The 71,272-nt window shown below is 36.0% G+C and overlaps 2 protein-coding genes, 1 long non-coding RNA gene and 1 pseudogene across 8 annotated transcripts; all 4 read left to right on the top strand.

The window, feature by feature from the left end:
• The first annotated feature begins 22,866 nt into the window (after positions 1–22,866).
• Positions 22,867–26,429, top strand: LOC113769869 (pentatricopeptide repeat-containing protein At4g26680, mitochondrial). Its single transcript, XM_027314180.1, has 2 exons — positions 22,867–22,995; positions 23,824–26,429. The coding sequence occupies exon 2, from the start codon at positions 24,388–24,390 to the stop codon at positions 25,948–25,950; it is 1,563 nt and encodes a 520-aa protein (XP_027169981.1). The 5' UTR covers positions 22,867–22,995; positions 23,824–24,387; the 3' UTR covers positions 25,951–26,429.
• A 533-nt stretch (positions 26,430–26,962) lies between these two features.
• On the top strand, positions 26,963–29,531 carry LOC113769870. The gene is made up of 2 exons (XR_003468339.1): positions 26,963–27,019; positions 29,130–29,531. It is a non-coding gene; the product is annotated as an uncharacterized LOC113769870 (long non-coding RNA).
• Positions 29,532–31,507: 1,976 nt separating this feature from the next.
• Positions 31,508–38,361, top strand: LOC113771350 (annotated as a pseudogene).
• Positions 38,362–44,088: 5,727 nt separating this feature from the next.
• Positions 44,089–56,712, top strand: LOC113770623 (adenylosuccinate lyase-like). Of its 6 annotated transcripts, none has more exons than XM_027315140.1 (15): positions 44,089–44,401; positions 45,582–45,646; positions 46,029–46,096; positions 46,366–46,460; positions 47,540–47,598; positions 49,496–49,842; positions 50,064–50,216; positions 51,422–51,637; positions 51,841–52,023; positions 52,250–52,471; positions 52,853–52,969; positions 53,130–53,273; positions 53,539–53,640; positions 54,543–54,611; positions 56,211–56,712. In XM_027315140.1, the coding sequence occupies exons 6-15, from the start codon at positions 49,633–49,635 to the stop codon at positions 56,442–56,444; spliced, it is 1,650 nt and encodes a 549-aa protein (XP_027170941.1). In that variant the 5' UTR covers positions 44,089–44,401; positions 45,582–45,646; positions 46,029–46,096; positions 46,366–46,460; positions 47,540–47,598; positions 49,496–49,632; the 3' UTR covers positions 56,445–56,712. The 6 variants fall into 6 exon arrangements, with proteins under 6 accessions (XP_027170941.1, XP_027170942.1, XP_027170943.1 ...); XM_027315141.1 differs by lacking the exon at positions 47,540–47,598 and adding an exon at positions 47,240–47,295; XM_027315142.1 differs by lacking the exon at positions 47,540–47,598 and having other exon boundaries at positions 45,605–45,646.
• The last annotated feature ends 14,560 nt before the right edge of the window (positions 56,713–71,272 follow it).

Genomic DNA, 71,272 nt, shown 5'->3' with positions numbered 1-71,272 from the left:
TCAAAGTTGGCCGAAATCCAACTTAATTCTGCCTTGTAAACCGAGTCTGTACCTTCAAGCTCATTTTTGAGCACTTTTCACTTCGATTCATGGAAAAGTGTCTTCTAGGAACTTATAGTACTTTCTAAGAGGTTTCCAACGGTATAAAGTTTTCCAATTCTCGACTTGTGCCGAGTGAGTTACGATTTTTCAAAGATTCATAATAAAACTGAAATTTTCCAATTTCAAGGAAATAGAGTTTTTCAAGAACTCTTTATTCTTTTGATATTATCTAAACGTTTTATCCCCGATTTCCTAGATAAAGACTTAAATACTTTTGAACGTTATCAAACCCCACTCGAACCTCGATTTACGAGTAATTGAGATTCATTTTCACGGAATTCCCTCGATTAATGCTAGTGAACGAATTATTCCTCGATATTTGGGATGTGAATGATAAATTCACTATTATTTGCTCAGGCACACACGAGGACCTTCAAGAGGATTCCCCGGTGGACGCTTGAACTTCCCTTGACCTTACTCACACCTAATATTTGGTGAGTGTCAGGTGTATGTAACCTTATTACATGTTTAATTGTTATTAATAATTGGAAATCTTGAAAGTGGAGTCGAGTGTGTACTTTACCACATTCGTTCTCATTAGAAATGAAATTTTAATGACTGAAATGCATTGAATGAATGATTGAAATGCATTGAATGAATGAAATGTATTGGTATGCTAGTTGCATACGTCGTTGGAGTGAATCTCCTCGACACACAAGTGCACATGGGGGACGCCCAAATCTCATTGGCCGACCTTGGACTCGAGCCGGCATGGGTTTGGTCGGGAACCTTGGCGAACCATGAGATATATAAGCTTGACCTAATGAGAGGTCTTGCTTGGCATACTCGAATAGTATCGCCACAAACTAATGACAGGCGGGCCCGATACAGGGGTATGTAAGGTGAAAGGGGACAGGTTAAGTGGAGTTCTACAGACTAAACCTACCCGATTGACGGAGTGTCAATTCGTGGAGGTTATTGCTCGTGCAAGTGGAACTCAGCTCCTGAGAGCTACTATATCCTTGAATTGTTTCTGTTTACTTTTCCCGCTCGAATTGTTAATTATTGCAATATTATTGCTTGACTTGTAAATTGAGATTGTTATTTGAGCAATGTGCTTGCATGTGTGTTCTTGGCCTCACGAGCGTTTTGCTCACCCTATAGATTTGTTTTCCTTAACAGGACTGGATTCGGAGACGTATTGGAGAAACCCTCCTGATGTACTTTTGTTTAGGGTTTCTATCATATTTTGACTATGCCTCTTGGTTTTGGGTTGTACTTTTGTAATTGGAATGTAGTATTTGGGCATAAGGTATTTTGGGTTTAAAGTTGTATTTTGAACACCCGATGTACGGGTTGGATAATGGATGACCATGGTTAAACTTGAACGCTTCCGCATCTTTGTATTTATGTTATTGTACTTGTGACATTAGATTGGTAATAAGTTTGAATGTTTTGCGTGAGTCCTGGCGAGAGTTGGGCAGGCGTCCCGCAGATACCCTTTGGTTCGCCTTAGGGAGAAGTGGGGGCGTCACAGTTGGTATCAGAGCCTAGGCTTTAGATCTCTGTAGTGTATCCTAGGCTTGAAGTTTAGGATGCCGGACTGTGGAACTGGTTGGGAAGTTAAGGTGACCACTTGTGGGGATGAAAATTGGAACCTAGGTTTGAACTAATGGACAGTTGGGAGTCTCGATCTTGTAAGAGATATGTGAGATAGTACGAGATGATCAAATCCAGTTTGTTTAAGATTCTTGGACCCATTTAAGCTTTTAATTTTAATTGTAAGTTATGGAAGGTAACAGTGGTAATGAACCGTCTCAGGGACGCGTTATGGAGGCCATTGTTGAGAAGGGCTTAAGGGAGCTCGTTGGAGATATAACTCATTTCGCCAAACTAGAATTCTATGTGACTACTAGAGGACTTGCTTATACCCAAATAATGTGATATTAGCGATAACCGATAATCGAAGGAGATTATTCAAGGAAACTAGGGTAGTTCAAGAGGATAAACGAGGACCGAGGGCAATTGTCGATGCTCAGACTATTAGAATTTTGAAGTGGAAACTGTGGTACTTGAGGAGCGAGGAAAAGACAAAGACTCCTAGTGAGCAGCTTTAAAAAGCTAAGAACTGACTTGCTAGGGTAGTACACGAAATTAAAGACCGGATGGATAAGTCAATGACTGGGTGTGTTACCTTGGTTGAACAAGTGGAGAATGACAAGATACTTGATAAGGGACATGAGATTAAAACTCCTAGTGCTGGAAATGAAAATGATCCTATGGAGGTAGTGAAGACTTTTGGCTCCGCCAATTACTAAACTAGTGATTTAAATTATTTTAATAGTTTTTGCCAAAGATAGACAGGGTGGCACTCGCTTGAAGGCCATTGCATTTTGTGTTTTGTTTCACTATGTTTCCTACCTTTTGAAGCAATTAAATATTACACATGACATACTTGACTTTACTGCTTTATGATTTCAAACCCATGATTGAGATGTACACATTTGCGATTATTTTGGTGTCCCCCTTCTATTCTTGTATTTGTTCGGCGTGATAAAGGTGTCATTTTTCAAACTCTGGTTATGTGCACTCACTTCATATCATGCCTTTAAACATGTTAAATTTATGAGTGACTAAAGAAGTGAAATGGATCGAGAGCGTGGGGGGGGTTAAGCAACCTCAAACTCAAGGGGATGATTATTGATTGACTGCTGGATTGAACCGAAATCCTAGAAATAAAGGAAACAATCATGTAACTACTGCTATTGACCATACGATTGATGCTCCAGCACGGTTGGTTGAGTATCGAAACTCTAGACCGATAAGCCAACCTAAGGATCAAGAGAGATGTGAAAATAGAATGATTCTTGAAGTTTGCTCCATCTGAATTTCGTGGAGAATCTAATTTTGAAATAGAAGAATTGATTTGAAGGGATGAAATAGGGCACTATTGGAAACTAGAGGTTAGGGTTTCTTCTCGAGCAACTTTATGAGTGAGTATGCAAGAGTAATATGACTAGTTCTATTATGAATGACTACTCATTTTGATCCTTTGATCTGCCTAGCAAGTTAGTATTTGACTAGAGCCAACTGATAAGATGACAACTTTGGAAAAAAAAATGCATAAGAAAATAGATAATTCTCAGGATGAGGTAGAATTTCAAAGGAAATTTCCAAACTGGTCAAGTTGTGATTTCTCATGTAACTTGAGATTACTGTGGTAAGATTAACTACTCTGAGGCCGAGTATTGGAGGAAACAAGGAGAATGTCTGAAGTGCGGTATTACCGAGTATAAGTTTTTGAATTGCCCAAAGTTTCGAAAGAGAAAGTACTTAGCAATCGGCTAGATCCGCTACAAAGCAATCAAGTACCAGATGGGAATGATTAGTACCCATGGCTATGAAGGGATCCTAGTAGTGAAAATTCTACGAGTAAGAATGATTTCGACTCCACCCGAGGGATATAATCTATAGTTTCACTCTAGTCTAGATTAATATCTTTGGAGGTTATGAACTTTAAAAAAAAAAAAGGAAAAGTCTTTTGTTATTTTGTATCTTGGCAACTTGACACATTTTGGTATAATCTTATTGTTTTCTTTTTCCCTTTTTGAAATGATTTGATAAATCTATCCCAACTTGATGCAACTACTACGAATTTCTATGACCTATGGAGAGGTACCTTGATTCTAATTGATTTCATGGCTTATATGTGTAGTTACACTTTGCCCTACACCTTTGGATTAATAATAAGATATGAATGATAGTAGACATGATCAAGATTGTACTTGAGAAGGTAAGCAAACTTGAGATCTTGGAGATGACCAAGGATCGTGACCAAATCGATAACTTGATGTTGAAGTTGGGATCCAATGTTTGATTGTCACTTTGTATATTAAGGTTGTGAGACTTGGGTTAGAGAAAGGAAACGTCTAATAGATTTAGTGAGCCTAATGATTGAGGGATCGAATATCATATTTTAAATGGAAACTTGAGGCTATATATATCGATTATCGAGACTTGAACGATATAACCATTAAGAACAAATACTCCAGTGTTTTACATAGCTTAAGATTTTGGTCGATGGCAAGGAGCCGTGATATTATTCAAGTTGGATTTAAAGTAGAGCTATTACCAATTGGGAATCCTAGGAATTGATGTGACTAGGATCACTTCTAATTCAAGATTTGGACACTTTGAACTTCAATTACGCTAGTTGGATTGACCAATGCACTAGCAGCAATTATGACCTGAATGCATCGGGGTTTTAAATCATAATTGGATTAATCTGTGGTGGCATTTATTGATGATATATCGGTATACTCTAAGGTTTGAAAAATCATGAAAGACACTTGATGATAGTTTTACGAACCTCGAGAAAGCACCGACTTCCATTAAGTTCAATGAATGTGAGTTCGATTGAAAGAAATAGCCTTTCAAGGTCATACGATATCTAAGAAAGGAATTGTTATTGACTCAGCTATAATGGAAGTTGTTTAAGAGGAAACGACTAGAGAATCCTACTTAGAGTTGAAGTTCTTCGAGGTGGTCGAATATTACCTTTGGTTTGATCAAGGACCTTTCTAGACTTGGCAAGTTATCTAGAATTCCAAATATGAAGAAGAATTTTAAAGGTGAGAAATGTTTAACCAATGTACTTGTGTTAGTTTACCAAACGGAGGAGGTGGTGTTGTAATTTATCCAGGTATTCCACAGGATGAGTTAGAATGTATACCAACGATACATGATGAGGTGATTGTGTATATCTCTTGAAAGTTATAACATCACAAGAGAAAGTAACTAACTCATGATTTGGAGTTAGTGGTTATGAATTTGTATTAAGGAGGTGAAGACATTTTCTATATGAGGTAGACATGAAGCCGATTAAGTTGCCATATGACTTGGAAGTTAGAGTGCCTATTAGAAAGAAATCAAGGTTTGATTGCTAGTTGGATGAATCGAGATTGTGAAGAATGGGTTGGAGAATATAAGTTTGTGATTCGTCTGGTAGACTAAACCATTTATTGTCCCAGGTGTGAATTTCGAGGACGAAATTCCTTTTAAGGAGGGGAGTATGTGAGGACTCGAAAATTTTCTTATTTTTATAGAATATTACCGGGTTATTTAAATAATTATTCACTCATTTTCTCCGAATTATTTATTTCGACCATTTTAAATCCATTTAGATGGAACAACGTCTCTTTTATGTTTTTAAAGCGTTTTGTTGGAAAATTTACTTTTCAAAAATTCGTTTAGTTTGGAACAACGAGTGCACGTCTTTCGAGACTATACTTGAATCGGGAGTGTATTAATATTGGAGAATTAAGAATGTTTAATAGTAGATTAAGAAAAGTTAATTGAGAAATTAATACTCGACTCATGTAAGAACTCACAAATTTACCTATTTTAAACTCCAGTTACGAGCTTATTTAATTATTTATTTGGCCAATGGCCCCGAATATTATTTTCTATCCTTATTAGACCTAAATACATGGAATTATAGCTTCATTATATTTTTAAAGTGTCTCGTTTCAAAAATTATTTTCTTGGAAGCTTGTTTAGCGAAAAAATGAAAACGCGTTAGGAAATTTTATCCGATTGAGAGTACAATAGGCTTGGAATATTCAAGACTTGTACAATGGTCCTAAAATAGGTAATTTTATGTTTAAGTACTCAAGTGATAGTTAGTAGTACAATCGTTATAAGAATTTCTCGAAGGTTTCGCGTTATAGCGTTCAAATTGGCGATACGCGTTTTCACACGCGCGATTTTAATTGAGGGACTTTAGACCCTTATTTCGAGACAATTAAGAGTGAATAATATTTATATGAACATAAGTACATTAGAGGTTTAGTGCACTAGTGAACCAAACGCGAGAGAAATCGAGCCCTAAACGCACCAAACGAGCCCTAATGAGGGTTGACTTTGGAGTGAATTTTCACCACTCATTTTAATCTTCTCTTGGAAGCTAACCTTGATCAAATTTCACTCTTTCTTCTCTCACCAACAGCCGGCCAGCCTTCCCTCTCTCTCACTCCCTTGCTTCAAAATTTCTTCATCAAATTAACCACAAAACTTCAATCAATCTTCACCAAACTTGAAGACCATCTAGCAAACTACTTGGAGGTTGGATCTAGCTAACTAAAGGGCTGCATTTCACGGTTTCTTGGAGCCTCTTGAGGACCGAAAATTTCTGATCTAAAGCACTAAGGAGGTATAACATCATCCTACACCTTAAACTTGGATTATGATGGTAGAAATACATCTTTAAGCTATTGCATGTGTATGGATGGCTTGATATTGTTGGAAAATTTGAAAGTGGGCTCTATGAATTCCCACACTTGGGTTGTTGCTGATTAGAGGTTTAATGTTGGATTTAATGGTAGTTTAGTGGTTAAAATGATGGATTTATGGAGTATTATTGTTGGAAACTCAAAGTTGAGGTCATGACAAGAAATTTCCGAAACTGCCCCTGTTTTGTTCGGCCATGATAAGGCCAATTTTTGGTGATTTATTGGCGTAAACCTGATGTTTATATGTTATGTTAGATGTGTAAAAAATTTCATTGGAAAACATTAACGTTTAGATGGGCAAATGAATTTATTCGTGAACTAGGCAAGCTGGAAAACTATTTTCGGATAACCCTGTCCAGCGGTAGCATTTTGACCATAACTTTGTCCTCTGACTTCGAAATTGAGTGCCGTCAGTGGCATTCGAAACTAAACATCCATACCTTTCCAACGGTATAAAATACGTATTCTGATTCCATGTGTAGGAGCCGAACCATTCGTTTTAAGATAGCTGTCCTGTCTCTCGGATCTGCTGGAATGATTTGTCGAGGCAGCAACTTGAGGCTCAATTTCGAGCTGGTTGCTTGCCAAATTTCAGAACGTTTCCTTCTGTGAACTTCTAGCCCTATGAATTTATTTTCTAATGCCATAAACCATGCTCAATTCCGAGTTAGGTCGACTGAGTTGTGATCAAAACAATAACACTGCTCTGTTTTGGAAAAACCTACTTTTGGACAGATTTGGAATAAGACTTGTTGTGGTCTTATTAAATGAAATTCATGGTGTTAAACACCTACCAAATGCACCCTGAACGTTCCTTAGACTTTTCTTTCACATATGAACCATGATTGAAGGATTTTCTTAGCCAAACGATTGGATTTGGAAAGAAAAGGATTAAAGGCAGATTGCCTTAAGAATTTTTCCGAACTTTAGTTGGTTCGTTGACTACCTTCCCGAAGTTATTTTTCTGTGAAACTTGATAGAGAGATACTCTTTATATAAGAGTAAAATACTGCCAATTTTGGTACCAATCCAAGTTCGTTTCGATACCTAATTAAATTTCTAGTGTTGGAGGTTCAAATCTGGAAATTCTTCTCCAGTCTTGAATTTTCCCCAACTTTGAGCTACCGTATCTCGGTACTCGAAACTCCGATTCTTGATCCGCTTGCTTTGGTATAAACCTCACTTGCAACTCTAATTGAGTTACAAATTTCAGAGGCCGGTTCGCAACGTGTGAATCGTACTGAATTTTCAAAGTTGGTCAAATCCAACTTAATTCTGCCTTGTAAACCGAGTCTGTACCTTCAAGCTCATTTTTGAGCACTTTCCACTTCGATTCATGGAAAAGTGTCTTCTAGGAACTTATAGTACTTTCTAAGAGGTTTCCAACGGTATAAAGTTTTCCAATTCTTGACTTGTGCCGAGTGAGTTACGATTTTTCAAAGATTCATAATAAAACTGAAATTTTCCAATTTCAAGGAAATAGAGTTTTTCAAGAACTCTTTATTCTTTTGATATTATCTAAACGTTTTATCCCCGATTTCCTAGATAAAGACTTAAATACTTTTGAACGTTATCAAACCCCACTCGAACCTCGATTTACGAGTAATTGAGGTTCATTTTCACGGAATTCACTCGATTAATGCTAGTGAACGAATTATTCCTCGATATTTGGGATATGAATGATAATTCACTATTATTTGCTCAGGCGCACACGAGGACCTTCAAGAGGATTCCCCGGTGGACGCTTGAACTTCCCTTGACCTTACTCACACCTAATACTTGGTGAGTGTCAGGTGTATGTAAACTTGTTACATGTTTAATTGTTATTAATGATTGGAAATCTTGAAAGTGGAGTCGAGTGTGTACTTTACCACACTCGTTCTCATTAGAAATGAAATTTTAATGATTGAAATGCATTGAATGAATGATTGAAATGCATTGAATGAATGAAATGTATTGGTATGCTAGCTGCATACGTCGTTGGAGTGAATCTCCTCGACACACAAGTGCACATGGGGGACGCCCAAATCTCATTGGCCGACCTTGGACTCGAGCCGGCATGGGCTTGGTCGGGAACCTTGGCGAACCATGAGATATATAAGCTTGACCTAATGAGAGGTCTTGCTTGGCATACTCGAATAGTATCGCCACAAACTAATGACAGGCGGGCCCGATACAGGGGTATGTAAGGTGAAAGGGGACAGGTTAAGTGGAGTTCTACGGACTAAACCTACCCGATTGACGGAGTGTCAATTCGTGGAGGTTATTGCTCGTGCAAGTGGAACTCAGCTCCTGAGAGCTACTATATCCTTGAATTGTTTCTGTTTACTTTTCCGCTCGAATTGTTAATTATTGCAATATTATTGCTTGACTTGTAAATTGAGATTGTTATTTGAGCAATGTGCCTGCATGTGTGTTCTTGGCCTCACGAGCGTTTTGCTCACCCTGTAGATTTGTTTTCCTTATCAGGACTGGACCCGGAGACGAATTGGAGAAACCCTCCTGATGTACTTTTGTTTAGGATTTCTATCATCATTATGTCTACGCCTCTTGGCTTTGGGTTGTCCTTTTGTATTTGGAATGTAGTACTTGGGCATGAGATGAATTTGGGTTTAAAGTTGTATTTTGAACACCCGATGTACGGGTTGGATAATGGATGACCATGTTTACTTGAACGCTTCCGCATCACTGTATTTATGTTTTTGTACTTGTGACTATTAGATTAGTTATAAGCTTGAATGTTTTTGCGTGAGTCCTGGCGAGAGCTGGGCAGGCGTCCCGCAGATACCCTTTGGTTCGTATTAGGGAGAAGTAGGGGCGTCACAAACCCACATCTCCCTGTAGGATTAGGATCGATTGCCTTGGGTAGGCGGATGGTGTGCCCTGCGCCAATAGCGCTACCTAAGGGATCACTCGAGCCACCGATCAAAGGCCCTGGGAGTGATGACCCTTCGCCTTTAGGTCTGAAGGCTTGGGAGTCGAAACCTTATCGAGTCTAGATGCATTAGTGAACCAAATTTCATGCATCCATGTTAGAAGTGCCTAGGATAAGTCGACCTACCCGACTAGGAATACTAGGCACGAGGGGAGGGATCCCACCCCTCTTGCTTTATTTATTTTTTGCTTTTAATTGCCCAACGTGTTATGTGATTATGTGTTGAACTAATGTTTCTTTGTATTCTTGTCTTTTGCATTCACAAACGTTAGGAATAAGAGGTCTGGCATGATCTTCTTTTATGACCTGCCCTTGTAGATAGGCTATTGCACGTTTAGAAATCTTGGTATATTTCATTCAATGGTATATCATTTTAGGCCCACCCTGGCAAATAAAGGGTCCCTTAGGTCATATTTCATTTCAAACTGCATGTTTTATCGCTTAAATAAACTGGCATCATGCATAAACCCTAGAAGGGAATGCCATTTAGGGGATCCCGTGTTAGGAATAAGCCACCTTGTGTCTCGGATACTTAATCCAAGGAGACTTGCACGTTTATATTTTTGTACCATCCAAAGGGGTAGTGCACAAGGTAAGGTAGGGTCCGATCATTTTCATAGAGCGATCTTTGGAATATGAGCGTCTAATAATCACTTTTTGGCCATTTTTAACATAGTTGGTAAAAATCCCCATGCATAAAGGACACTAATTTGAAGAAATTCACAAATAATTCCTCACTATTGAGATGATAAACAAATTGAGGCCAAAATTTGATTTTAGAAGGCTCATAGCCTAATGCATCGTAATTTTTGAAACTACCAATAGATAGATTGATTTTTAAATAAGCTGTCAATTCTATTCAATCCACTGGACTATTTTATTCACCAATTGCATCCAGTCCATTTTATCAATTTGTTCATTTTTAGGGCAATCTAGTCAATTTTGAATAAGATCACCAATTTCATTCAATTCATTTGATTAGTTCTTAGGGCAATCTTATCGATTTTGAATAAATCATCATTTCACTCGATCTGTTTGATCAATTGATTTCATGCAATTCATTTGATTAGTTTAATTCATTTTTTTTAGGGTTATCCATTCAATTTTGAATAAATAATCAAATTTCATGCAATGCATTTGACCCTTTTACCCTTTTTAGGTAATCTAGTTAATTTTGAATAATTTATCAATTTCATCATATCCTCTTGATCCGCTTATTCCTTTTTAGGGTTTAAGTCTAAAATTTACCGAAAAAATTAGTCGAGACATTGCAATCCTTTCAAGAGTAAGCTCTCTTTCACATATCATGTGTTGTCCTCTTTTTTTTTAGGACGAATGTTTCTTCTCACTCTAAATTGGCCAAATTTTTCAAATCATTTTTCACCCAATCAGTTGATCGGATTCATCAGGTATGGTATGGTACCTACCCTAGAGGATTGCATTTTCATGCTAGGCCTACCATTGGCATAAAAGGGTTCCCCCATAGGACATGCATACCGATTTTATGGCCTTGCTTACTAACTCATGATATTTTTTCTTTTATTTTCCCCCTCCCCTGCATTCATAAAAAAATGTTTCAATAAGGCGAAAACATTTTTCTATATCTGATGATAATTTTGATCTAATAAAGTTTGAAAATTACAAGTATTACTTGATTCTTGGGCAGACCTTGCAATGAAAACATGAAAGATCCATCTGAAAGCTCTAGGCTAAAGTCTTATAATGATTTTTCAAAGGAAAATTCTGTTTATTTGATTTGTTAATACATTTTGTTCCAAAAGAAATGGAGCCAAAAAGTGTATATATGTGGAGCTTTTTAGAAGTTTTTCTCTTCTCATTTGTATTATAATTGAACGAGAATTTTTGTTTTAAACTTTTTCAGCAATAAAGCTTTGGACAATTATTGTTTTGTATATATATTCATGTACATTTCATTGTTTATTTTTGCCCATTGAAGATTTCATGATGAATTTTAAGAAATAAGACTAAATTGGGATTTTTTCAACCTCCAGACTGAAAATTCGCAAGCGTATGCTTTCTAAAATCCATGTGTACACTAGATTGGTGATCCGAGCTGCACAATAAGAGTGCTCAAAATTAAAAGAGGTCACTCAGAAGGCCCCATGAGATACCTTTCTCTTTCACTTAACCCCAAAATAAAATCAGTCACATTGATTGATAAATTGCAAATTGGGGCAACTTTTGCTTGAAAATATCCACTGTGTCTAATTATATTCAATTCACATCTAAGTGAAAGAAAAATGTGCATTATTCTTGTTTGTTTTGGAAATTTGGAATGATACTTCGAGCATTCGTTTCTCTACCTATACAGATTTTATCATTTGCTCTCCCATTTGAGCCTTTGAAAGAATAATTTTCGTTTCAAATAAGTGCCTTAATGATCGCTATCCTACATTGAAAAATTTTCGAATATCAAAAGGGAGTGGATTCTCAATGAGCATTTCTTTACTTTGATTGTCATGAGGTATAAGAATGATACTTTGGCCATCGTTTCTACAACCTAAACACTATTTATCCTTTGCATCCTCATTTGAGCTAAAATGGGTGGTTCTTTTCAAAGCACCTATGATCGCACCCCACATTGGGGAAGGAGATTGGAGAGTTTTTCAAAACTGAAGGAAAAACAAAAATGCTAAAACTAAAAAGGGAGAGAACCGCAATTTGGGAAAATTTGATTCTACCTGAGCTTCAATTTTGAGAGGAAGAAAGAAAAAAGGAAAAAGGACGAGTTTTGTCCGACGAATCACTTATGTTTCATAGATATGGATGAACAAGAGTCTTCCTCAATCAATTAATTCAGATACATGCAAGAAATTTCGCATTAATGAAAGTTTCCTTTCAGAGTTATTGTAAGGAACGGAACAAAAGTCAGGCCCTCTTCTTTTCCAATCAAACATTCTATCCCTAGTTATCCCTTTTGAACCTTCAGAATAAAATACTTCATTTGGCAACCCCTGAGAATCGCGAACCCCACACTGGGGCAAGTTTGAGTAGCAAAGGGAAAAGTTTCAAGAAGTGAAAAGTGATAATGCAACAAAATCAAAAGACAAAAGAAGAAAAGAGAGCCTCAGTTCAAAAATAAACTGGGGCAAATTTTGTGAAAAGTTCAAAAGAATGGCAGAAGGCCGAAAAATCAAAAGAAAAAAGAAAATGAAAGAGAAAAAGCCTCAATTGAGCATAAACTGAGGCCAGTTCTGATTTAACCCTAAAATGGGATTGGCGCAACAATGCGATCTCAGATTCTTCAAACCGCTTTTGAAATCCGCTTTCAAACCTTAACTTTTCTAATCACCCTACCTGACCCCATTACAAAAGCCAAAAGTCCTGACTTTTGTTCTTTGCAATATCTCTGTCAAGAAATTTTCTAATTGGCAAGTGATGCTCTTATACTGATGCCAAGAAAATTTTTGGATGTATTTCTGAATTGGTTAGCTATGAAGTTGACAAATCCGCCAGGGCACCTTTGAAAAGAAAAGGAAAAGAAAAATAAATGCAAAGAAAATGAAAAGATTTGATGGTAAAGTCCCTGGTGAATGATGAGAAAAATGCAAACAAAGTCTGAGATCTTCGAGTTCAAAATAGGGGCAAATTTGGAAAAATGCGATCTTCGGTGCAATGTCCTTGAAAGTCTTATTCTTTAACTATCATTTTCAAGCCGCATTACAAGCTCATAAAGTCCATCGTTGACTTATTCCTTCATGACAACCCAAAGTGAGAATTATGCTCATAAGAAATCCATCAATCACTCATGATCATAAGGGAATAACCAGTTTTCACATGTTTAGCTATCGTTTCTACCCATTTGTTGCAAGCTTAAAGCTTATATGTTGACTAAATTTCCTTAAGAAATAGGGGTGATAAACTATTTGCTTTCATTAAAATGTCATATTCAAGGGATTACATACAATTTTGGGCACAAGAATAAGACAAATCCTGACCTCTCATTTTCCTTAGCCACCTCAAAACCGGAAATAATGTCACTTGATTGGTCCTGAAAGATTAACCAACTGGAAATGGTGACCAATTACCCAAAACATCGGTGCTAAAGTGAGGAAAAATCTTTTGTAATTTGGCATTATTTTGAGAAATTCATCATGAAATTTTCTGTATGAGTTTAAGCAAGACATTCAATTTTCTTCACATTATATAGGAAACACAGTTTCTTACTTTGTTCAAATAAATGGAGAGGCATCCAAATCAATTTTTGCAATCAAATGGGCCCACACTGGGGCAAAATTTTTATCTGCAAGATTTCGCAAAATAAGCCCACACTGGGGCAAAATTTTTAATACACCTGGGAATTTCGTCAAAGAGTCAAGCAAGACTTTCAAATCAATCACACTGCTCTTTCCATGAGTAGTAGTTGCAATATTTTAAAATAAAGTGCATGTTGTATTTTGGTAAGCCCCCTGTGCAGGTATTCATAGCTGAAATCGACGAAAGAGCATCTGGTGATGTGGAGGGCCGATGCCGAGGAAGGAGAAGAAAGAAGGGAAAAGGGTCCTACACTGGGGCAAATTATTTTTGAAAAGATTCTCTCGAAAAATCAGAAAAAGTCAAAAATCAACAATCAAGTTCAAATTCTGGTTTCTTGGACGATCAAAATTAATTTCTTGTTTCTTGACAAATCAAATTCATATTCTTTTTGAAAATTTCTCAATGCAGGCTCGGGTGCTATCCCACTGACCGACCAATTGAAGGCAGGCTCGAGTGTTGATCCTACTGACCAAGTGAATGATCAAGTGAATGGCAGGCTCGGGTGCTATCCCACTGACCAAGTGAATGATCAAGTGAGTGCAGGCTCGGGTGCTATCCCACTGACCGACCCGTTATTAAGGCAGGCTCGGGTGTAATCCCACTGACCGATTATCAAAAGCAGGTTCGGGTGTAATCCCACTGACCAATTCATCACACTGGGGCAAATTTTTGGACAATTTTTCGAACAAGTCTTATACAGTCTCTTTATACATACCAGCATTTCTTTTATTCTGCCACTAGCCATTGGGTCAGTCCCACTAGTGAGCACTTCATTTGCATTGCCGCTAAACATGAGTCAGTTCCACTAGCGTGCATTTTATTTTCATCGCCACTGAACATGGGTTAGTCCCACCAGTGTGCATTTTGCTTTCATTGCCGCTAAACATGGGTCAGTCCCACTAGCGTGCATTTCATTTTCTTCGCCACTGAACATGGGTCAGTTCCACCAGTGAGCATTTTATTTTCTTTGCTTTCTTTGCCATTAAACATGGGTCAGTCCCACTAATGTGCATTACATTTTATCGTTAGACATGGGTCAGTCCCACTAACCCTTCATTTCACTTCACTTCATCCTTTTAAATTCTCATTCGGGTCAGTCCCGATTTAAATTCCTGTCGGGGTCAGTGCCCTTTTAAATTTCCTGTTCGGGCTAGTCCCATGATTCAAATTTTGTTCGGGTCAGTCCCATGATTTTACATTTTATTCGGGTCAGTCACATGATTTTAAATCTTATTCGGGTCAGTCCCATGATTTTAAATTTTATTCGGGTCAGTCCCATGATTTTTTAAATTTTATTCGGGTCAGTCCCATGATTTTAAATCTTATTCGGGTCAGTCCCATGATTTTAAATTTTATTCGGGTCAATCCCATGATTTTAAATTTTATTCGGGTCAGTCCCATATTTTAAATTTTGTTCGGGTCAGTCCCATGATTTTAAATTTTATTCGGGTCAGTCCCATGATTCCCATGATTTTAAATTTATTCGGTCAGTCCCATGATTTTAAATTTTATTCGGGTCAGTCTCATGATTTTTTAAATTTTATTCGGGTCAGTCCCATGATTTTAAATCTTATTCGGGTCTGTCCCATGATTTTAAATTTTATTCGGGTCAGTCCTATGATTTTTTAAATTTTATTCGGGTCAATCCCATGATTTTAAATCTTATTCGGGTCAATCCCATGATTTTAAATATTATTCGGGTCAGTCCCATGATTTTAAATTTTATTCGGGTCAGTCCCATGATTTTTAAATTTTGTTCGGGTCAGTCCCATGATTTTAAATTCTCATTCGGGTTAGTCCCATGGTTTAAAATTTTTGTACAGTCTTCATTGCAAAAGCGTCAGTCATTCGAGTCGTTCGCAGCCGAATAACACAGGTAAGTATTTGGTGTCTACTTTTTTGTCTCAAGTTTTTCCAAAACTCAGACAAAGAGGGGCAAACTGTAGACACCAAATTTTTAAGGTATTTTGTTTACTATTATTTTTATTTTTGATTAATTTCATTTACTTTTAGTCTTTTATTTTTAAGTCATTTTTATCATATAATTAAGCTTTAATCATTTAATCATTTAATTTTTTATTTTTGTTTGTTTCGATTCTAGGTTTTCATTTTATTTGATTTTTTGTTTTGATTCGTGTCTCTTGCCTTACTTTAATTGAATTAAGAGTTTTTTGCACTAAATTTTCAAAAAGAAAAAGGAAAAGAAAAAGTCAATCAAAGGGACAAGAACAAGACACCTAAGCCTGTTCTGGAGTTTGAAATCTTGGCCTTTCATCTTAGGTTTAGGTTTCTTTGGGGTGCCTTTAAAATGAAAACAGCCGCAAGAGAGAGCGGAGAGGAGGTTTTCGTCTGGGGGGAGCCAGAAACAAAAAAAAGAAAACAAAAGCAAGAGAGGAGCCGGCTGAAAAAAAGAAAAAGCCGAGAGAGGGCTGAGAGACAGAGGGCAAAGGGAGTAAGAATGGAACTATCAGGCAAGAAAAAGGGGGCTTTCCGACTGAAAAAAAAACAGAGCAAAGGAAAGGAGAAAAACAGAGGGGCGGCGGACAAGGAAGAAACAGGGGGGGCGGATTGAAGAGAGAGCTTAGGAGCAAGAAAATAGAGCAAGCGAAAGGAAAAATCTGGAAAATTAGGAAAGAGCTTCGGGACAAAAACGAAAGAGAGCAAGAGTGATAGAGGGAGAGGATGGAAAAAGCTAGAAAAACAAGAAACCAAACGAAGAAAAAGGACGGAGGGCTCTCGGCTGAAAGGAAAGTCTGTAAATTTGGGGGTTTCGGAGAGAAAAAACAGAGAATGAATTTTGGGTAAAAGATTAATTTGTTACGGCTGCCTTTCTACGCAATTTTTCGTGTGAATGGGATACGGATTATGGTGGAGGTTCTGAATCCCAGAACGTGAGAGATGTTTCGAGGAAAGAGATGGGTTTGGACCGGATGCTGCGACCGCAGGATACCATGGAAAAGGCTCTGGCAAATATTTTGGACAACTTACGAGAGAGGGAAGGATCGGAGGGGAACCAAAAGGGGAGACCGAGAGTTGAAAAATCTGGAGAAAAGGGAGGAAGAGCTTCGGTTGGCGGGAGAAGAGGTAAAGGGAAAGAGGGAGCTTCGTCAGGTGAGCTGGAAAAGAAAGAAAGCGAAGGTGGAAGGTGCAAGCTGAAAGGAAAACGGGAAGCAATTGCCGAACGGAAATCAATAGGAGCTGCCATCGCCGGAATTCGCCACTGCCACCCGTGAATTGCCACCGTGAGAGGCCATTGTAAGGTAACTTCTTCGTTTATATTTCAGTCTTCATTTTTGCATAAGCTCCGGAAGCTTTCGGAGCGTGTCTACCGTGGTTTGCTATGAGCATTTTGTTTCAATTTTATGCTAATTATTCATGTTTCTTTGAATACACATGCTTTGTATATTGATTGGCCTGAAATCTCCTATGTCGCTGACAAATCTTGGGCTGATTATAACACCGATGGAGTAGGAATCGAGGAAATTTTTTTTATGTTCATTTGCTGTTCGATGAAATGCTTGTTTCAAAATTCTAATTGGAAGGTGATTTGGCTGCCTTTGCAAGCGAGGAAAACAAATAGTCGGCAGGTTCCATGCTTATCAAAAGAATTGGTTTTTATGGAAAGAAAAAGGATCTTGACGGGCTTGTTTTGCATCTTTTTCTGTTTTTTTTTTAGTGTTCCTTTTGTATGAATTCCAATCAATGACATGAGATTGTATGAGGGGAGATTCATGTGAGTTTCATGTTTTGGGAGGTCTGAAGATAAGTTTCTTTCTTTCCATTTTGATGTTTTGCTTCTGCGAATAAAAATCAAATAGCAGTCTTTCTTGTTGGGTATGCATGCTTTCGGTGTTTGTTTGGGCTGAATTTCCTTGGATTTCTGATAATTTGGGGTTGATTATGACCCCAATTGAGCCGAGAATCAATGATGTTTTTATGCATTTTTAGTGTTTGATAAAATGTCTGATCTGCTTGGGGAAGACGATTGTTTGCTTAAAGTTTGACATTCCGGTCATTGCATTCCCCTTTTGCTTTGTAATTTAGCCCCAGAGTTCCAGAATTTCGTAATTCGACCCCAAAACATTCATAATTCATGCAGTTAAATCCCTACTTGGTTGCATTTAAACCCCAAGTGTTCCCTTTATTCTTGATTTGACTAAAAGGCTGAAAAGTTGGCCTTACTTCACTTTTTAAGATTTTAATCATTTTTGTTATGTTTTTTTTTTAAGTAGTCTTTTAGTTTGATTATTTCTTGTTTTTAGTTCATAATCGTGGCTTAATATTTTTTGTTGATTTGTTTATGTTGTTGGGTTTAGGATTATGGTTTAGATTGTGGGTAATAACATTTGTTTGGGTTTGTAAAAGTGGGTTTAATTTGGGTTTAGGAAGATAAAGTCCAACACTTTTTGTTGGGTTTTAGGAAGTGGGTCTTGGTTTATTTTTATGGATTTTAGCATGGGCTTGGAAGTGGAAGCCCACTCTTCTTCGTTAGGCTGGTTTGGGTAAAAAAGATAAGCGGGCTTGCTTGTGTTCTTAAGATTTTCGGTTGGGATAAGAAGGTTTTGGCCCAAACAGATAAATAAACTGGCCCAATGGCCTGATCCACTAAGAAACCTTTGCAGATCAGTCCCTATACTTTTATTTAATTTTACTATGGCCCTACAAACTTTTAATGCTTTCAATTGGGTCCCTAATTTAATTGCAAATAGGTCCCTAAACTTTATCTTTCTTTAATTTTGACCCCAAAACTTTGTTAATGTTTGCAATCAAGTCCTTTATTCTTCTGACTTCTTGAATGTGGGTTGTTTATATGATTTAATGGATTCAATTTCACGATTCAATTTCATTATTATTTGGTAATTAAAGCGATGCCTTGACCTTTTCTTTTATTTTGGAGGGTAAATGAGTATTTTCACTTCATTAAGGTATCAACTCAAGGGAGGTACACTCTATCCCTTATTTTTACTTTATTTGACCCTATGTGTACTTATGTGATTTATGTGTTTAATTGCATGCTGTTGAATGTTTTCATTTTATTTATTTATTTATTCGCTTTATTCGTCTTAATTTCGTATATTTATTTTAGTTCATTTTGATTATTGGAAAGGCATTTAAATGCCCAAATTGTAATAGTTAGGTTTATTTTATTTATTTTCATTTTTCCCCCGTTATATTGTAGTAGGCCCCCCTCTCAAATGTAATAGCTAGGGTTTTATTCGCTTTCTTTTTGCTTGTGTGATTTGCATGCTTACGTGCTATGTGTTACCGCTTTCTTAGGTTTTGGTATCTAGATATGCATGCTTATGTGTTATGTGAATTACGTGCTCACATGTCTACTTGCTTTAATTATGCATATTACTTATATATGTGTATGATGGATGCAAATGCACGTAACCGTGGCTAGTCCAATGCTAGTCATGGTTGTCCCCTCGAGCTCTTGCAAGTCCAATGCTTGTGAGAGAGCGTAGATATGGGCTAATCCAACGCTAAACCCTTAGGAGCCCTTCGCACGCTAGATCATGATTGCATGATAAAATCACTTCATCTCATGCATATTTTTCCCTTTCTAGGGTTTTTTATCATTTTGAATGATATTCCTTATATATGTATACCCCTTCTCCCATATTTTCCCTTATATGTATATTACTTGCCCCTTTTGTATGAAACATGACATTAGACTCGCATTTCATATAAGCATTAGAACTAGGTTAGTTCATTTGCTTGATTAGACTAGGGAGTAATCCCTCGAATATGGGATATGGACGAGTTTGGCTTTTCAAACCTTAGCACGCTCGTATTCCCTCTATTAAAGGGAAAATTGAGTCATGAACATTAGTCCCCCGTACCCGACATGATGCATTCCTTAAGACATGTATATTTCTATAATTATTTTATTTCCTCTTCTTAGGGTCTCATATTTTTTGCATTATTCGTGACCTCTCCAAGGAGTCATTATTGGGCATCACAACTAATGTGATTGGTACCATTCGAACTTTGAAGAGAAATTTTGCCCCCGATACCCCCTAGGTCTAGGGTTTGCATTCATATAGTACATCCAAATGTGATAAATTCTTTGGTTAAAACAAGAAAATCTTTGATTAAATCACGCAACTAGCCTTGGCTAGGTCGAAGGGGTGCCTTGGATTTCATCCCCGCCTTCTCCTTCGTCAAATGTGACTCCCAAACCTTTTTCGTTGGTTTACGTAGACTAGGAGTCGTTTAAAAGGGGTTTCTTTCTATCTTTTTCCTTTAAAAAATTCATTTTAGCTGACTTGGTACACCTTAACTCTATACCAAGTGGCAACTCCGATTTTTATTTAAAAACCCTTTTTAAACTATATTTTGGGTCAAATCGTCGCATTTTCAAGTCCCATTTAGACCCACTTTCTTTGTAAATCAAAAATCATAATTTTTCATCAAAAATTCACTTTTTAAACCATTTATTTATTTTATAAAAAATGGGCGCGCGACACTACGGTCATGTTACTTCTTGAGTTGACGGAGAGTCAACCCCAAATGGCATGAATCGGTCGAGACGTGGAAATAGCTCCTAAGAGCTCCTGTATCCTTCCATATGTATTTAATTCCTACTTGTGCACTCAAATAAAATTTCATGTGAACGTTACTTTCAAGTATATTATTTGATTGATTTGTGCTACTTGCTTGCTTGCTTGATTTTCTTGGCCTCACAGAGCGTTAGCTCAATCCTTTAAGTTTTGTTTTCCTTAACAGGACTTGGAGGTGGAAGTTAGTGATTCTAGACTAGCGACTTTTGGTTGAAACTAGTATACTTTTGTATGTTATTGGAGACCATTAAAGTGTAAATTTTGTTATACTTAGATATTTTGGATTGTATTTGTAAATGGTATACTTGGGAGTTTTGGGACTTGTATATTCAAAATATTTTTAAATTAAGTCGATGGTTGACTTGTGGTTCTTTATTAAACTTAAATGAGTGCGTGAGTCCTGACAAGAGTTGGGCAGGCGTCCTGCTGATGCCCTAGGATTCGCCCTAGGGAGAGGTGGGGACATCACATCATCGCTATTACTGTCTCTTTTTTGTTGACAACTTTACTATGTTGTCATTGAAGCTTTGTACCTTCTTTTCACTGCAATGGTGAATAGTCTTATTGATAATTATATGTCAACATTGAAATATCTTAAAAGTTTTACAACTTTGATGATATATTACTATTTATATTGGTTTGTTTCTAATGAAACTATTTGACTATCCTACAATTTTAAGCCTCTTGGTTTTCATGTAAATTTGACAATTCAACTATTTTAGTCAAATTAGTCATATTAATATGCTTGAATTAGAATGATTTATTAAAAAACTAAGAAATATGTAGTTACTTATCAATACCTAGAAATTGTCAGCCTGCAAGACCTTTTAAATTGAACGAGTTATTAAAGTAGATAAGCTCTTAACTCTTTAGTTACATTGCTTTAATTATGCATTTTTTTATTCCAAGGTAATAAATTAAGTGTGAAGTTTTATGTTTGACTAATAGTAAAAACATTATTTTTGGAAAAAAAAATTTCCCATCTAATTGATCTTTTTTCCAAAAAAAAATTTTAACAAAGAAAGGGTGGAATGTAAAAAGCAAGAAAGAAAAAAAAGGAGGATTAGAACTCAAGATGTCTAAATCCTAGTATCTCAACATTGGTCACTAAATTAAGGTTTCCTCGAATCTAGTTGACCCGTGGTTGAAACAATAAAATTATTTGACTGTCAAGTACTTTCTACTACATTACATATTGGATCACTCATTGTGATGAAATTAGTACTAGTCAAGTCATAGTATAAGATAATTAATGATATTAGGACTACTAATTACAATTATTTCTTGCAAAATGAATGTTGATTTGCTAAAAGTCAAAGCTAATACACATTTCTCTAACAAATTAGAACTACTAGTATAACTTCATGCAAATTTAACATATAACATGCATGATTCTTTAGTTTAAAACAGCTAAAACCATACTCTAGGATTAGGTGAAACTAACAAAATTTTCTCCTATCCAAATTAAATGCAATATTCCAGTTTTGCAATCTCAAGATACTGGTAGTAGCATTTGTATGAATGATTAGAAGTTGAATAAAAGTATTTTTTTTTTCACTTGTATGAATTTAAAAAAAATTTGCCAACACATGATTAAGATTTTTCTTTTTTATGTTAAAATTAAGGAATTATAATATATCAGTAAAATCTTGTACTTCAAATAAAACTGAAAAATAGTAAAAGAAATTCACAAAAAATTTTGGCTTAAGGAAGAAAATAGTGAAATCAAAATTTTGTTCAAACCAAAGGCGAAAAAAGTGGCAGATAGAGTGAAAATAATGAATTATAATATATGAGTAAAATTGAAAAAAGTACAAATTTCATAAATATATACTTACAAACAAAATTGAAAAATAGTACAAATTTCATTAAAAAAATATTGGAATTGGTGAAATAAAAAATTTGTTGAAACCCAAGGCCAAAAAAAGTGGCGTGATTAGAGCTGTTAAACGAACCGAGCTGTTCGGTAGCTCGGTTCGTTTCGGCTCGTTCGTGTTCGTGAAAGGCTCGTTCGAAATTTTAAACGAACCGAGTTCGAACGAATTTTTTTGTTCGATTAATAATCGAGCGAACACGAGCATGTTCGCGAGTTTTAACGAACGTTCGCTAACATGCTAAACGAACGTTCGCGAACACGAACATGTTTGCGAGTTTTAACGAACGTTCGCGAACATAGACATAATTATCATTTAACAAATTTTAGGGTTAATTTTATGGCTGGACTTTTATATTTGGAGGGCAAATTTCTTTGTTTTATTTGTTGTTTTTATGTTAATGTTAGTTATATAGTTAATGAATAATAGAATTTAGTCACTTAGTGCTTTAATTATTTTTTAGAATGATTAATAATTTGCATGGCATATTTAAGGTATAAAATAATTTGGATTCGAGCATTTCGAACATGTTCGCGAACGGCTCGTTTATGTTAAACGAGCCGAACTCGAACTCGAACTCGAACACGAATTTTACTTAACGAACCGAACACGAACACAGGTTTGGAGTTCGAAAATTAACGAACGAACACGAACGTTGTTCGAACTGCTTAACGAACAGAACTCAAACATGAGATACTCGGTTCGATTCGGTTCGTTTACAGCTCTAGGCGTGATAGAGTGAAAATATTTTTGGCTGAAAATGCCAAGAAAACACACACACACACACACACAAATGCCCAAGTGCCCGCTTTATCTCTTGCTGCCTTTATCACCTGACGTCTCTCACAAAACCACGCTGGGATTTATTGCCCCGTATTTTCTTCTCCCACTTTCTCATTTCTATCCTTCACTTCTATCTCTCACTCTCTGGCCTCTACGTGAAATCCATGATCTACCATGACTCTCCGGTGCGGGAGGGGAAGTGTTTTTACCAATTCTCCGTAGGACAGGTAGGTTCTTTCTCTCTCTTGTTTCTCCCTAATTTTCTTCCCAAATATTTTTGCCCTAATTTTCTTCCCAAGTATTTTTGCACTTGGGCCATTCTTTTATAGTTGCACTCTCTTTCACTTCTGAAATCAATTTCCATTCTTTGCGAATACCCCAGCCTTTACCCTCCTTTTCTAGTAGGCAAATGACTGTCCACCATGACAAACATTGCTTTTAGAGCTTCTAAAAAGTTCACTCAGAAAAATCCAGGAAGCAAAATCAAAGATACCACATAATCTGTCTTCAATTTAATTTCAGCTATTACTGAAGTTACAAACCAAATACCCCATTTTTAACTTTTCAGCTTTTAGATTAGAATCTCTGCCAGCATACTTGGCCTCACAGCCCTGACTAAAGCTGAAAAATCGAACCTGATGTTTAACATGGAAAATGATGGCACTGCCACTACCTGAGTGATGCTGTTCAATGAAGTAAATGAATTCTTCAGAATAATGAATTAGCCCTGTAATTAAATGAATTCTACCTACCTATTGTGATCTTGTCATATGATCTGAAACATGTAATGACTCTTTGTGCCGAGTCAGCTCTAAAAGCAGGAAAATAAGTGGTAATGGGTTAGAAGAATAAATATGCCCGCCTCGAAAACGGTCAAGGGACCCGGGAAACCTGCACTAGGAAACACGCCCTTCGCCCCCTTTGTTTTGGTCGGAGTACTCGAATGAAGCGAGATTATTATTGTTATTATTATTCTTATTTTTACCTTCCCTTCCCATACCCCTAAAATTTAGTGCTTGGAATTGAAATACATGCATCTTTTGGATAAATTTCAGCAACGGAAGACACGGAAATGGTGAATTTAGTTGAAATAGACCTACAAAACTCAAAGTCTCATGTTATGCCTTTTGTTGCTTCACTACAGCTAAGGTAGAATGAGGTTATTTTGACTGTTGAGGGCCTCCCACTGTTGCGGTATCGAGTGTTCTATGACTCAAATTTTTTGAAGGGTCAGTGGTTGGGTGGGTGAGCATTGGAAATGTGGCTTCGACAGTCAAAAAAGTCTGTGGCACGGTGGTATGCTCTGTATGTCTGTGAGGTGCTTGTCAAAAGTCTCAATGAGTATTTATCTTGTGTCTTGTGATGAAAATTCTGCGCAATTTTCTGGGCTCCTCCAATAATCAAAATATGTGGTGATTGTGAAAAGAGCCATGGCTTGGTGTGTGTTGTGGGCTGCAAAGTGGGACCCTTCTCCATTTGCAAGGCTAGTAACTCCTCTCTCTCGGAACGATTGATAGTGGATTGCTTTGTGACACAGTTTGCATGCTCTGTCAGTTTACTTTCTTTCAATTAGTTTTCATCGGGCTTGTCCGAGAATCATTTGGAAGTGATTTTAGCCAATGATGAAGTCCCCAAAGATCCCATTTCAGAAAATTTCAACCCCAAGAACTTCTATGGAATTAACAAATGTGGCGAAATTGATAGAAAGGAAGTGGAATCCAATTCCTCTGCCACATGGAACCATCCCTGAACCTAAAGGCCAAGACCTTGATTATGTGAACGTTGCTCATAGTCATCTTATACATTTTGATTGGTGTAAGCTTGATAAATTGGCCTCTGGTTTGACCCCATTTCGAGTTAAGCATTTATTGTTGAGAACGCAAAAGGATTACGTTCTTTCACTTGAATTTTTCAAGTGGGTTGAACTCAAGAACTCGAGCTCAATTACCCTTCAAACACATTCCATCATTCTGCATATTCTTACTAAAAATAGGAAATTTAAGTCGGCTGAGACAATCCTTAGGAGAGTCATTCAATTGAGTTTGGGTTCATTGGATCTTCCTTCTAAATTGTTTGAGGCCTTAGTGTATTCCTATCGAATTTGTGATTCTTCACCCCGTGTTTTTGATGCATTGTTCAAGACTTATGCACATCTGAAGAAGTTTAGGAATGCCACAGACACATTTAGTCTTATGAAGGAATACGGGTTCTTGCCTACAATTGAGTCTTGCAATGCATACTTGAGCTCGTTGATTAGTTTGAATAGGTCTGATATTGCATTATCATTTTACAAAGAAATGCAAAGGTCCCATATTTCCCCAAATGTTTATACTCTTAACATGGTGATTGGTGCTTTCACCAAATTGGGGAATACAGAAAAGGCAGTTAAGGTGTTTAAGGAGATGGAGAAGATGAATATTAGTCCAACTGTCGCATCGTATAATACATTGATTGCAGGATACTGTAGTCAGGGTCTTCTGAGCACTAGTCTGAAGCTCAAGAAGCTCATGGAGAAGAATGGGCTCTGTCCAAATGAGGTTACGTACAACACCCTCATGAATGCTTTTTGCAAGGCAGGGAAGTTGCACGAAGCTGGTAAGCTTTTCAAGGAAATGAAAACCATGGATGTTGCTCCTAATACTATATCCTACAATATATTGATTGACGGTTACAGCCAAGCGGAGAACAGTGAGATGGCTGGTCGTCTTTTTGAGGAGATGTCAGTAAATGGTATTAAGGCAGATATAATCACTTACAATGCATTGATTTTGGGACTATGTAAAGAGGGAAAGACAAGGAAAGCTGCATATCTGGTGAAAGAGCTGGATAGAGAAAAATTTGTTCCAAACTCTTCTACCTTCTCTGCTATTATAACTGGGCAATGTGTTAGAAAGAACTCTGAGCGTGCTCTTCAACTCTACAGAAGCATGATAAGGACTGGTTGTCATCCAAACAAAGTGACACTGGGGATGCTGATATCCACTTTCATTGAGAATGAGGATTATGATGGAGCTGCTATGGTTTTGAGGGAGATGCTTGAGAGATCCATTTCCCCTGATACAGGTACTTTATCAGAGCTTTGCAATGGACTTTGTAAAGATGGCAAAGAAGAAGTGGCAACCAGTTTGTGTAAAGGGTTAGAAGCTAGGCATCTCATGCCAGAAAGTTTTCAAAAGACTTGAATCTTTAGCTCTAGACCAAAATCTTTGGACGACAAACGTGAAGATGACAATTCAACCTCAAAAAATTGAAGCATAAGATGAATTGTGTTGTACTGTTTCTTGCTGAAAGAGCAAATGTCCTATCTGGCAGATATCCTGCTCTATTAGTTTGTCGACAAGGTCACGTGGTAGAGTGGTATACTTTGTGGGTCTCACCCTAAAGTGTTTCAAATTCATCATGCCGTTTGTAAGAGGAATTTTATCTATTTATCATCAGGACACGAGCGGATTCAGGTTTTGAGAGCTTTGAAGCAGTAGTGCAAGTGCTACAAGTCTGCTTTGGTTACTTGCAATATATGTTTTGAGCCCCTCTAACCGAATCGCTTTGTACAATTCTCATAACATCTTTTCATTCCTAACACCTGTAATTTACTTATTTGTTTTGTTAGCAAGTTAATTCTGCGTTCTTATCATGTTAATTGGATATTCATATTTCTCTCTTTTTAGAGAGTGATGGTTTTTTGAGTTGGTGAAGTATTGGTGGTGTAATTATTGGTAACTTTGGGATGGTGTATATGCGATTTACATTGACAAACAAATTATTCCAAATTTTCTGAGTTTTTGCTTTGTTATTTGTACATATTTGCACTTTTTTGAATTAAAGATATTACACCGATGCTCCATGTACACTAATTTTTTTGGTGTGTTATGAGAGGGTATTGCGTGTTCCATTTGCAACACGTAATCCACTAATAGCAGTCCTTAATTACCAAGTAATAATAGTGGCTCTTGCTTATGGATAGCACTTAGTGGTCTTTAGATTGATTTACTCCAAGAAATTTAGGATTTGAATGACATGGAAAATTTAGTTTAATAGTAAACAAAGCGGTGCAATCTTGAGGCTGAAAAGTCAACGGCAGCTTCCAAGTAGATGGGCCAATATACTACAACAAAACCTAAATTCTGTAGATGGGCTGGGCCAAGCAGCCTACTAGCATTTTCGGGAGTGGTGTCTGGTTGCCCAGCATCTCCAACAAGGGCGAAGTTGGAGATATAATGGTTTCTCCAACAACAGCATCTCCGTTCAGAGGTATAATGGTTTCTTATTAGTTTTTTTTCCCCTCCCTTTTCCTTTGAAAAATTGTCTAGAATTACTGGTGTAGATTCTTGAAGTTGGATTGGAATGAATTTTTGTGGGTTGCTTTTGTTTTAGTTATTTCTTACCTGAGCTGCTGAGTTTTGGGGGTTTTATGATTCTTGGAATCTGATTATTAATTTCACTGGCTTTTATCTATTGGGAACTTGAACTTGCAATTCTGACTATCTTTAAAGATTTTGGGTGGAGAGTTGCTTGACTTAGGCATTCAGTTTGTTCATTTGGAGCAGAGTTTGTTCTTTAGGATATGGACTATTGAGGAAGTTGTAATTGAATGTGTTTGTTACTGTTGTTGATGGATTATCATTTTGTCCTCCTAAGCTTCTTGTGGATTTCAATTGTTGGCATTTGCTGGTGTTCTAGTGTTGTATACTAGTTTGTTTAGAGCAATGTCCTTTAATGATTTTTACGAAGCTGCACAATGGACATGGGAGCTTGGACTGTTTCATTAAGCTTACATTCTTGTTTTTGTTGTAATCAGTGGTTATTGCTTGTAGTATGATCAGATGAACAAGATGTTGATTGTGACTATTTAAAGACACTAAGCAATTTTCTCTTGGTGGAAACTGACCCTTGGAGAGTGCTCTGTTTTTTTTGTCTGGAACCATAGTTGTCAAAAGAAGACATAGTTGTTAGAATCAATGTTGCAGACCTAACTGCGTAATGTTGGCAATAGCGGTGTTGGTGTTGCTGCAAGTTGTGTATTGATGTAAATTCCTAGGATAAAGGTTTCAGTTATGATTATTTTCTGATTCAAAAGTTGTGGGTATTGAGGTATTCTCCTTGGCTTGTTACTTAAGTTGATCATCTGCTTACATCAAAGACGAATTATTCGTTCTTCAATTTTGTGTCTTAAATGACTGCATGTTTTGTGGTATTCTGCTTGGCTTGTTACTTAAGTTGGTCCTTAAAGAAGATGATAATTAGTTTTCGTTACCTGATACCAAATATCAAGTTGTTTGATGACCTGGCTGCACATTTTGTGGCAAAACTTATTTTTGGATTCTAGTTTATACAGCATAAATAAAGGTTGATTTGGAGAGAAAATTGCACAGCTTCCTAAGTTTTGGGTTTTGGAGAGGATGGTGCAGCACTTGAAGAACTCAAGTTTTGTATACTTGGACCATGAAAGTCGCCTTCTAAATTTCTTGGATTAGTCTTTACATATCCAGAAATAAAGCTTTTTACAGTTGCATCTTTTTGGTGTCTAGTTAACAAAATTACTTTCCGAGAATATAGCAACTGGCAAAAGCAAAAGCTTGACGGGCTAAATTGCTTGTTATGTTATTTTGCATTTGGGAACTGACCTTTTTGTTTGATATGCTACTTGCTATTAAGTAATATAGAGTCCTCCTTATGCTTTTGACTTCTACAAGTTGGTTATAGATGTGTGCATCATTTAACATTTGACTGACTGAGTGGTCTAAGCTTTGGATTTGTGGACATTCTTTCTTGGGTCATGATTGTCAGTCAACTCTTCAGTATTCAGCTTTTGGTAGTTCAGGAATCATGCTTAACGCCCCTCTTAAGTGCCATTTCAATATAGTGGAAAATTATCTACTACATATGTATTATAGACTTTATGGTAAGACTTTGGAAATATCTTATCATGATTTGCAGATTGAAGATGGTTGTTGGCATGGTATTCTAATCCCTTGTACCTTGGAATAGTGCATCTTTTAGACAGTTGAATTGGCAGATGAATTTGGTTGAGATTCTTCTGCGTTATGTAACCATGCAACCATTTTATTTGTCAATTTAGTTAATATTTGCTAACATGTGCTGGCCGTAAATTGATAACTTAGCAATTAACTTCGGATAATTGTGTAATTAACTCTTTAATAAATTTCTTATTGCTTTTTTTTCCCCAATTTTAGGTTGAAATTCACTTGGGTATGAGTACTCCAATATATTCCAGTCTTCAGCCTTCTTGTACCCGCTGTTTTTCTGAACAACATGACTGTTGACGTCTCTTACTACTTGTTCCGTATGTTTTAATCATGAACATAACTCTGAGCTTGGTTTGAATGCTTGCCCATTGCAGGAATGCTGCCCAAACCAAAAATATGTGTTGGCAGATTATGAAGATAGAAGGTTATAGCGAAGAATTTCTGGACTTGGTATTCGATCATTTAGTGCAAAATGAGAAGCTGGGAAAAGCATTTCTGGCAAACGGTCAAAGACTTCGTTTGATTTTTCTCGAGAGGTTCAAGAAATATTGGGGTGTCGAATGAAGTACTTATTATGTGATGGCAGCGAGGATCGTTTATTGCCATGAATTTATTTGAGAGAGGAAGCAACAGAAACTGTGTTATAAGCAAGCATCACATTCTTGGAAAGTCTCTTCAGCTGCGTAGTGTTTTTTTTTTTGTCATTATCTTTTGTATTTATAGGAAAACCACTTGCCTTGTTTTGGAAGTACTAGGTTTCCAGAATTCAGCTTAAAGTAATATACCAATTCCTTTGCACCCGTTTTTGTTATAAAGTAGTGAGATTAACAGCCAAGTAGCCATTTTAAGATTGTTAAACTGCTTTACAGCTGTTTGTGGCAAAATTCCATTGCTCTTGAAGTGGTGCGATGGTCATCAGCCAGCAAGTTTAGAGATGATGATGGCAAAATTCCTTTGCAGTGCTGCAGTGTGTCTTTTGTTGGTACTTAGCCTGTGCACTGATCTGTTGGCGGTTTATGTCATTCTTAGCCTGTGCACTGAGCTGTCGGTGGTTTATGTCATTTTTCTTTAATAATCTGATATATGTTTCTTTTGGATAATATGACCCGCAGTTTCCATTTGGCTAAAACATTTGGTTGAAATATCTTTATTCATTGAAATTTTAAGCTACTTTCTGGTAGTTGTAGGAGTTCATTAGCACTGAGATTGTTAGCGTAAAAGAATAATTGTTGAATAACGAATCATTATACGATTCAAATTATGAGCTAATTCATTGAGATTATTTATGAGTTCAATTGATTTGCACTGAATTTTGTTTCCTTTTAAATTTTCTGAAGACCTAATGAAAATGAAATTTCAATCCAACGAATAAGCTAGTAAACTTTTTGTTGCACTAATAAATGCTGAATTTCTGGATAATTTCATCAATAGATGTATATGATATGTGGAATTGTGGCACATAATTCTTTTGATAGCAATAGGTGCCTAGTTGATTAGTTTTAAAATTTGTGCATTTCACGAAAGATGTTGCCTCTAGTGCAGAGGTTACCTAATTTTTTCTTGTGTCACTGATTTGAGACATCAAAGAAAATGTTGTGGTATCCAATTTGATAAAAGAGACTCTTCACCCCTTATGATTTTTTTTTTTTTTTAAAGGAAGATCAAAAACCAATTCATCAATGTCATTAATAATTTCATTTAAGAATTCACGGTGTAATTTAAATAAATATTTTATAAAAATGATAATATGATTATAATGGATAGAAATTAAAAATGACTTGTAATGAGATGAATGCTTTGAAAATAGGAAAATGTTTGCAATATATGGACAAACACTAGAAAAGGAAGTCAAAAAATATTTTCACTGGCAAACCAAAAACCGAAAATTTATGAAAAAAAGGAATTTGGAAAGTGTTTTCACTAAATAACCAAACACCGGAAAATTATGTATTTTCCGTCGAACCAAACGGACTCTTTATTAGGATCTTTTTCTTTTGTCAAATGTGGCAGTAACGAGGACTTGCGTGAGTCTTGAACTGTGAGGAAAACATTCTCTGTTTTTTATGGAGCCTTCACTCCTAGCTTGTTAATTCCCCTACTTACATCAAAATGGAATGTACCATGTTCTATTTCGCCTGAGATATGACCCGAATAATCTCTCTGTTTCCGGAACAATCAATATAATTGCAAACTTAGATATATTATCCTCAAACAACTTGAGCTTATCTACTTTATTAGATTAACTTCGGCAAAGTTTAGGTCATTCATGACTTAGGCAGGATGATAATTAAACAATATTACTGATGTAATATAAACTTCATACTTAATTGCACTATGACCATGGTATTACAGTAGTATTTTCATTTGCTGCCATATACAATGAATATAGCTGGAATTATTGGCCAACTATGTGGTTCAATTAATCCTTAGTATAACTACTATAATTATTTTAGTTTTGTTATCTTTTTTCAGCAACTGAATAAACACACACACCCACACACTTAATTAGAACAAACACGGGGTAACTCGAAAGAGCGATCCGAAGGTAATCTACGGGAAACCCACAAAAAACACCCATCCAACCAATTGGTGTCAGGAAGGTGTTCCCATGAACCTTAAATCCAAAGTAAAGATCCACAAAATTTTAGTTTTGTTATTGGCCGACTTAAATTTGAAAGTCATATTTGCCAGGCTGAACTCTTTTTATGACACTCTAGCTCCTCACATCGTGGTTGTTACATTACATATAAGAATGGGTATCTAGAGGGGTAGCGAATGAGTATATAGCACTTGTGCCAGGCCTATGGCTGCACTTTGTGTGTGGCATCATGAGGCTATATTGCCGCAATTAAGCAGCGCTACTGCAGTTTTGTTGAAAAGTTGCACTACACAGTTGCCTTTTTTGCATTGTTTTGAAAATTGAACCGGACTGGTCGGTTTCGACCGATCGGACCGCTAACCGACCATATCTTCGATCCGATTCATACCTCGAATTGACGGGACTTAAAAATTGATAATAATCATTTGAACCTTACGAACCGAATTGAACCGTTAAACCAGCAAATTTTTTATTTTTGTCTATTAAATTGAAAAAATATAGATATATAAAAGAATAAGTTTTTTTAACCCTAAAGACTAATTATTAAATACCATATCCACTCATTTTTTGTCTCTTATCAAATTTGCATCTCTATTTTATATTTTCCTGACTTCCTCTAGAGTCCAAACTCCAAACTTCTTTTTTTTTTTTAAGTTGCAATCTCTAAATCTCAAAACGTGAATTAAAAATTTAAACTCACAATGTCTAATTTCCATGGACGTGAATTTTGAATAATTTTGAGAATATTGTGGTATTTTTGGGTTGGATTTAAGATTATTTTTTGATAGATACAATTGAGAGTGAAATGAAATTTATTCGTTGCAACTTATAATTAAAAATTTTTATTTGTGAAAATTCGAGTTCTTTGAAAATATTAAACTTTTCATCATATAAAGTTTTAAATTAGTCCATTACATGTCTTATTTTGCATATATATATATTTATATAAATTATTTTTTAAGAAATTTATTGAACTTTCTTTTTCTGGGTTTTCTTCAGTAGAGAATTCATAAATATGGAAATTAGTACAACAAGCAACTGACTAACTCTATCTCACAATGTAACCTCTCCTCTGGCACTTGTAAAACAAACAAAAGTGTCCCAACCTTTACAATGAGGACTAAAATATTCTTAGATTATAGAGTGAACACCCGCTTCTTTGTTTGGATTAGCTGTTTTTTGGGTGTTTTTAAAAATTTTTACTGTAGCAGAGTTTTTAGATTATATTTTGAGATATTTTCAGAAAATATTTTGGAATATTTAAGAATAGAAGAGTTTCTAGAATATATTTTGAGATATTTTTTAAAATTTTAAAAAAATTTAAACTAATTTTTAGATTATCTTTTAGAGTACTTTTTAAAATTTTTTATTATATTTAAAAAATTAATTTTTAAAAAACACTCCCATCCAGAAAGGTGTTGATCTTATAGGCCAAGCTAAAAAACGTACTCAAGAAACCATTTTGGAGGTTATTACCAGTAGCCCGTTTGACTTTCTTATGCTCCTAATTTCCGTCTCCGTGCCCTTTCCCCTATGACAAAAAAAGCCCTGCCGGTTTTTCATTTGCCTTAGCTGCCTTCTTTTTCATTTTTATCATGGAATGTGGCTTGTAAGAACACTCTAGTCCTTAGCTACAAAACCTTTCAGCCACATTATTGGCTAGTTAGTACTTTCGAGTATTTTAATCATAGGTAAGCAAGAAATTTTCTTGAATTATGGGAAGCCCATTTCAGCCACATTGGTGTAAATTAGTATACTATTTGCAAAGGTAGCGTGATTTTTGAATAGTTTTCCTTTTCTTTTTTCTTTCTTGGGTTCTTTATTATTTAATGGGCATAAGGGAAAGTAAAGAGAGAACAAATTAATTATATAATGTGGTTTTACAGAAAAGAAAATATTACATTTTTTGTTCGGATTTTTCTGACCAGTGTTAATGCAACAAATTTTTCATTCATACAGTTACATTTATTGCACAGTTGCGTTCAGATACTTTCCCTACTTAATTTCACTATTCAAAAAAGCCAATACTTGGGGCCCGCTCAACCTCCAAGGCAGACAAACGATCTTCAGTTTTATGCCATTTTTTGGTTTTACCAATTAGGTATATATTTAAGATGAAAAACACCAGATAGCTGCATTGCTGATTTTGACTGAATATTTAGAATGACCACCTCTTTTCCTACTAGAAATTTTGGGCATTTTTAGTCTCCTTTTGGTGAAATTGCATTGTCTTGGGAGAATTGCTAGATGGTGTGGCTGGCGATTTTTGGCTTGTTGATATTACTCTGGGCAGTTTCTTTAGGCAAAAATACACTTGGGTTCGTCCTTAAATTCCAAGACCACCTTTCTGAATGATAATGGAAGTAAGATCACTTTTTAATCTGTAAAGAGTTGGTTCTCAGCATAGACAAATAGTTTGTCTGTGTCATTGAGTTATTGTGTATTTGAGGAGTGAGTGAGCTTTTAATACTTGGTTTTGGTTTTTGCAATTTTAGGTTCTAGGGTGCCTTCGAGGAAAAATGTCTTGTTGGTTATTGCACACCCTGATGACGAGACAATGTGAGGTTGAGAAACAAAATTCTTGTGCTGTACTTTTCACTGAAATTATTTTATTTGGACTACAAGCTTGTGTTGGATAGGATTTGTGTAGCATGCTCTAGATTTTAAAGTGCTATTCCTTTCCAAAAACTTGTGCTTTGTTGAAAATGGTTTGTTGGATACATGATAGAGATTGAATCGTTACACTGAATAAATTTATGGTAGAGAACATTCTGAGCATTGGCTGACTTTGATCTCATGTATAAAATTTGTTTAGGTTATACGCTGGCAACATTCCCTAAATAAGGAATGCAATACTGCAAGGGAATTTTTTTAAAGCAAATGTTTAATACTTTGTATAATTTATAGAATAGTTTCCTTTCTTTTTTATTCAAATATTAAGAATCACAAGAATGCGGGTTTACTATATGCTTGTAACAGTACTTAATATCTATGCAGGTTCTTTTCGCCGACAAATCAATTACCTGACTTCAAGGGGCCATGATGTGTATATTCTGTGCTTGTCAACTGGTAATGCACTACTACAGACTTGTAACTTCCTAGCTGCTTATATAGCTAGGACATTTAATTGAGCCAAGAAACTTCCTTTGTCTCCTCTGCCATGGCTCATGTTTCAGTTAGGGTGGTTAAACTGGCTAGGCATATAATGATAAACAAGGCTGAGTGTACTAGCAAAGACAAAGTTCTGATTTGACTAGATGTGTAATCTTACTACATGGGGAATGATTTTCTGGTCGTGTCCTGAACCAGGCAATTGCTTTGCAGTGCAAAAGGTTGCAGCTTGCAGATGCAGAAATTTTTAATTGATTTGTCTCCTTGATAATGGGGATGGGTATATGTTTCTAATTGTATGATTTTTCTAATTACATTGGCTGTAGTCTGAGTCCATTTTGAAGTTATTTTAATGTGGTAACAAGTCTTCTGTATAAGATGGCCTTGGAAGTTCAGTAGTCTTGACACTGTCATCAGCAGTTGGTTTTTCCAATATAAAGGTTTCAAAAGTTGTCCCTTTTGTAGGTAATGCAGACGGTTTTGGGAACATCAAGAAAGAAGAGCTATACCGAGCATCTGCTGTCTTGAAGGTATTTTGATGTTGAATTGGAAATCCTATTACTTTGGCCTCAGTATGTAGCTAGGTGGCCAGACTAGGGATCTCTTACATCCATACCAGCCACTTTATTTTTGGGGTCTGTAGTACTATGTCAGATTTCTATTGTCACCAGATTAATGTTAGCATTCTACATACTATCTAGATGTACAGTTCCATGGTTGATATTTTACTTGGGCTTTGGTCTTCTAACTGATTGGAAGTATTTTATGCATTGCAGGTGCCATCCCATAAGTGAAGGTTGTGGACCACCCAGATCTGCAAGTACTTGTCTGAAGTATCTTTAGAGGATTTGATATTGGTCTATTGTTTTCCTTGTGACATATTATGCCAAAGATTTAATAGAATTGGCTTCTGCATGTAGGATGGTTTTCACAAGGTCTGGAACTGTAACTTATTGGAAACGATTATTAAGGAGGAAGTTGATTCTAATGCCATTGATGTGGTAAGCTTTCATCTATTTTATTGGCCAACTTCTTAACTTCTAGCTTGTTTACTACTTAGTGAAATTTTGTGGCATGATCCGTTGTCATGCTGAGGAGTGCCCCAGTGTACCTGGTAATGTGAATGGTTAATTCTAAGTTATCTAGAGATTAATACTCATTTCACTCTCCTTTTGGCTTCTCAGATAATAACTTTTGACAATTATGGTGTTTCTGGTCATTGTAATCACTGTGATCAACATCAGGGAGTGCTAAGTAGCTCGTGACTTATTTGTCCTATTACCATAATCACAGTAATGTAATCACTGTTTTTCTCTGGGAGATAAGAACCATGTATTTGTTGATTACGAAGTCTGAATTTTGGTTTTTTATAACAGAAAGCTTTTGCAAAATTCTTCCCAGCAAGTTGAAGCCTGGGAGCTTGTAAGTTACAATATCTTTCTTGTGGTAGCGGAGAATTTATTTCTTTGATGGTTGTTAAATTATTCATGAGCTGCTCCAACAACGACTTAGTTGTACCAAGAATAGCGAATAGAATCAGAGGCCTTGTTTGTCACAGTAGAGTGACCTAGTCTTGTAGTTAAGTATGTTATTATGACATGCAATTTTGAAAGAATTTTTGCTCCTCCTCTCTTAACTTCCTTCAGGAAACCTCATCTTGCAAAATGTTTCTATTTATTATTTTCCCCTATGTCCTTCAGCCCTGCCTCTTGGCCCTCCCTGATTCCTCCTTTTTCTTCCCATGCACAATCACAATTGTTTCCATCCACTAGACAGTCACCCTTTCACTTCTTTTTCCCTGCTATGATTTTGGATTGATGTTGGTTTTATCTCTTGGTCTGATCTTTTACGTGTGCTTCCCTTGGAACCTTAGATCATATGCATTTTCTTCTGATTTTATTGCATTGTTAATGCTTAGCTTCTGGGAGGTGCAGTTTGAAAATAGAGTGTGAGACTTAGGGATGAATGGGATTTGGGAGTAGTCTGTCATTAGGTTTAGATTTGCTGGTGGTGGCTGGGCAGCAGAATCTATATTTTTATTTTCTGTGTGGAAGTGTTGCCTCTTGGCCCTCCCTGATTCCTCCTTTTTCTTCCCATGCACAATCACAATTGTTTCCATCCACTAGACAGTCACCCTTTCACTTCTTTTTCCCTGCTATGATTTTGGATTGATGTTGGTTTTATCTCTTGGTCTGATCTTTTACGTGTGCTTCCCTTGGAACCTTAGATCATATGCATTTTCTTCTGATTTTATTGCATTGTTAATGCTTAGCTTCTGGGAGGTGCAGTTTGAAAATAGAGTGTGAGACTTAGGGATGAATGGGATTTGGGAGTAGTCTGTCATTAGGTTTAGATTTGCTGGTGGTGGCTGGGCAGCAGAATCTATATTTTTATTTTCTGTGTGGAAGTGTTTTATTTGTTACTTGGAACATATGAACATACATACAAGTTGTAGCTATTCAGCTATTTTCATTCTCACCAGTTGAACAGGACACTGGTGATCTTAGCATCTTGTGCATTTGACCATGCGTCTGTCAAGGTCCTCCATCTGTTATTAGACCTTTTGTTGTAAATGCCTTCCTGTTTCTCACTTTCCTCTTAAGATTTGTCCTAAGGAAGCGACGGGGCGTTTTATTTTAGTTTCATTTTCTATAGCTTCTACAACCTTAAATCATGGGTTTTGTTGTTGTAATACCCAGGTCAGTAACAACATATTGCGCAAACACAGTTGACCAGTAGATATTTGGCTGTCCATTTTATTCGCCAGGCAATGTCTAAACAGAGAAATGCAGTCTTTGCTGCAATGGCTCGACCAATGGATATGGTATGCGTGCTACTATATCCTAAAAGGAATAAAAAGGAGAGTTGGCTTATGAACAGTAGTCATGGTCCCCTATGGACACCTGGACTAGGTGGCTAAATATGGAATATCAGGTGAACATTTGATTTGTTGGAGCTAGGACTGAGTTGGGATGTGCGGCTGGTAGGTGATGTGGCAATGTGATTTTACTAGCTAACCCTTATCTCCCAGTTTTACCTTTTAACTAGTTATTGATGTGAGCTTGTAGGCTTCGCTATTGCGTCTTTTCATAATGCTACAGTTGGATGCTAGATTGAGATCCATCAGTGTGATTGGTTTCTCCATCTTCTGTTCCAACCCTATCGTAAATAAGTCCAAGAACTTCTCCATCATCTATGAAATCTAAAACCAACCGAATTATGCAGAAAATTTAGAGGCAATTCGATTAAAAGCTTGACTCTCCACATGGATAGCAATCGGTGTGTACAAAGCTCAATACTCCCAAGATGTTTCAATTGTCAAACAGAAATTCCAATACCCTCCAAAATACATGTTCCGTCTTCCCTCCATTTGACTCCTCCGCTGCTTAGTCCCAACTCTCTTCTGTCCAAAATCTTTTCGAAGCTTTCAAATCATCTTCTTTGGCACTCGTTTCTTTTTACCCCCTTTTTTCCTTCATTGTTCTTAAAGTAATTGAGATTATAAATGGTTCAAATTGTGGGTATTTGATATTGCAACAAGCTTATTTCAAATGTGCATATGAGTGCTTTGACAGAAGAATAAAGCTTCAGGAGATAAAGAAGCATTGAAATCTCCATGTTCTTCAAGCTCAGAATCGTATTGAATGTGAGATGGCCAAGTTTGTGTTTTCTCACCTCTGGCAAAACTCTTTTTTCTTTCTAATTGATTCATTTATGTTTATCCTTTTGTTATGGCATTTAAATTATACCAGGTTTCAGGCTTTTCCAGTTGTTCTTCTGCTCTTAGATGCGCATTGGATTCTTCTAGCATTCTTTGCATGTATATTTCTGATTTATTGCTGGGTCCAATTACTGCTCTAATACTGATAGTAGGGAAGATAAGGCCATTGGGGTGATTTTGGGGCAATTCCCCAATGCGTATTTGTTTTCACAGCACACACTATTTTCAAGTACCTATTGTTTTGGATTTTTGGATTAGTTTTTATTACAAATTTTTGATCGTTTATATGCTCTAAATTTGAACCTGGAAGATAATGCTTATGTCAGGTTCTTAATTATTTTCGGTCAAATTTTTATCCACCCTTGGAAGCTGCTTTCTTCTTTACTTTGCCTGCCTTATTTGGTTGGTTGGGTTCAAGTATTTTGTGTCCTTAGAGCCAAATATGTTTTTAATCTTTTGCTGGATTTCTGCTTTTGAGGCCTTCAGACATAACGATGAGTCCAAGAAGTTCTTCCATTGCATTTTGGTAAACTTGAAATTTTGTCTCTGTTTTCAGCATTTCATTTGCATTCTGCAGTTTATTTGCTGTTTCTCTTTCTCCCACATTTAGTGCTTTCTTATTAGTCGAAATTTAGGATGGAACTTGCCAAACTATCAAAAGAAACTGCATAGTAGCTTGAAATTTTGCAGGTATATACTATCATTCTTAACCAGTTTTCCTTAAAAGGATTGCATCATTCCCCATCTTCCAAGGGACTGAACCTCTTACGTAATAGTCATTTTGCATGACTTAGTTCAAGTCAAAGGATAAATTTTCCTTATACTCTATGTTTCTGTTGTTTGATAACACCACTTACTACATGCTAATTGTTTTAAAAGGCTTGATTGGAAAGCTATTAGTTGGGTGGTCTCACCCCCTACCTTAGGGTCTCTTGTCACCGTTGAAGCTCAAAGGAATGTAGTTTCAGGAATGCTTAATAGTTGCGAAGATAATGAACATGATCAATATGATATTTGTGGATTAAATAATGAAGTGACTGGTAATACATGTGCTCCACATATGTGATGCATGTTCAAAATGTCATTTATCAATTACTCGAAGTATGTAATTATAATTCTCTAAAGTGACTTTTTGTGAATAAAATTTGTTGAAGTTTGTGTTTTGCTCCTTTATGACCCCAATTTGCTTCCATCTATGCTACAAGCCCGTACATGTGCCAGCATGTATTGATACTGATTTTACCTGTGCACCAACTGCAATCGTTTGTAGCATGTCATCTTCAAGATCAGTCGGTGTGGCAATACATGAAGTGACAATGGTGCATTTATGCTTTTAATGCACTAAAAGAAATGCTGGAGTTTGAAATCTGACGTTTATATGTTGACGGCATGAACAAATGCTGGAGTTTTGGGTAGTTTCTTGAGACAAGATACCATATCTGTGTGTTCAAAGAATTTGATGAGAATGCCTGGAGAATTATTACAGTTTTTGACCATGTATACTTGCATGGATTATACTCTTTCTGGGCACCGTCATGCAACGCGTGAGGTCCAAATAAACTAGTTCACATCTAATTGGAGGTAGAACAGATTAATATCTTTTTTTCCTTGCAAGATCTTACATGATTTTCCTTAGAAGATATTTTTTTTGGGTATATTTACATTTAATGTTATTCTTTTTTTCCCTCTAACTGGCTTCAATAATCTTTCGTGTATTCTCATTTGTCTCATCTTAATTGCCAATGCAGGATTTGGAAGCTTTTTGTGTCATTTTCAAGCTACACTTACGCAAACACTCTTAAGATGATGAACTATTACCATTAGGCATACCTACGAGCAGAGCACGGAGGTGGCTATGGTCTCGTGGTTAAGGTTGAGATCTCAAGAATTAGAAATCTTAGGTTCAAATTCTCGCAAGAATTAGAAGTTTAAAAGTAGGAAAAAACAAATTTAAAAGTAGGCATACCTCCAGCATATATGTCCTAATCATCATTTAGAGTTATTTAGCTCTGCTAAATGTAGAAGAATCTTTAGTACGAGTATTGGAGACATTAATCCTAGGTTTGATGGACAAAATTAAATTTACTCCGATGCTAATTGCTATCAATGTCAGCTTTATATGTATGATTTGCAGGGATCAGGCAATGTGTTTTGCTAGGAATGTCCAAATATATGCAATGGAGGACTTTGGCCTCAAAGTCAGAGAGTCTACCTTGTTTGGAAAGCTAATTTTCTCTAAAAAAAAAAATTTTTAATGTTTTTTATGAATAAATTTTTCAATCATCTTTATCTCACGTACATCAAATCACTACAGTACATTCTTTTACAAAAGCTTGACGAAATTTTTTACAAAAACTCTAGAAAATAGATTCCTCTTGTTTGAGATATTAAATTTGAATAAAATCTACCATTGCCTCGCATTACTAAATGTGTTTGCGTAAATAATTAAATTTGGTAGTGATGCATGGCGATGTATTTGTTGAGTGTTGGATTTCGCCTCTTGGTTACGAGTGGATTAAAGGATTTGGAGAAGAGTGTAAGGGTAATTGACAAGTTTAAAAGTTTGAAATCTAAATTCTTTCCCAATATTTTAAGTTATTCAATCATTAAGTTTTAAATTTGATATATTTGAGTTAATGCATATTAAGTTATTGATAAATGAATAGTTCATTAATTATTTTTTGACGTAAATTGTGCCAAAAAAATTCAATGTTACTCATTTAATTTAGATGTTTTATTTTTTGTTATTCAATACCTCTAAAAATATTAAAATTTGAATAACTTAAACTGTTATTAAATTGTTAAGTACTAAATTTGATATATTTAATTTGAGTCTATATTACGTTAAGTAACTTATATTTTGGAGCAAGTTTTGCCTAAAAAATTCAATACTACTTAATTAATTTAGATGTTCTTTTTTTTTGTTATTAAATGCGATTGAACATATTAAAATATGAAAATTTTAAATGTTGAATTAGATTATCAAACAAGGTTTAAAACTTTCATGCATTATTACAACTTTGGGCGGAAAAAGTACACCATATTCCTATTTAATCCCTAAAGCTTTTATTTGAGTCAAATTTGTATAATTTTCTTAATTGGTGATTCATTAGGTTATTTCCTAATTAAAAGTCAAAATTAGTGATAAATAGGACTATATCACATAGTTGGAGGGTATTTTGAGTAGTAGATGAGAAGGTTATACAAATAATTCTTGAAATTTCTTTATGGTTTGAGATATTAATTAGTTATTATTATTGGATTCTTATTATTCTTCTGTATTATTATGTAATTAATTCCCTCAATCTCCATAATTAGGGATTTTTATTTTTATTTGTTTCGTAAGTTTCCCAACAAACAAGTGAAAAAAGCCTTTTTTTTTGTGGAACTTTGGTCAAGAGGAAGCAAACCATAACAATCAGGTGGAAACTTTGGAACTCCATGATTTCCAATCTAAATTCTACCTCATCCTAAAGCTTGCTCGCACCCGTCCCACATCCCAATGGATGTAAGAAAAAGTTTTATTGCCTAATTGCAACATATGGCCTCATTAAACAATGGATCTTTCTTTCTTGTCAGCCGTTCAATTATATGTACTAATTTTTTTTCAAACCTTGAATCCGGCAGCGAAAAGAATTCTAAGAGCTCTCCTCTAATCATCGGAGTGGTTTCAACAGTTTCAATCATGCGTACTCACAAAATTACTTTTATCTGTCACTAATTATTGTACAATAAAAAAAATTAAAATGATTTGGGTAATGTTTACTTGATAAAGATTGATAAAAGTCAATGTTTGAATATGAAGTCTTTTTCCCATATTGAATAGCAAAATTGTATTGTTTTTCAAATAAGGGATGCACTACAACTGTGCACTATATAAATAACTTTTCATTCGTCAATTTCACAATGTGATTTTTTGTACCCATAAAATTAGTATATCATTTTAATTAGAAGCCGTGTCCACTACAAATTGTATGAAAATAAAGATTAGAATCGTTTAAATCATATTTACTTGACAAAAGTAAATATACTAACTGGAAGCTATTTTTGTGTTGCTGAATTGCAAAGTTATTCTTTTATTAGAAAGGAATGCACTCAATAGGGGGGAAACAACCTTTTCCTCAGTCTATTTAAAAGTTTATTTGCACACCCCAAATTATTGTATCTTTGGCTACTTGAGATTTTTTAAACTAACCAATTGCATAAAAAATAAAAATTAGAACAGTTCAGACTATTTACTTAATTTTATTTTCATTTTTAAGGAATATATTACAGAAAAAAGTAATATTATTTCTTGATTTAACAATTTTTTATTTGTATCTATAGCTATTTGAAAGGCTTTTTAGCGAACCATTCACATAGTAATGAAATTTTGATGCGCTCCAAGAATTTTACTTGATAAAAAAAGAAATATATTGGCAATAATCCATTTTCACTACCGATAGTAAAAAAATTACAATACTATATACACTAATCATGTATACACTAATATAGTTGGATGCATGACACATGAAAAATTTGGATTTCAAATTCAAAATTAAATTAGTTATCATGCATCTAGTTTGACAATGCATACACCTTTACTACATAGAAGATTAATCCAAAAAATTATAGCACCACCAAAAATGGAATGCACTCAACTAAAGAAAATAACTTTTCTTATCCTAAAGAAAATAACTTTTCTTTCACAATTTAATACCTTCAATTATCTGTACCTGCTAATTAGTGTATATTTCTCTATTTAAGAACTTCTTTCTTTCTTTTTTTTTTTGCTAAGAATTTGTTTGAAAATGAAAATAAAAATTTGGACCACTTTTATTAAATAAAAGTAAGTGACTGTTAGCATGCCATTTTGTATTAGGGAACAGTTGTATAGTGACTCTCTATGACCAAGAAATTATGAGTTGAAAAAATAATTACTTATTTTTTGGATAAATTAATTTGAGTATTCAAATTTGCAAACCTACTCAATCTTTTACCATTCAAAAATATTTTGCACCAAGCAATTGTATGAAAAGGAAAATGTTCTAACAAATTTTACTTGATAAAAGTAAATGTATTGTCAAGAACAAGTTTTCCTGACAAATTGTAAAACTTTGGCCTCTACTTTTGCAATCTCAAAAGCAAAATTGTAATGTTATTCAAATAGAGAATGTATTACGCTGATTGAAAAAACTTGTCATCCCTAGCTTAGGTATTGAAACTCATAAAATTAAGACATCGTTTTAATTGGAAGCTTTTATCATAACTAATTGCTCTAAAAAATAAAGTTTATAACATATTTAGACCTTTTTTTTACTTGATAAAAGCATATACATAGATTATAAACAATTTTGTATTGCCAAATACTAGCAAAGTTGCGCCCTCAGTTAAAAAGGAATGCACTATATTTTTTTAAAAAAATCTCTATTTAGTAGTTTAATTATTTGTAAATACAAAATATGTAGCTATTTTTTTGTACTATAACAAATAGGGATGGCAATAGAGACGAGCACCCACTAGAATAGAAATGAGGCGGGAATGGGCAGAGCGGGGGCGGGAGCGGGAGCGGGAGCGGGAGCAAAATATTTCCTCCCGTCTTAAAACGGGACAGGGGATGGGGCAACATACACTGCGCTGTCCCTGCATAATATATATATATATATATATATATAAAACAATCCTACATTTTGTTTGGATTGTAAATTATTTGAGATATTTTTACTGTAACACTTTTTGTGATGTGATGTATGTAAGATAAAAAGGTAATTGAAAAAATAAAAAGGTGTATTGGAAATTGTAATGATGATGTAAGCAAATATATTTGACCAAATAATTTGTTGTCCAAACAAACCTAAGTTTCCTAAACCTACACCTCCACTTACAATTTACAAAGGCTCACTTACAATTTACAAAGGCCAAAGCTGGTCATCTGCCGCACCTTTGTTCGTCTGCCTTTGACTGCCGTTCAACGCACATTTTGTTTGTCTCGACCAATGATTTTGCGAGGAACTTATAACCTTTCTGTGATTAACCGATGAAATTTACCACAGGTGCTCCCTCGTTTTCACCGGTTTCGTTCCCTCCTTCGCAGCCACCGCTGTCGCCTCCCATTCCCCTCAGTTGTAATCACTACTCAACTAAACCCATCCTCTCTGTCTAAATCCTCCTAAAATTTTACCCAACCCAGAATCCCAGATCGAGCGAGGATGAATTTGGCCGGCAAGTGATCGGAGGTAAATCTTCATCTTTTTCTTGCTGATATCTTCGTCTTTGTTTTCCTTGTGCGCTTAAATTGTTTGATAATTAGGAGCGAACGGGTCTGTCTCTGTTTCTGGTTCTAGGTTTTTGAGTTTCCAATCAATATTCGTTAAATCAAAGCTTTTGGGCTGGCTAATTAACTTGAATTATTGGGGTTATCGCATTTCATTTGCCTGTGGCTAGCTGCTGTGACGACTAGGTGTTGTAGGTCTTTTGTTTGTAATGCTAATATTTCTTGCTTACTGATCGTAATAGTTGCAGCAGCTTGCGCATGATTGTGTGGGTTGGATGGGAGGGTTGGGTATCGCAAGTGAACTGAATTTCTGGTCTAGTAGCAAGTTAGAAGAGCATTTCTGTGGAAAGCACTGATTTTCCTGTCGACTTCTTTTGCGCGAGGATACATTATAGTTTTTCTTACATCATTATTCCTGTGGGCTGTGGTGTAGTGGGATATTTTTTCTTATCTCTTGCCGCTCTTTCTCAGATTTTCCGTTAATTTTCTGCTTGCATTTCACTGCCAAATTTCGCTGCCAAACGAGAAAAGGCTCAGAGGCATTTCACTGAACCAGTGGTTTCCTTTTTTTGTTGATGGCACTTTCTTCTAGCGGGGGACCGCGGGGGAAACAGGGCGGGGCCGGGGGATGGGGGGAGTTATTTGACAATGGGGCGGGGGACGGGGGAAGGATCCCCTGCCCCACCCCCGCCCCATTGCCACCCCTAATGGCAAATCAGCTGTGCACGAGATAAAACAGTAAATGCACCATAAGTACAGCATTTTGTACCCGGAATAGCAAATTAGTACTCTTATCAGCTAAACACCAAAAAATTAACCTTTTTGGTTTTCTTGATTTAGTAGTTTTAGTTATTTGAATTGGCAAAATTACCCCCCACACACGCACAGCCCCTATCACGACATCCCCTCCTCCAAATCCCAGAGAGCCGCCGTCTGCCTCTCTGGCCGATCCCTTCTCGCTCTCCCGAACAAAGAGTACGGTTGAAAGAATTAAATCCAAAAACAAGGAAGTTTGAAGAATCTAACTCTAGACTTCACGTTCTTTATTGCCTCTTAGTTTTATTTCCTTTCAATATTTCTTGATTTTTTTCCTCAACGTTTGCTCTTGGTTACCATCTAAAATTTCACATGTACTATGCCAGATTTTCTATCTATGCTTTCTTAGGAGACAGAGGCTGTCAAGAGAAGATCATTACCAAGAAAAATTGTATGTGATTTTGCTTCTTTGAGTTTCAGTCTTCCAGATATCGGGTTTTTCACTATTATTTTTTATTTTTTGCACGCATTTTTAATAGTTCTCATGTTACTTATTTGTCCTTTTTTTCCTGGCCATCTACAGCACCTATACAAGTTTATGTGATTTTCCATTCTGTATGGGAAAATTGCTTGGTGTATTTTTTGGTTGTTTTGGATTCATGGGTTGTTCAAATTTTAGCACAATGTCTTTGGCTAAAAACTTGGTGATTATTTGATTATTTTTGTGTAACATTTTATAACCTTCTTTTTTTCTCATTTGTTTCCGTTTTGCATATGAACAATTTATTTTTCCTCCTATTTATTGTTGTTCACTTTCGGGTTGAATTTTATAGGGGTAATGGTTCGTTTAGTACCAGTCGGTCTAAGCCTTGGACTTTTAGCATAGTTCAGCTTTGGACAGGTAAGCTGTTACACTTTATTTAGAAAAATATCTTAGTCAAATGGATGTGCGTGTATGCTAATAATTAGTAGATATCTCTGTCGATTAAGTTTCTGTTGATTATGAGAAAATGATTAAGTTTCTGTTGATTATTAAAGAACAGTGATAGGTTTTTGGAGCTTGTAGAAATTTTATTCAGGTGAGTCTTATTTTGAATATTTTTTACGCCCTCATCTTCAAATGTTTTGATTTTAAATGATAAACAGTTTTTTTTTCAATTTTTGTTGCAGGAGAGGGTATTGGACGACAATCCTGATTTTCATGTCCTTTAGAATTGCCATCCTCACAATTCTCAGTGCTGATCTTTCTGTATAAATTAGAGAAGGTCTGTTGCTCTCTCTTGTACTTAATTGTGTTTTGGTACATTTCAATGCCAAGCTAATAAGTTCGTTTTGTGCTTTCTTTTTTTTTGAATATTTGGCTTATGTTTGAGGTATTATTGAGGTAGATTTAGCCCGAAGTTGAGAGTTATGGTCCCTTTTGTGATTTATCCCTCATCCTTCAACTGGTGGATTATGTTTATTAGATTTAATGACCCATGGTTTCTTTTTTTTTTTTTTTTCAATTAATAAGACCTTTGTTCGTTAAATCTTTTGCATCTCAAGAAAGTATTTTTGTGTCACCGATTTTTTGTTTATCTGATTTTGCATTTTTATGTTATTGCCTTTGCACGAAGAAAGATGACAACATCATTATTTTCTGTTCTCCAGGGATACATTCTTTTGAATTTTTTTTTTAATTTTTCCTTTTTTTGGCTGATAATAATGTTGTTCTTTTGATTTCTTTATCTCAACTCTCAAATCCTTTGAATTTTTTCTTTTTGTCTTGCAATTGCTTTTGTATGAAGAGGATGAATTTATTAGGGTTTATCTGAAAAAAAAAAGATGAACTCTTTCCAGTAAATAGATTCATCGAAAAAGAACATAGGATATTCAAAATGCTATCTGGCTAATAGTATGAGTTAGTAATCAAGGGGCTCATACCTAATTACCTCAATTTCTTTATTTGGACCCACTGGAAGCCCAACATGTTCCTTTTGACTTTGTCCATTACTGAATAAAGTACATAAGACTTTCATTCAAAGCACATGGTACTGTCATGCAGGACAAGCTTAGGAAGTTAAAACCTGAATGAGAAACACACTTGGCTTGAATGACTTAGTAAGTGTTAAAGGCTTTTACTTTAAGGTACTTTCTCAGGTTCAATTTCCTTCTGTAGAGATGACTAATTACATTGAGTGTGATCTAGATGTAAAACTTTGAAAAAACATTCAGGTGCTTAGTGCTTCGTTCCTATTGTTTTACTTCCTTTTGTGATCTTACATATGCTATGCCAGATTTCATGGTGTAACATAAGAATTATAACTATCTTTATTTTCTACTAAATTCCAAATGTTTGTTACAGGTTGAGATATTAAGATTTGCACCATAGTAGAAAAGGATTGTAGAAGTTGTTTTCTCAAGGTGAATTTTATTTAGGGGCTTTTTTTTTGAACAAAAAAAATGTTAATTTGTTTAGTGCAGATCCAAGGTTTCGTTTTCCTTTTTTTCCTAATAAATTTGCTCTTGCCAGTGTTGTTTATTCTAAGTCTTTGTTAGATGAAGGAAGAAAAAATAAAAGAGGTTACTTTTCTTCATTAAGCCATGACGGTATGTTTTAATGCCCTTTTTTGTGTGTGAACAGATTTCTCCACCTGCAGTTACTGTAGCTTTCTGCTCTCTTAACCCTGTTATTAGTCTTTAGAAAAGTGAAGATGAAAATTTGTGATGGCATCCTATTTCCTTTAGATCCAAATTTATTTTCTTTTACTTTCTTGCTTTACTTATTCCATTTTTACTGTTTCGAGTTTTTCTTTTGGGAATCATACACTGCCAGGACCTAAAGTTCAATTTACTCTTTCCAGAATTCAACTCTGCCATATTATTCGTTGTACATTTGCTGTTCAACTTGTAGTTTTGCTCATTCCCTTTGTCTATAGATGTTAGCCTTGTTTTTTAGATTTTGGTTATTTGTCAATCTTATTGATGGGTTGCAAGATTTGCTTTTCTTTTGTTTATGAACTCAATATTGGCAAGGAAAATAAACTAATTAGTTTTCTTAGGCAATTTGTAGTTTGTCTTTTGTTGAAATTTATTTCGGTTGGGAATGCCAACCTGGTTAGTTACCAGTGCCACTGGTAATGAAGCTATTTTTTAAGCTTGTATTTGTGATGATGATGATCCTTAAAGAACATCAATCAAGCCATCAATCAAGCAAATTTCACAACTTTTTAGTTGTTTATTAGGGGATGTAGTTTGATATTGCCAACTTCAATGACATTTCTTCATGAAGTTTTCATGTTAGACTGGATGTATATTTTGTCAATGTAGTGAGCTTTACTTTTTTATTCCATTTGATAAAACAATAGTTTGAACTCTGAAGACACCGTTTTGTCACAAAATAAACAGGTATAATTGATGTCCTTTGCTCATGTCTTTACATAAATCTTGCTTGTCCTTTTTCTTTTGCTAGAGTATGGTTCTTTCATTACATTTTTTGTTGATTTTGTTCCCAGGGGATTGGCTTGAGTTATCATATTTAGTGAAAGTTAGTTTGATTTGGTTGGATTGAAAAAAAAAAATGGAACTGCCATGCTATTGCACTTGTGGACCTTTCTACTATTATTGTGCTTAGATTGCGAACAATCTGAGTCTGTAATGCTTAATCTCAATTAACTTTTTGTTATTTAATTAATCTTACTTAGTTTTTTGTTTTGGGGTGTTCTTCCCTCTCTCTTTTTAGTCTATAAGATTTTATGTTTATTTTCTATGATGCTAAGAGTTGCTGGTACAAAAATTAAATGGCATATGTTGTGTTGAGAAGATTCTAAGTATGAGATAATGGCTTGTTTATCTTATCATAGACAAGAAAGCACATACAATTCTCCAATCCTTATCGTTTTGAGTCCTATATCTCTTGCTATTCTGCAGCCATTCCTATATTTTACAATTATATGGATTTCTGGCCCAACATATTTTAGTGTTGTTTATAAATTCCTGTTGAATTTGTTCATGAGCAACACATTTTTGGTGTACATAGACAATGTAAGGCAGCATTATGCGGTGATGTATTAGTTTCAAACTAATGACATTGCCATTGCTGTCCAATTAGTCAGCAAAACAAAAATGACTCTGTCCTTTAGCAACCTGGTTGAAATTGTGGCTTCTCTTCATTGCTTAATAAAATTGCAAAAAATAATTGCAAAGATTTTGGTGCACCTTTATGTAACTTTTATATTTAATATCCCAATTTGAATAATTGGACATTTCTGGGCAAGCCTGAAAATTATCATCTTATCGTCTTTGTGCTACTACATTGCAGCATAGCATCAAGATCAGGGCAGCCTCATGCGTTGCGTGAGGGCAACTCACCTAGGATAATTCCAATTACAATTACGATTCTGAAGCTTCAACCAAGCATCCCCTTAGTCATTTCATTCAGGGAAGAAGTCTGGCCCGATGGAAGTGGAGGCTAGTTTTAGGGTGGTATCTCGTATTCATTGCCAAGCAGTGCCGTATTGCAATCCAATCTGCAATTATCAAACCTTAAACCTCCATTTTCCCTACCATCACCGTCCTCCCCACCTCTCAAATGCTTCATTTCACACACTCAAAAACTGCTGCTGCAAAGCTGCTGCAAAAGAGAGCAGTACCAAAGCTGTAGAAAAAGTAATGGCTACTTTTTTTTCTTTTCTAATTTGATGAAACTTTGATAACATCATGTTTATTTAACTTCTTCCTTGTTGCAATTACAGTTCTTTTGTGTGTGTGTTTTTTTTTAAAAAGGGCAGGTGGAACTTGGAATTTTTTTTTTCAAATAAATTTTTGTGTTCTTATTATGGGGTTTCGTTAGTGAAATTTTATTGGGTTTTTGTGAATTTTTTTTATAGGGAAGGAAGATGTCTGCTGATGATTCACATGATTTAAAGCTCTCAAGCTTAACAGCTCTGTGTCCTCTTGATGGACGTTATTGGGCTAAGGTCAAGGAGCTAGCTTTTTTTATGAGTGAATATGGTTTAATTCGCTTTAGGGTTTTAGTTGAGGTATGTTTCTAATACTGCAATTCTTTAACTGGTAATATTGCTAAATTGCTTCCCTGACTTATAGATAATTCTTGCTGCAAACCATCTGGAATGTACTGTTTGAGTTTTCAGAGCATAATGAAAATTGTTGGTCACCTGATTTCACATTCTGGTTGGAAGTAACTTATCTAATTAGTGTTGGCTTCAAATAAAGTAAGAGGAAAAAGGGCAAAATGGGTGGACTAGCAGATACATGACATGACTTACTTTAAATTTTTTGGAGCTTTACTTTCTATACTATCTTGATTTTGAACTTCAGAGCACAGAAATCATATTTTTCTTTTTTGAATCTTTTTTTGGCTTTTGCTGGAAGTTTTATTTTAGTCTGTCTGACAATTCTGTAAGATTGGAAGGAAATGGAATTATTAAAATTTGATCCTTGTGTTGTTAGTCATGCTGAATTTGGCTGCTGAAGCTTTACTTCGGGAATTTTAAGAGTAGTAGTGATTCCTACCACAAAATGCTGTTATGAGGAAGGAAAGTACCAAATTTTCTCTAGAAATCTGAATTTGAAACTTAAACAGTTATTGATCATGCAGCCGAAATATTCTAACAAGGAAAAAGAGAGATTAGTTTGTCATATTATATTACACTCTGTATGTTGATGGAGACTGCAATGGTGGAATGATGTTAGATAGCGCTGGATCTGGATAGTATTATCGATTTGTGGTTTTTATCATGTCGAGTGGTGTCCAAAACATAAATTGTCATCTACCAATCCACAGAGGAGTTTTACTTCCTGTATCTGCAAATGTGGCATGACATGAAATTCTGGCCATCCTAACTTGAGATCTGTACGAGGGCTGTTGGCAAAGTGTGTTGGTTTATCTATGTGGTGGGATAAATGTCTCAGTTCACGAGCAGAGATCTCTTAGAGGGGACCCTTTTCTCTTCAGTCATATATATTGTGTGTGAATATGGTGAGGTGAGCTATGTACACACTTCCAAGTTTACTGTGCCAATCTAATAAATTACTTTGCAACTCTAATTCTCATGCTAACTTGATCATGCTTATTCTTTGAATTTGGATGAGCAGTTTTAACACTTTAACATCTCACCAATGATCATGAGTGTTTCATGTCCTTTATTTCTTTCTTTGCCTTGCTGTCATCTCTGCCTTTATGAATTTCAAACAAAATCATAGCCAGAAACCCTTTTTTTTGTAGGTGAAATGGTTGTTAAAACTTTCTCAAGTTCCTGAAATTCCTGAGGTTCCAAGCTTCTCTAAAGATGCTGAGACTTATCTGCAAGGCTTGATTGATGGATTTAGCTTGGATGATGCCATGGAAGTCAAGAAAATTGAGAAAGTGACTAACCATGATGTTAAGGCAGTGGAATACTTTTTGAAGCAAAGGTGCCAGTCACACCCAGAGATAGGAAAGGTGTCAGTTTGGAACCTTGATGTTAGCTGAATGGAAATGTCATCCTTCCTTCTACTCTATTCTATAGACATGACATGATGGCCTCATTAGGACTCTCAGTTCTTTTGATTTCCCTGCATGATGTTTCCAAAGAATTATGGAACCCAAAATAATATCTGTGCATGGTTTGCATATGTTCAGTATTTTTCTTGTCGCTTGTCTAGGTGCTCGAGTTTTTCCACTTTGCCTGTACGTCTGAAGACATTAACAATCTTGCTCATGCACTTATGCTGAAAGAAGCTCTTTCTATGGTGATGTTACCTGCTATGGATGAAGTGATTTCAGCCATAAGTGACATGGCTATGGAAAATGCTCACATTCCTATGCTTTCTCGCACCCATGGACAGGTAACAATCACTTGTTCTTTCTTATTATTTTAATTTTTTTTTCTTTGAGCCTGAGGGGGTTCGGGGATTGGGCGTGGGAATGCAACCTGAGTTATTCTACCCTTTTAAGGCACAATGAATCTCCAATATATTTTATGACACTTATTGCTGGATCTGTTTCTGATTCTTTACTTTTCAAACAGCTGAAAACTCGAATGAATTGTTCACATCTGCCATTTCTTTGCAGCCAGCTTCACCTACAACCTTGGGAAAGGAAATGGCAATTTTCGCATTCAGGTTAAGTTGGGAAAAGCGGGATATTTCAAAAGTTAAAATACTTGGGAAGTTTGCTGGTGCTGTTGGAAACTATAATGCACATCTTGTGGCGTATCCTGATATCAATTGGCCGCAAGTTGCGGAGGAATTTGTGACATCTCTTGGAATTGATTTCAATCCCTATGTGCCGCAAGTACTTTTCCTAAACTAATCATGTTCTGGCTCAAATTTTCTCATTTCCTGTCCCTTATTTTTTGTCCTTGACTAGTTTATTAAAATATATTATGGGATCCTTGTCATGTTTGATCCTAAGGCTTGGTTTTGGCAGATTTAGAAGCTTATTCTTCAGAGGTATTTGAGTCATGCATTAGGCCACCCAGTGCTTTGAGTTGCCACTTCACTATTAGAATTACCAATTGGTCTTGCCTCATTTGAAAGTTTTAATACTGGTTCCCAATGAATGATCTTCTGGTTTGATGACAATTTCATGAAAATAAGTATCATGGTTTATGTCTTTGACATAATGATACTATTCGATACTTCATGGTTTTGATTTAATTATTCTGCAATGCAGATTGAACCTCATGACTACATGGGCAAACTTTTTCATTCTATAATCCAGTTCAACAACATTCTAGTTGATTTTGATAGAGACATCTGGGGATATGTCTCTTTAGGTTACTTCAAGCAGGTCAGTGCTGTTTTTTGTTGTTTTAAATCTTTTGTTTTCAATTTTTGTCTATGTTCTTATATGAACACTTTTCTCATTTATATATATGTACACGTGTTTCATGTTTACATACATGTTGTCTCTTGATGAAAGATTGGTGTTTGTACATGCTTTTGAGCAGATAACTAAAGCTGGTGAGATTGGGTCTTCTACAATGCCTCACAAGGTTAACCCAATTGATTTTGAAAATAGCGAAGGAAATCTTGGAGTGGCTAATGCAGGGTTGTCCCATTTAAGCATGAAGTTACCTATTTCACGCTGGCAGGTAAATGTGCAATATTTTTTCCTTCTCAATTGTGTCATCTTCAGCTCTATGCAAATATCCATTTCATCATTGTACTTGGAAGTTTTTACCCTGGCTAGGGATGTTGTTACTCAATTTAAACAAAGTTGATTAGACACTGTTTTAGATAGATCCCAAGGTTGTGCTTGATATGTATGTGTAATTACTTTGGCTTGTGCTTTATTTTTGTAGTTGCACTTTTTTCTGTTTAAAGTTACTTATTGATTTCTGTGCTTGTCATTTGCAGAGGGACTTGACTGATTCTACTGTTCTGAGAAACATGGGTGTAGGTTTAGGACATTCTCTGCTAGCCTACAGGAATACATTAATGGGCATTGGGAAGCTTCAGGTATTCTACAATAGTTCTCTCATTGATGGTCAAGAAATATGAGTACCAGAGGGGTATTGAATGTTGAGTATTGTATATAAGAAAGATGCTTGTGTGGAATTAGTAGTCTCATGCTCATGTTGCTTCATTGGTGTGGTATGGCTGATTAGGAAATGAAGGGGGAATAACTAGTCAAAGAGATGATGTCTTGGGATCTATTCACAGGGAATAGTTGTTAGTAAGCTTTATACTTTGTGAAGTTGCTCAATCAGTTTTCTCAGTAATTGGTTTTTCATGATTACTAGTTCAGAGGGAATAGCATGGTAAGATTCTTAGGGTCTTCAGTTAGAGTAGTCTTTGTGGTGGCTTTCACAGGCCAATTGTAGAACATAGTTTATTGAAAAATGTTGGGTTGCTTTAGTATTTTAGCTAGGGCTTATCAGAAGGCGAAAGTTGTTTGAGAATCGGATATAGGCCATGGATATGTGTCATCTTGGTTTGATGCTTTGATTATCAGTGTCTCTATTCCTTGTTTTCTTCCATTCTTCCTTCGCAATCAAACCCTGCTAAAAAGTTTTATTTTTATTATTCTAAAAAGTTGTAGTTTGTTGATTTTTGTCGGCTACCTCAGCTGGCAATTGGTGGCCTCTAATGCATCTAACATCTGTACTAGAAATGCATTTCTGACAATACTGGAATAATAGCTTCTTGTGGCAAATTCACTGTGTCTTTTCCCCTGACGAATCCATTCTAGAAGGAAGCCATGTACTCTTTTCCATATATTTTCTTTTTCTATTTTTTCTTTTCTCAGATGAAAGAACCAAAGCAGTTTTATCTTTATTTAAATATTAAGAACTTTGCAAAACTGGTAATTGGGCATCATTTTTGTTGCTTCTAATTTGGCTGGTTTTGTTTTATTGTAGGTCAATGAAGCTTCCCTGAGTGAAGACTTGGACCACACGTGGGAGGTGCTTGCAGAACCAATACAAACTGTGCGTGAATATCTTCATTTGATATCTTCTAAATAAATTGATATTGAATTTGTGCTTTCAGTTACTTGGTGTCTACTTTCTTTGTTGCATGTTTGAGGAGTTGGTACTCAGTAACTTGGCATATTGATGAGATGTTGGTATTATTTGGCATGCTGGGCAGAAAAACTGTGTAGTTTTAGTCCCATAATTTCTCCTCCTAGCAAGATGTTGGTATATAACTTGACAAAGTCTTATAATGTCTGTGATGGAAAGATCCCAAGTTAAATGGGCAAAAGAGTTAACGGGAAAGATTCTAGTACGAATTTAATTTCTTATTACATTCAGACATCTTTAATGAGTTCTATATAACTGTTAACACCTTCAGATTTGAAAAAGAACTATATAATTAGATCATTTTCCCTGAGGTCAACTAATAGGGACTCCTGTACTGTCTTCATGGCTATGGTTATTGTCTACCTGAAAGGAAAAATATTTATAGGAACTCTTTTAATTGCTTTGAGCTATAACATATAATTGATTGACTCGCAGTTTTTCAAACTAGGAAGAGTGCAAGCAAAAGGAAGAAAATGAAGAAGACAACTTAAGGAAGATTTGGAAAGGAAAATTTTAGTTCTTTATATAAATAAACATAAAAGACTGAACTACGTAGAACACACTAAAAACACATTGACAGCTGCCTTCCATCCCTCTGAGGAAGGAAGAACTTGCCTTTCTACAGCAACAGGATTCTCTGCTAAATTTGAGTAATTTCTGAGAGCAGAATAAGTCCAATAGTTTATCTAGTAAGAGGATTCCTGAGCTCTTTACATAGACGATAAAAGCACACTCCTAAAAGCTGCCAATGATGAACTTGCACTCAGTTGTTCAATTTTACTTTCATGACACACGAGCCCAAAATATTATGCACCCTCTAGAACACCGACATGTAATAGAAAAGCAGGGAACTCCCTCTTCACTAACATATAGAGACCTGAAGGATTTGTGGAAGTGTCTTTCATTTTTTAAGTTCTTCTTTTACTTGGTTCAGGGTATGCTTAACACAGATGAGTAAACACTAAGTTTAATCTGATTTGTAGTTTGATTTTTACATGCGAAGTGCTGGGTTTGGAAGTCATTGTCTGGGTGTTCATTTGGGCAAGATGGATAGAGCTAGAATACTGAAGAAGTGATGACCTGTAAGATTCGATAGAGGAAGAAGATTGGGGAGGTTTATATGGGTAAGGGGTGAATGTGGGTTGGTCTCGAGAGAGAAGGCCTAGCTAGGTGGTTGAATAGGTTGATACCGTGATGTGGAGGCAAACAGATAATCTGTAGAGGGTTGGATTAAGTACTAGAGACAAGTCCCTATCGTTTGGAAGTGATCCAGATATTTTCCCCTAACAAGAAATGGTCTAAGGTGGCAGTGGGGAGGAATTTTTCTAGCATTTAAGTGACTAATTCACAATTAATTTGGTACCTTTTGAACTCACTGCAGTTTTGAATGGCTGACTGTTTACTGTTTCTTCAGATTGTGGATGGTTTTCATTTCACTGTCTTCAGTTAACTTTATTGCTTTTGTAGAATCGACTCACATGATAATCTTTTTGGTTTGGTCTTTAGGTCATGCGAAGATATGGTGTCCCAGAGCCTTATGAAAAACTGAAGGAGGTAACAAGAGGAAGAGCGGTGACCCAAGGGAGCATGAGAGAATTTATTAAGAACCTGGATATACCAGGAGATGCAAAGATGATGCTCTTGAATTTAACACCCCAAACTTATGTTGGAGCAGCGGCTGAATTGGCAAAAAACATAAAGACAGCCATAAATTTAGTGAATGGGGTTAGGTTCTCCTAAGGAGTGGGGAAGTAGGGTGAAATTTAGTGCTGATTTGCTTCGACTTCACAGCTAAGTTGTGAGAAATTATTTCATACACATTTGTTTTTTTTCATTTCTACTAATCAAATCGAGGGACTACTAAGCACTTTTCTTGAAATTTTGGCACGAGAGTTGTGTAAAATAGGCTTTTTTCTTTCCTCAATATGCACTTACCCAAGATGTGAACTTTCTTTTGCATTCTCTTGTAAAGAGAATTGTAATTGAACTTTTCATAGTTCGAGCTTGAGTTGAAATTTTAAGTTCAAATTTGAGCCCAATTCGAGCTCAATTTGAGACTCGAAAATTTTATTTAATTTTTCAATTTTTAATATTAAATTATCACTATTACATATATAATATCTAAATAATAAAATAATGCATATATAATTTTACATAAAATATACAAATATTTTAAAAATTAAAAATTATTCGAATCGGATCAAGTTTTAACAAGTCGAATATCTACAAGTTTGAATTCAATTTAAAACTATAAATGAATTTTAATTGAACTTGAGTTCGTTGAAAATTGATCTCGAATCGAGTATTTAACAAGTTAATTTTAAAATATTTGTTAAATTCTCAATTCGATTATAGCCTAAGTGGGAATGCCTGGTAGTTGATTCATCGCGTTTTGGATTGTGAAAAAAGTTGCTAGTCACATGAGCAAAGATTTTGGACCATCACCGTGTATAATTACTTTTGAAAATTGATTCTTATACTATAGACTTTTTTCTATGCTACAAAAATGCTATAATGAGAAAGAGTTAATGGGATCCCTCTCTAAAGTGAGAGCTTTCCCTCTCTAGTAGAGACCCTCTCTCCGGTGTGAGAGCAAAAAAGCGTTTCACACACTCAAACACACTAAATTTTCAAATTTCAAAGCAAACAGTCCAAATTTCAAAAAACAAGCCCAGGCACCGAACCAAAAACCGCCAATCTTTTGTGCAAGAGCTATCCAGAGTACATACTATCATGCTGCTAGCAAATTACCAAAATCGTGTTTTCAGTTCTTAGTTTTAGTGGAGGCTGTCTCAGAAAGGGGATGCATGTCCATACTCGGTTATCTCTTTATTAAGCGCAGAAAGCCTTGATATGTCGGTTGTGGGGTCATAAAGGCAGCTCAACCCCACTTTGTGCTTCTACAAAAGAAAGGAAAAAAAAAAAAAAAAACTAGTTTACCGTCTGGACAAGGCTTTTTTGATTCATGTACTGTTTTTACATACGGGTTTTTTATCCTCTGTTTTCTTGTGGTAAATGCAGGTGGCTCTAACTCAGATACCTCCAAGGAATGGGCAAATCTGATTAAAGCGGCTGAAATTGATACAGGCACCATTGTACAGCACCACAGTATGGCGGAGAATCTTACAAAGGCTTTCCATAGGTTCGATCTTAGCAGCAGAGAGAGGGAAGGAATAGATCTGGAAACAGAGGATGTGTTAGCTGGAGTCGAGGAATGCAAGCTGACCTTGGTAGGAAGAATCATGGGAGAGAAGGTTGCAAATTTTACAGGGGTTAAAAACTACGCATCACATGTGTGGGGCTACCCCAGAAACTTACAAGTCAGTGAGCTCGGCCCAAATGTCTTCCAGTTTAACTTTGCAGATGAAAAAGACAAGGAGAAAGCTTTGAATGGGAGACCATGGGTCATTGATAACCAGCTACTAGTTGTTAAGCCATGGTCACCGGGAATAGAGAGGAGTACGGAAGCATTCCATGAATCTCATATGTGGATACAAGTGTGGAACCTCCCAATCCACTGGTTGAGTAAAGCGGTGGGTTTTAGACTTGGACAAATGTTCTCTGCAGTAAAGGAAGTAATCATTCCACCAGGAGGGGGAAAGGAGGGGAGACATATGAAAATTTTAGCAGAAGTGGATATATCACAGCCACTGGCGAGGGGCACTACTATAAAGTTTAATGGGAACCCAATATGGGTTGAATTTCGATACGAAAAGTGCCCAGATTTCTGCTACAAATGCGGAATAATAGGACATGGAGATAAAAATTGCACAGCAATGGTGGGTAGAGAGCATAACCAGAGAGAAGAACAATTTGGGGCTTGGATGAGAGCAGGAAACATCATGGCTTCTCCATTAAGAGCAAGTAGAGCGTCTGAAGGAAGTACCCTAGTTATGGTTGAAACACAGAAACAAAAAGAGAGAGGGATGTTAGAGGAAGTAGGGGTAAGAAGTCAGGAAGGTAGGATGAATAAAAGTAAAGTGGGTACAGTTGTTGATTTGAAAAAAGATGAGAAGAGTAAGGAGCAGAATGAGGTGAATAAATCAAAGGAAGTTGAAGAAAAACTAAGGAAAAATGAGGGAGTAGTGAGGGAGGAGGAAGTCAGTGGAAGTTTTGAGGGAAGGAACGTGAAGGAGAACAAGGAGAGTGTAGCACCAGAGGAAAAGAAAAAAGAAGATGAAAACAAAATAGCACTTGAAATAGCTCAGGTAATGGAGACGGATGAAGGAGAAGAGGAAAGGAATTTGAGCAAAATTGGGGGACAAGGGGTTGAGGAGAACCAACCACACATGGTGCATGGCAAAGACAGAAATGCCAGGGGAGGGGTACAAGCTAGGAGAAGGCCAAGCGTCACAAGGAAACCACTGGCAGATATCACAACTGATATGGGAAATCCCAAGATGAGGGGTAAGAGGAAAATGGCAGGTAACAATCTGGTGGACAGCATGATGGAGGTTGATGAGGTAGACGAGCAGAAACCAAAAATGATGAAACTGGGGGAGATTTTGCATATACAACTAGGGGCATTGGAGGCAAGCCCAAGAAAGCCTCCACAGTGTAAATGAGAGTTGTGGCGTGGAACTGTCGAGGTGCTGGGAGCCCCTTGACAGTTCCCCAACTCAAGGAGGTATTACGCCTCCACTCTCCAGAGGTAGTGTTTTTATCAGAAACGAAAAATCAAAAAAGAGTCATTGACGGTATCATGAAGCAGATTCGTTTTGATCATAATGTAGTAGTAGAACCAGTAGGAAAAGCAGGGGGTCTAGCTATGATGTGGAAAAAGGAAGTAAAAGTACTACAGATCCATACTTCAGAATTCTCAATCGAGATGAGGGTCTATGATGAGGAAGTAAAAGAAGAATGGTGGTGTATTGGAGTTTATGCAAGTACGGATGATGCAACTAGAAGATTGCAATGGGAAGGGCTGGAGGAAAGAATGAAATGGTGGGGGAATAAGTGGATTCTGTTGGGAGATTTCAATGATATTCTATCAAATGAAGAAAAATGGGGTGGTAGGAAAAGAAGTGAGGGTAGCTTTAGATGTTTCAGAAACTTTATCCAGAAAGCTAGCCTGGTAGACATACATTTCGAAGGCAACCCATGGACATGGTGTAACCAATGGGAGAATGGGGGAGAGATTAAGCAAAGGCTGGATAGATGTCTGAGTAGCATAGAGTGGTTCCAAATCTTTGGGAATGCAACCTGCAAACATGTGGAAAATGAGGCTTCAGACCACTCAATGCTGGTGCTGTCTACTATACCTGCTCAAAAGAAAATGAAGAAAAGGTTTGTATTCGACCAAGTCTGGGCGCAGAGCCAAGAAGCAGAAGGGGTAGTGAGGCAGGCCTGGGCAAGACCACAGGTGGGATAAAAAATGTTCAAGATTACTAGGAAAATTAGAGAGTGTCGAATAGCTCTTCTAAGTTGGAATAAACTGAATAAACAAAATGCAGCTATACAGATTAATGAGATTAAGAGGAAGATACAAGAGCTGAAAGAATCTGCAGTTCAAGGGAAAAGTAGGAAAATGGCTGAATTGAAACTAAAGCTGAGTAGTGCCTACAAAGCAGAGGAAATTTTCTGGGCTCAAAAGGCAAGGAGCAAATGGCTAAAGGAAGGGGACAAGAATACAGCCTATTTTCATGCTTGTGTGAAGACAAGAAGGAAACGGAATCAGATAACAAGTTTGCAGAAAGGAAATGGAGAATGGTGCTCAGATAATCAACAAATCATCCAGGAGATTTGCAGGTACTATGAGGACCTTTACACCACATCTCAGCCACGAGACATGGAAGAAGTGTTGGAAGGGGTGCCTGTATCAATTACTAGCAGACTAAACCAGACTTTGATACAACCTGTGGAGGAAGCTGAGGTGAGAGTTGCCGTGTTCTCCATGCACCCAAACAAAGCACCTGGACCTGATGGTATGACACCCTTATTTTTTCAAAGATACTGGAATGATATTAAAACAGATGTGGTGTCTGCTATTCAAAGCTTTCTGGGCCATGGCCACCTTTTAAAGAGCTTAAATGAGACTAGCATAACCCTCATTCCAAAGGTTGAAAACCCTATAGACTTGGCAAACTATAGGCCTATCAGCCTCTGTAATGTGCTTTATAGAATCTTAGCAAAAATTTTGGCCAACAGACTGAAAAAAGTTATCGCTTTGTGCATTAGCTCTTCTCAATCTGCCTTCGTTCCTGGAAGACAGATTGTTGACAACATCATTTTGGCCCATGAAATCATGCACTTTTTAAAAAGCAAAAGAAAGGGTAATACTGCGTTTATGACCTTAAAGCTGGACATGGCAAAGGCTTATGACCGGGTGGAATGGAAATTTGTGGGTAGAATGATGTTAAAAATGGGGTTCTGTCCTATTTTTGTTAGATGGATTATGAGTTGTATGTCCTCTGTGTCCTATTCTTTCAACATAAATGGGGAAAGGGTGGGGTATGTGAAACCAAGTAGGGGTATTAGACAGGGGGATCCCTTATCCCCCTATCTTTTCTTGTTTTGCTCGGAAGGATTGTCTAATCTCATGACAAGGGCTATAGCGGATAGGCAGATTACTGGCCTCAAACTGAGTAGAAATGGACCAGTGCTATCTCACTTATTCTTTGCTGATGACTCTTTATTTTGTTGTAAAGCGCACCCACAGGAAGCTAGAGCCATGCAAAGGATTCTTGCAAAATATGAATTAGCCTCAGGACAGTGCATCAACTATGACAAATCTGCTGCTTTCTTTAGCAGAAATTGTAGCAGACAGCATAGGAGACAGACATGTGCAAAGATGAACAACATCAGGGAGGCAAACAATGGCAAATATTTGGGACTTCCCTTGGTGATAACAGCATCAAAAAAGCAAGTCTTCGCCTACATTGTCGATAAAGCAAAATCCAGAATGCAGGGATGGAAGCACAATCTACTCAGCCATGCAGGAAAAGAGGTGCTACTTAAGTCAGTCGTAATGGCTTTACCAAATTACACAATGTCATGCTGTAGATTGCCTAAAGGACTTTGTAATGAAATCTGTGGTCAAATGGCAAAATTTTGGAGAGGCCAAAATGAAGGGGATAGGAAGATGCAGTGGGTGAGTTGGGAGAAAATTACACAGGTGAAGGGAAATGGGGGTCTGGGATTTAGAGATCTAGAACACTTTAATAGTGCTCTGTTAGCAAAGCAACTCTGGAGGATATTGATGCAACCAGATTTATTAGTGAGCAGAGTGCTAGGAGCAAAGTATAAAATAGCGCTAACAGACTGGGATGGGGCAGCTCCGAAGAATGCATCATGGGTGTGGAAAAGTATATACAGCTCTGGACTGGTGTTACAAAAAGGAATATGGAAGAGAGTGGGAGATGGGACTACTATCAACATATGGAGGGATAAGTGGATTATGGCAGCACCAAATGGGAGAATAGCAACTCAGAAACATCCAGATTGTAACTTGCAAACTGTGGCAGACTTGCTGATAGAGAAGGAATGGAATAAGAAACTGATTGAGGAGACGTTCTCAGAGCAAGAAACCTCACAAATATTACAAGTGCCATTAAGTCTGTTTCATAGAAAGGATGCGGTCTATTGGAAATATTCAAAATCAGGAAATTACACTGTGAAGTCGGGATATGCAGTAGAAAAGGAAGAGGTCAATGAAAGAAACAAGGAAAGTCATGGAGAGGAAAGAACCAGCTACGCACAACATAAAGACAAAGTGTGGAAGAGCTTGTGGGGATTAAAGATGAAGCCAAAAATAAAACATTTCATATGGAGATGCCTACACAACAGCATTCCTGTAAATGTGTTGATACACAAAAGAACAGGAAGAGGCTCGCCATTATGCAAATGCTGTGGGGAGGGGGAAGAAACAGTGGAACACATGATTTTCTATTGCAATAATGCTGAACCTATATGGAAGCTGGCCCCAATACAATGGGACAGATTATTGCAATGGAGATCAAATTTCTGGAGATGGTGGGAAGGTATATTAGAGGCAAGGAGCAGACAAAGAGGTGAAGACCACATCACCTTAACAGCAAACATCATATGGCAAATTTGGAAGGCAAGGAATGCTCGACAATTTGAAGGGAAACGTGGAGAGCACAGGACCATACTAGAAAATGCAAGGAACGAATGGCTGGAGTTCCAAGAGGAGCAGGTGGAAAATGACAAAAAGCACAGGACAGGAACAAGTCACCATATGAATAACCACCAATGGAGACCACCAGACGCAGGGGTAATGAAGATAAACACTGATGCTGCGATTCCTACTAAATCAGTAGGAGCTGGATTAGGAATGATTGCAAGAGATTGTGAGGGAAACATTGTCCAAGCAAGAGGCATCAGAAAGTTTAGCAGTGCAGGTGCAGAAATGGAAGAGGCAGATGCTCTTCGACAAGGCCTGCTAATGGCTAGAGAAGCTGGCTGGCGAAGAATTGAAATGCAAACTGATTGCAAAGCAGCCATTGAGACAATATGCAAGACAGGCTTGGGTGAAACACCAATTGGCACGATCATAGAGGATATTAGACATTTGAGTGACCTGTTCCAAGACTGTACTTTTTCTTTTGTGTATAGAGATGGAAATAGAAGTGCTCATAAAATGGCACAATTTGCATCTAAACTTGTTTCCAAGGTAATTTGGAAACAAAGTTTCCCCCTGTGGCTCAAAGAGAGTATACAGGAGGATAATAGGGCTAAGGTCCCTTTATGTAACTAAAATCTTGTATTGTCAAGTTCATATATGTATAACAAGAATACCGTTTGGGAAAAAAAAAAAGAGAAAGAGTTAAAGGAAAAACAAGAACTTTGGTGGCTGATATTGTAAACAAAAGTAAACTTTACGAATTGGGGTAAATTGAACCACTGTAGCGTCCCTGATTTGGTTAAATTATATCAATCAAGACCTATTCATGAAATTCCTAATTGTGATCGATGAATATCTTGTAAATGGGAGTTGATTCTAATGAAGCAGAAGAGATCCGAAGGTATGTAAATTAGACGAGTTTAACCCAAGTCTTATCCTTGTACTAGCTAACGTACCATTTCTCTCTTCTTCTAACTATCATTTTTATGACTCTAGAGCCGGACAGAGAGTTAGTTACACTCAATTTTGCAAGACTTTAAATTTTACCATTCTATTCATGAGAAATTTATACAAGATGGAAAAGTTTACACATTTTTTACTAGATAAAAGTAAGGAATAATTTCAGAAACCTCCCCTAAGGTTTGTAGGAATGTCACTTGGTACCCTTGAACTTTGAGAAATCTCACCTACCTCCCTTTTTTTTTGTAACATTATCAACCCATTTCAAAAAAATATTATAAGAAACTCATATTTGGAGAGAGAAAATATTTTCATGCCAAAATTGCCCTTGTGTTATCCTACTATTTTTCCAAAAGTGAACATATACTACTAAAAGCTTGAAAATAAAGACAAATGGTGTGAAAGCTTAGTTATAATAGAATCGATTATACTAGCGGGTGCTTTAGAAAAAAAAATTCATTCACTATAAAATGTTTTTTTTTTAATTTGAGGAGTTTTATAAATTTTAAAATTTTGAACTTTCTAATTTTTTATATAGACCAATGACTTGAATATCAGAAACAAAACAATGTCTAAAATTATGTTTACAAATTCATTTGAGGTATTTTCAAAAACATTAAAGTAACTTTCTTTAGCACAAAGTATTTTTGGATGAATTTAGGATTTTATAAATTATTTAGAATTTTTTAATGATCCAACTTTTTTGTCCAAATCGATGGCTTGAAAACAAGAGAAAGAAAAATTATTAACAATATAGTTAGAAACTTATTTGAGGTATTTTCAAAGCACAAAATGTTATTTTCCCTAATTATAACAAATTTTTCTTTTACATTTTTTTGTTTGGACTGATGATTTCAAAAATTATAAAAGATCTTTCACCATCATTAATATGTTGTAATCCTTAAGGATTTAATTTGGTTTGTTATGAAAACTAAAGGTCCACCGCAAAAAGGGTAATTTTGGAATAGAAATGTTTTATCTATCCCAAAATGAATTTTTAAATCATATCTTTTAAAATGGGTTGATAAAGTTATAAAAAGTTAAAAATAAGGGAGGTAGGCGAGATTTTTAAAATTTAGGGGTACCAAATATTATTTACCCCCCAAATGTTCTTTTGGAAACAGTTGATTGCCTAATTGCAGGATGTAGCCTCATTAAACAAGAAATGTACTTCAAACTTTTAATCTCGGGATAATTTTAGAAACCTCTCCTCAGGTTTTTGACAATTTTGCTTGCATCCCTTGAGGTTTGTAAAGTTATACTTACTTTCCTTAGTAAAATTGTGGATCCAGTTACTTACATCACATGGGGAGAAATTACTCATATACTCTAAGATATTATGTCTTATTAGAAACTAATATCTAATGATTGAGTAATTAGTGTACTAATTAATTATTAGTAATTCATTAATAGAAATAATTGTTGGAAATTTTTTTAATAATGAACAGTGACTTGCAAATATGAAATAATGCCAATTGATGTACCAAATGACGCTATTTGGTGATTGATAAAACTTAACAATGATTAGAAATCAGTTGTACACAATGAGAGAAGAAGGGTTTTGGTAGAAGAAAAAAACAGAGGGCAAAAAGAAGGTTGTTCATGAGGAGATTTTGTTTAAAACTCTTAAAATTGTGGTAGTTGTAAAGTAATTTCATGGAAGTAAAGGAGAAAAGAGGGAAAAGAAAGGCAAAATTTGAAATTCTTTTGATGTTAACAATCACAAGAATCATATTAAATCTCATGTTAAAAAAGATGATTAATTTGTTTTGCTGAATCTTGTGATGATTAATATAGTTTTGTTATTTATTAGCATTGTCTAATGTATTAAATGTGAACTTTTTGACTAGTAAAATGTATGTATGTAATTAATTAATTCTAATATTTATTTATTTTTATTTTTTTACTAATACAACTTATATACATACATAAGGAATATTTGTGAAATAAAACTTTCATCTCTCCCTTTAAAGTACTTTTTTAATGTTACTTTTTCTTATTAAGACTAATTTTGTTATCAAAATCTTAACCTAAGGGAGGTTTCTGCAATTTACAAAATTTAGGGAGGCTAGTGAAATTATTTGAAACCTCAGGGGAGGTTTCTGATATTATCCTTTAATTTCAGCACCTTCAACTCTTTTAGTTTTTGCGCAATTTAATATCAAAAAGGGATAATTGCAGATACCTCCCCTGAGGTTTCTGACATTTGCACTGATTTCCCCTGTAGTTTGAAAAATTACACTGACCTCCCCTAAGGTTGCTAATCTTTTGCAAATTTAGTCCAACTATTAAAATATTATTTTAGAGAGTGAAATTAGAATTTTGTACCAGATTTGCCCTTTGTGCTACATGTCCAATGAATGACAAAGTACTATAAATCAATTAACAATTAATAAACTTTAAGGAGTATAATTTATGGGCAAACATGCATTACTCATTTAAAGTACTGGCTCTCTACGGATATTTTGCTTTCAAACATTTGATTTATGATAAATATATCAATGTTTGTAAATAAAATTCAAAAAGTGTTACAGTAATATTCTTGTAAAAAGGAAATCGGTAGGTTATTTATTTAATATAAATTAAATATTTAAAAAAAAAAGGCCATAAAGTATTAATTTTTTATGACTTTCATCCATTACATGAGTAAAGTATTCGCTCTTTATGTGCATTTTATTCTGAATCATTTAATTTATGTTAAATATGTGAGGACTCGCAAAAACTATTATTTTATGCCTAATTTATGGCTTAATAAATTATTTAATTGGATTTTATTTCCAAGGAATATTTTCTAGTCTTATGAGACCTAAACGCATGATAATATAACTTCGTTATATTTTTAAAATGATTCGTTTCGAAAATTAATTTCCTAGAGCGCGTTTAGTAAAAATAGTGAATAGTACTTGGAGATTTTATCCGCGTAGTAGCCCGATAAGCTTGGAATATTGGGGGCTTGTACTATGGTCCTAAAATAGGTAATTTTATGAATAAATATTCAAGTGATAGTTAGTAGCGCAATCGTTATAAGAATTTTTCGAAAGTTTCGCGTTATAGCGTTAAATTTGACGGTACGCGTTTTCACACGCGCGACTTCAATTGAAGGACTTTAGACCCTTATTTCGGGACAATTAAGAGTGAATAATATTTACAAGAATATATATGCCTTGGAGGTTTAGTGCACTAGTGAACCAAACGCGCGAGAAAAATCGAGCCGTAATCGCACCAAACGGCCCCTAATGAGAGTTGACCTTTGGGTGATTTTGCACCACACATTGCACCTTCTCTTGGAAGCTAACTTAGATCAAACACACTCTCTCTTCTCTCTCCTCACAGCCGGCCAAGCTCTCCCTTCTCTCTAACTCATTTGCAACAAAAATTCTGCACACTAACCTCACACAAAACCACCCCAAATCACCTCCAAATCACACCAAACTTGGAGACCACTTAGCAAACCTCTTGGAGGTTGGATTTAGCTAACAAAAGGCTGCATCTTCACGGTTTCTTGGAGCTTCAAGAGGGCCGAAATTTTCTGATCTTGCACACCCAAGGAAGAGGTAATGATCAACCCATGAATTCTTGTCTTTTGGAGATTATATGACAAGATTAAGTTCATGCATGCACTTAGTTACTTGATTATGGTGTAAAAATGTGATTGTGGGCTCTTGGAATTCCCACACTTGGGTTGTTGTTGCTGATGTGATAATTAATGGTGATTATATTGTTGGTTTAGTGATTTTAATGATGCATTAGTGATGGGTAATTAGTGGAAACTTCATTGGGTGTAAGAAGCTAAACTTTCCGATTTTGCCCCTGCCATGTTCGGCCATTTCCAGGCCAATTTTTAATGGTTTAATTGCTTGAATTGGATGTTTGTAGGATGTATTAGATGTGTGAAAAATTTCATTGAAAAATAATGAGGTTTGAATGGGCAAATGAATTTTTTTTAGAAACCAGCAAATCTGGAAAACTGATTCGCGTATGCTCTGACCAGCAGTAGTATTTTGGCTATAACTCTGTCCTCGGATGTCGAAATCATGTGCCGTTGGTGGCGTTTGAAACTAGACATTCCTAGCTTTAATTTGGTATAAAATTCACGTTCTGATTCTTTGTGAGCAAGCCGAACCAAATGTTTTAAGTTCGCTGTCCTGTTGCTCTGTTCGTCTGGAATGAAGTGTTCAGGCAGCAACTTGATGCCCGAATTTGAACCAGATGGGTGCCGAATTTGGAAATGATTTCTTCTGTGATATTTTATTCCTATGAATTTATTTTCCAACGGCGTAAGCCATGCTCGATTTCGAGCTATATTGACTGAGTTGTGACTGAAACAAGTGGACTGCTCTGTTTTGGAAAAACCCTAATGTTGGACTGGTTTGGAACCAAATCTTGGAGTGAACTTGTTAGTTGATGTTTTTGATATTAAACACTTACCAAAGATATTATGGGTGTATCTTAGACCCTTATTTTACAAATGAACCATGGTTGGATAACCTTCTTGGTTAAACGATTGGAAATTTGGGAAATGAAAGTCAAAGGCAGAATGCCTTAGGAATTTTCTTGAACTTCGGTTGGCTCATTAACTACCTTGCCGAAGGTATTTTTCCCCGAAATTCGATAGAGAGATACTTTCCATATAGTATTGAAATACTGCCAATTTTGGTGCCGATTCAAGTTCGTTTCGATACCCAATCGAATTACTAAAGTTAGAGGTTTAAATCTGGAAAATTCTCATCCAGTCTTGAATTTGCTCAACTTCGGGCTACCGTATCTCGGTGCTCGAAACTCCGATTCTTGATCCGCTTGCTTTGTCATACACTTCACTTGCAACACTAATTGAGCTGAAAATTTCAGAGGCCGGTTTGCAACGTGCGAATCGTGCCGAATTTTCAAAGTTGGCCAAAAACCAACTTCATTCTGCCTTGTGAACCAACCCTGCATCTTCAAGCTCATTTTTGACCACTTTCCACTTCGATTCATGGAAAAGTGTCTTCTAGAAACTTATAGTACTCTCTAAGAGGTTTCCAACGGTATAAAGTTTTCCAATTCTCGACTTATATCGAGCGAGTTACAATTTTTCAAAGATTCATCATAAAACTGGAAAATTTTCCAATTTCAAAGAAATAGAGTTTTTCAAAAACTCTTTATTCTTTTGATGTTCTTAAACGTTTTGTTTACAATTTTCATGATCAAAACTCAAATAATATTGTACATGATAAAAGGCAAGTTGAATCTCGATTTACGTGTAATTGAGGTTCCTTTTTGCGAAATAATCCTTAGATTGTACTAATGTACAATCTTCTTGATAAGTGGGTTAATTGTATGATTATTCGCTATTAAATTGCCAGGCGCGCAAGGAGACCTTCAAGAGGATCTCACCGCGGACACTTGAACTCCCAGAAAATAATTCTTATTGAATTGCTCGGTGAGTGTCAAGTGTATGAATTTGATACTTGCTTATTGTGATACTTGTTGGGAGTTTTAAAAATAAGGGCGGGTGCGTACTTTATCGCACTCTTTCTAATTTCAAATGAATGAATGAATGAATGAAATGTATTGAATGAATGAATGAAATGCAATGTCATGTCATGAATGCTTGTGTCGTTGGAGTGAACCTCCTCGACCTTCAAATGAATGGGGGACGCCCAAACTCATAGGCCAACCTTAGACTCGAGCCGGTAATGGGCTTGGTCGGGGACTGGGGCGAGCCATGAGATACACATAAGCTCGACCTAATAAGAGGTCTTGCTTGGCATACTCGTAGAGTATCGCCCAATAATAGACTTGTGGGCCCTTGGGGTGTACGGTGGACGGAGGAAAGCAAGTGGTGATCTACGGAAATGGAAATACCGACCCGGTTGACAGGAGGGTCAATGCGGGAAAGTATACGAATGACATCGACAGATCGAGTGGAACTTAGCTCCTGAGAGCTACTATATCCTTGAATTGTTTCTGATTACTCTTCCTGTTTGAGAGATTGATTATTGAAAAGACATGGCTTTATTTATTAAAGTTGGGATTGTTATTTGATTACGTGCTTGCATGTGTGTTCTTGGCCTCACGAGCGTTTCGCTCACCCTCTAGTTTTGTTTTCCTTAACAGGACCGACTCTTGGAGAAATATGGAGAAACCATCCGTTGAAATTTTGTTAAGACTCCTGTTATATATTTTGACTAGGCCCTGGTTTGGGTTGTACTTTTGGAAATTGTAAACTTGAAAAGTTTGGGCCCTGATGTGTACTTTGAATTTAAGTCGTTTCATGATTACCCGATGTGTTGGTTATACATTAAGTGACTTATTAAGCTTGAACGCTTCCGCATTATTGTATTCATGTTGTTCTCATCGAAGTGATTAGTTCGGTTTGAAATTGAATGGAATTGCTTGAGTCCTGGCGTGAGCTGGGCAGGCGTCCGCGGATACCCTTTGGTCCGCCTTAGGGAGATGTGGGGCGTCACAGTTGGTATCAGAGCTTAGGCTTCAGATCTCTGTAGCGTATCCTAGGCTTAAAGTTTAGGATGCCTGACTGTGGGATTAATTTGGATATTATGTGACAAGGATCTATTGTATCTTAGGGGTTAAAGAAATTTATTATTTGGGAGTTCTTATTTGGGACTTGCAGAAGAAACTGAGGAATTAGGTGATGTTATATTGAAGGAAGATATGGGATGAGAGATTTGTAGTGAAAGATTGGATGAATTTGAATTATCATTATATTTGTAAGTGTGGAAAGAATTGAGATAATTATTAGTACTGGCTATGGAGGGTAAGAGACCGAGATTTGATAGTCAAACTCCATGTGTGATGATTTTGAACCAAGATAAAAGTACAAAGGAATAAAATGTATTTTTCGCCCACATATCTTCTAAAGATATTCTGCTTTGAAAATTTAAAGAAAAACTAGGATGTACTAGTTTTATTTGTAAGCGATGAGTGGAAGTAAGATATATGTGCTTTAAATATGTGTAATTTTCCGATTTTGGTAAAAGGGTGAGTTTTACTTGAATTTCACATTTGAAAATTTGTGAATAACTAATGAGTTGTTGAACTTTGTATATGATGGGTTAATACAAGATTAACATTTTCTAAACTAAGTTTTCCCCCTTGATTGTATATTGGTGTAATCTCACACTTGAATTTGTCCATGCTTTACACGAAGAAAAATATATCTATATATCCTGAGTTTTCGAAAGAATGGCAAGCTTATGTTTAATAATGTGAATCCTGAACTTGATAAGATTTTTGATTACTTGAAATACTCTTCTTATGTTTTAAAATTCTTGACTTTCAAGAAGAGTGAGCCAATTTTAAATGTACGGACTGAGGCAACTTTGAGATATAGAGAGCAACTGCATTCAAGAGTACAAGTTAGTGTGAATTGATTTGGTTTCCATTCGACACGTAAGGTAGTAAGTTGTACTTATTCTTGGGTTTGAACTTGGAGCTTGAAACTTTAATTACAAAACCCTAAGACTGGTTATTTTGGAGATGATGGTGTTCCGACTGGTGGCTGGTTATTAAAGATTTTGAACTT

The sequence above is a fragment of the Coffea eugenioides genome, chromosome 5 (assembly GCF_003713205.1).
Source record: "Coffea eugenioides isolate CCC68of chromosome 5, Ceug_1.0, whole genome shotgun sequence".
In the NCBI taxonomy this organism is placed as follows: domain Eukaryota; kingdom Viridiplantae; phylum Streptophyta; class Magnoliopsida; order Gentianales; family Rubiaceae; genus Coffea; species Coffea eugenioides.
Note: the sequence above shows the minus strand (reverse complement) of the source record. Positions and strands in the feature narration are given on the sequence as shown.

Bases quoted from the DNA above. Each gene is read 5' to 3' on its own strand.
- LOC113769869 (XM_027314180.1), top strand. From the start codon at position 24,388: ATGATGAAGTCCCCAAAGATCCCATTTCAGAAAATTTCAACCCCAAGA.
- LOC113770623 (XM_027315144.1), top strand. From the start codon at position 49,633: ATGGAAGTGGAGGCTAGTTTTAGGGTGGTATCTCGTATTCATTGCCAA. The intron at 50,217-51,421 runs GTATGTTTCTAA...TTTTTTTTGTAG, and splicing joins GCTTTAGGGTTTTAGTTGAG to GTGAAATGGTTGTTAAAACT. The intron at 54,612-56,210 runs GTGCGTGAATAT...TTTGGTCTTTAG, and splicing joins TTGCAGAACCAATACAAACT to GTCATGCGAAGATATGGTGT.